Here is a 72089-nt window from a genome sequence, read left to right on the forward strand (position 1 = left end):
TCTTTTTCAAATATCCCTTCTAAGGACTCTACTTTCAAACCTAGAGAGTCTAAGCCTTCCACTTCCACTTCTAGGCCCAAATCACCATCTAAATCGTCTAGTAAGAAGTGTTTTAAATGCTTGAGCTATGGACATATTGCTTCTAATTGCCCTTCTAAGCGAACTATGTATATGCATGATGGGGTAGATGGTAGTGAGCATCAGTGTGTCAGGTCTTGGCCAGCCTGGGGGTAGTTTTCAATACTGTTGAACTCATCAAGAATGAGTATAGCCCAACTGGGCTCGTTGGATATATCGGCATGGGAATCCCTTCCCAACCTTTTTCAAGCATTGCTCTGTTTATACCTCTTTTGTTTACTTGTCAAATCATACTTGTGCTAATTCTTTAATTTCTTTGGTTTGCCTAACCTTGAATGCTCTCTCTTTGGTGCAGACATGGTGCTGAATGCTGAGAAACGGGCAAGACTAGCTGGAGTCTTGTCTGTTCATGAAAATGCCACCACTGGCAAGGCGGGTACCTCTACACACCGAGCTCCGCCTGCCTCTCCTACTGCTCCTCTCATCCCTTCTGCCCAGGCCACTCCAACATCTGCTTCACCATAAGCAGCTCGCAACCCTGCTTCCCCACACATTGTACCTGCCCCCACCTCACCACATACAGCACTAGCCCCCACTTCTCCAGCCCTAATTGCGGCTATCCCTTTGGCCACGCTCAAGGCTTCTCCTCCACCAGCCCCCTTAGAGAAAAACAAAGGGGTGGTGGTCATCCCTTCTGATGAGGATGAGGACTCTGTAGATGACCCTGTTTTCAAAAGAAGGAGAACCACCACAGTAGCCACCTCTCATTCCTCATCTGATAGGCGTCCTGCTTCCCTTAGGGACAACCCTCCCAACTCCTTCCAGCCCTGCAGTACTTTCTAGTGGATCCCTCTCTCGGGGTCCCACCATGTTGACTTTGGTCAACGCCCGAGGACCGTATGGTACAGGTACTAAAGTCCATTGAGCGAGCTACTTTAGTCTTTGTTTTGGAGATTGTGATGGGTGTCCAAAAATTTGATTCCAAATTAATGCCTTCCTAATGCTCATGAATCAATCAATATAAAACATTATTATCAGCGAGAATCTGTCATTTATGTTGGAACTAATATTTGTGTTGTCATTTATGTTGATAATTCCAATAATTAAATGCAATAAATTTTCCTAATCAAAATTATAAAAAATCTATCATAATACTTAATCATGGTTCTTAATTCTCTTATAAAAAAAAACCTATTATAATACTTAATATATATGTCTACTTGTTAAGGAATTCAAAATTCAAAATTATTGGGTACCTGAGTTTTCACGTTACAATATGATAACATTCAACAAACAAAAGTGCTAGGAATAGATGGATTTTTCATAAGCTGTAGAATGACTACCTTATCTATGGGCATGCTCATACAGTGCTCTTGTTTATGCTACTAAGAAATTACAACTTAGCTACAACATTGTATGATTATCAATTTTGGTGATCTTATTGTCTCTTTGCCTTTAAGAAACACAATACTTGACGCACATCATCTAGAATTGTTTTGGTACGAAAAGCAGATACAATAGTAAGTATAAATTAATCTTTAAACAATTGATGGGAAAAAAGGAAATTTCTACTAAGTCCACAAAATATAACGGGGCATGTAAAATTTTTAAGCCCTTATGATGTCGAAACACATGGTGGTCCCACAAACATAAAAAGTGATGGAGCAAAGTAACAAAACGTAAATGATGGTCCAAATGCATAATCTCCATGCACCAAATGATGTAAGTTGATTTTTACATGTTTTCATTTATGGTGACACTTTTACTTAAGGTTGGGATTTTAGAAATTAATGTTTGAGGACCTAAAGGAAGATTCTCACTGGACACAAACTTAACCAAGTGATTAAGTAAGTGTGAAGGTTCATTTCACAGAGACAAAGATGAAAAACGAGATATGGTGAGGATGAGATGCAATTTGCGGAATTGAAATGAGGACAAGGTAAACATCAATGGTGGTCATGACCTCCCAAATGATGCACCATACTCATAATTATAAGCTAAACCCAAGAGCAAAAAATAAGAAAAATAAGAGACAAAAACATAAATGGAATGGAGAAATGGGAGGAAATGGAATGAGAAAACTTATGGTGGTGGGTGAGAAAAGTCACGCCACTTGTAGGGTGGCTTTCTCCTAGATGAGTGTGTTGGCCACCACTTCAGAGCTTCCCAAATCACTCAAGATAAGACCTCAAACCTTAGAGGACATAAGCCTCACTAAGAGCTCACATAATTTGTGCAGAGTTTCTTTACTTCATTCAAATTCAACATGTCAATACAATGATGGAGGCCTCCTATTTATAAGTGAAGGAACCTTGGAAAACAAGGAAGAAGGGTATGATGGGAAAGGAAAATAAGGTGCGGCGTAGGTCATTGACCTAGGTCAATGCTGCATGCTAAGTCCCAATCTTCTAGAAGATAGGTCAAAACAAGCTAAAGTGATAGTGCACCCCCCCCCCTTTTATGCTCAATGACACCTATTCGACTGAAATTAAAAATAATGAAACCAACTGACTCAGCACCCAAGGCCTGTGCTCTACTCCTCGTGATCCTCTCGGGCAAGCTAGGTGCTGAGGCAATGGCTGGAGAATCTTGACCTAGCCCTGGGTCTTGGGTCATGCTCCTAATCATCCTCCTAGGAGGTTGGGCTTGGTCAGTAGGCGCAATCTCTTCTAGGTCCTCACCATGCTCTCTTGATGACCTGAATAGGACCATCACTGCGAGGTAGAAGTTTGGACTTCCTTTGAGTAGGGAAGTGATCCTTCCTCAAGTGAAGTCAAACTCAATCCACGGGTTCAAAGATCAATGCCTTGTGCCCCTTGTTGGTATGCTCAACATACTTGCCTACCTTCCTTTCAATTTGAAGCTTGATGTAACTGTGCAAGTTTTTAATAAAAAAAAGTCTTTTCAAAACCATCCTTGCACAACACCTCATTAAGTATGGGAATTGGAAGGAGGTAAAAAGGTGTGAGGGGATTGAACTCATACACAACCTCAAAAGGGGTGTGGGAAGTAGTAGAATTAACTACCCTATTATAGGCAAACTCAAGATGAGGTATCAAATTTTCCCACACCCTTAGGTTCCCGGAAATAAGGCACCTCAACATTTGACCCAAAGTCCTATTAACCACTTCTGTCTAACCATCAGTTTGGGGATGGCAAGTAGTAGAAAATAATAGTTTAGTCCCAAGTTTTCCCCACAATGTCCTCCATAAGTGACTTAAGAACTTAGAATCTCTGTCAGATACAATACTTCTAGGAAGACCATGCAATCTAACAACTTCTTTGAAGAGGAGATTTTCTATAAAATAAGCATCATCTACTTTGTGGCATGGAATAAAGTGAGCCATTTTAGAAAACCGGTCCACTACCACAAAGATAGAGTCCATACCCTTTTATGTCTTGGGAAGACCTAAAGTAAAAAACATAGAAATGTCTTCCCAAGGCTTGTCCGGGATGGGGAGAGAGATATATAAACCATGGCGTTGCACCTTAGACTTAGCCTTCCTACATGCTATACACTTATCATAGAAGCTATGTACGTATTTGCGCATGTGGGGCCAAAAGAAATGCTCATGCAATATGTCTAAGGTTTTATCTACCCCAAAGTGTCCCATAAGACCACCCTCATGCGTGTCTCTAACAAGAGATTGCCTCAAAGACCCTTGGGGAACACAAAGTCTTTTCCCTTTAAAGAGAAAGCCATTATGTATGAAAAAGTCTTTGTGTCCTCCCTTTGAGCACTCTTGATAGATGTGAGCAAAGTCAAGGTCATCTTTGTAGATTTCCTTTATGCGATCAAATCCTAAAAATTTGGTATCCAAAACATTTAACAAGGTGTGTCTTCTTGAAAGACCATCCACAACCACATCAGCTTTACCTTGCTTATGTTTGATCACATAAGGAAATTCCTCAATGAACTCTACCCATTTGGCATGTCTTTTGTTGAGCTTACTTTGGCCTTTCAAATACTTAAGGGACTCATGATCATTATGGATCACAAATTTCGTTGGAAAAAGGTAGTGTTACCAATTTTGCAAGGCTCTCACAAGAGCATGAATCTCTTTGTCATAGGTAGAGTAATTGAGATGAATCCCCTTGAGTTTCTTACTAAAATAAGCTATGGGGTGACCCTCTTGAAGGAGGATAGCCCCAATGCCAATGTTGGAGGCGTCACATTCAATCTCAAATGTCTTAGTAAAGTTAGGGAGTGCCAAAATGGGTGCCTTAGTCAATTTATCTTTCAAATTTTCAAAAACTTTTTCTTGTTCTTAGCCCTATTTAAACACCACATCCTTCTTTACTATGGCATTGAGAGGTGCAACACTGGTACTAAAGTCTTTCACAAACCTCCTATAGAAACTAGCAAGGCCATGAAATCTTCGTACCTCACTAACATTGGTGGGTGTGGGCCAATGTCTAATTGCTACAACCTTTTCCTCATCCACATGCACCCCTTTAAAATTCACGACAAACCCTAAGAAGTCTATATGATTTATTGCAAACACACATTTGGCTGGATTAACATACAATGTCTCTTTTCTTTCATTTTAAGTTGGTCCTCATGGACTTCTTTTGGTGAGAGAGATTTTAGTGTGACCTTATGCCCACTGAAGGTAAAAGAGATTTTGTTGGTAAGGCTATCATGAAGGGTTTTCCCATCATATTGCCTTGGCCTACCTAAAAGAATATGAGTAACTTCCGTAGGGACAACATCACACAAGACCTCATCCTTATATTTACCAATAGAAAGGGCTGTGAGGACTTGCTTATTTATTATGATCTCCCCCTCTTCACTTAACCATTGATGTTTATAGGGCTTTGCATGAGAGATGGTAGGTAACTCAAGTTTGTCTACCACTCTTGTGCTTGCCACATTTGCACAACTTCCCCCATCCACAATTAAGGAGCACAACTTATCATTAATGAGGCACCTAGTGTGGAAAATGTTTTCCCTTTGACTTTCATCAAAAGGTTTTAAAACTTGGCCTAGCATGCGCCTCACTACTAATAAGTCTCCTTCACATAGAATATCACTTTCTTCCTCCCTTGGGGATCTAGAAGGGGTAGGGGACCTAGACCTTTGTGAGCTATGATCACTCATGACAACCCCTTCCTTAACCATCATGTTTCTTTTTGAAGGACAATTAGATGCAATGTGCTCAAAACCTAAACATTTAAAACACTTTCTACTTGAGGTTTTGGTAGGTGAATTAGGTGTAGAAGTGGAGGGTTTAGAATGTCTAGGGTTGTAAGTGGAATATTTCTCAACATTTGAAGGAAAAGTTTTGGAAGAAGTTTTGTTTTTGTTTTTCCAAGATGATTGGTAGTAGCCAGCATTATGAGACTTTTTGAAATGGGTTTTCTTTGAAAGTTGGGTTTTAACCTTGATGGCAATGTGAACCAATTTTTCTAATGATGAATACTCATAAAGTTCTACCACATATTGGATTTCCCTTGTCAATCCACTTACAAATCTAGCCATTTTAGACTCCTCACTTTCATGCATGTCAATTTTAGTTAAAGTCGTTTCAAGCTCTTTAAAATAATCATCAACACTTTTTGTTCTTTGTTGAAGCCGTTGGAGCTTCAACAAGAGTTCCTTCCTATAGTGAGGAGGAACAAACCTAGCACGCATGCATAACTTTAAATCCTCCCAAGAGACCACGACTAGCCTCTTGTTAAGTCCAATGTTCATTACAGTCTTATGCCACCACTGCATGCCATAGTTTAAAAACTCTAAAGAGGCTAACTTGACGTTTTGGTCTTCTTGGACCTCATGTACATTAAAAATTTGTTCAACTTTAGCCTCCCATAGGTAAATGTTGGGGTCACCTTCCCCACTAAAACTAGGAACTTTTACATAAGGCAAAGAAGGTCTTGAAACATGTTGGCGCCTATCATCAAATTGATTCAATCTCCATTCCTCCTCTTCTTCTTGGTTGTCGTAATGATGGTAGCTCCTAGAAGCACGTCTTGGCTCTCATCTTCTTCCCCTTGGTTGTCTATCATGAGCCGATTCAAGTATTTGGAGCCTCACCTCCAATTGTCTCATTTCCTCTTCTTTTTAGGCAAGGGATCTCCTAGCAGCCGCCAGTTCACCCATAAGGAATGCCTTTTGAGGAGATTGGGATTTTGATGACTCCCCTGAAGAAAGATGAGCCATAATTCACAAGTGACAAACAATTAGTGAAATAGAAGTTAGCATACACTCTCTCAAGTTTGCGTTACTTTTGGTAAAAAAAAAAGAAAAAAAAAAGAGGAGAACACTCAAAGCACTCAAAAGAATTTTATCCTCTCAACAAAAGGTCTATCTTGGTGTTGAAAAATTCTCAAGTGAAAGAGGACAAAGCGCTTCACACTTGATCTCAAAGAACCACAACAAAGCTTAAGGAATTTTAAAAGACAATCAAGAAAAACTCAAAACAAGAAAGGTAAACCAAATTTTGGGAAAAGAGATTTTGACAAAACTTGTAAAGGAATACAAGAAAGAAAAGGGCACACAAAAGGACTCTAAGATACTTACTAAACTTTTAACAATGAAACTTTCTTTAGAAATTTGTCAAAGCAAAAGGATAAAATTTCCACAATGTTGAAATCAATTTGTCAATCAAGATGAACCCAAAATTTTGAAAATGTTGCTCTTTGAAAGGTTGGAACACAAATTTTGCGCAAATTCCTTTTCTCTTCTCTCTTTTTCTTTATACTTGTTCTTGGATTATGAGAATGACTTGTCCATAGTTTTTGACCATGCATATTTTCATATAACTCCAATTTTTACAAAAAATTTGGGATTCAAAATAATGGATCACTTGAAATCTTTTGTTTGGAACTTAAATCTACTTATACTAAAACAAGTTTCTAATTACTTATGAACTTTCACAACTAAAAGCAAGTAAGTAGAGACAAAATTATAAGGACTCCTAGAACACTAAAGAACATATGACTCAAGGCAAAGAAGCAAGAAGAATAAAATACATAAAGGAACATTAAAAAAGCGAAACAATGTTATTGAATAAGGTAATGTCGAATTTAAAAGCAAGAAAGCAAAGGTCTTAAATTAAATGTGCTTGAATGTAAAGACAAGAAATTAAAGGTGCTTGAATGTAAAGACAAAGAATTAAGGATGCAATAAAGTAAAGTGTCAATCAACTCTAAACAAGATAAGCTCAAAAACCAAAGCTCTAAATACCACATGATGTGAGTTAATTTTTAGATGTTTTCATTTATGGTGACACTTTTACTTAAGGTTGAGACTTTAGCAATTAATGGTGTGGACCTAAGTAAGTGTGACAGTTCACTTCACAGAGGCAAAGATTAAAAACATGATATGGTGAGGATGAGATGCAATTTGCGGAATTGAAATGGGCACTAGGTAAACACCAATGGTTGTCATGGCCTCCCAAATGATGCACCATACTCATAATTATGAGCTAAACCCAAGAGCAACAAATAAGAAAACTAAGAGACAAAAACATAAATGGAATGGAGAAATGGAATGAGAAAACTTATGGGTGTGGGTGAGAAAAGTCACACCACTTGGAGGGTGGCTTTTTCTAAGATGAGTGTGTTGGCCACCACTTGAGAGCTTCCCAAATAAGACCTCAAACCTACGAGGACATAAGCCTCACTAAGAGCTCCTTGTGCAGAGTTTCTTTACTTCATTCAAATTCAATATCTCAATACAATGAGGGAGACCTCCTATTTATAAGTGAAGGAGCCATGGAATAAGGTGCGACCTAGGTCATTGACCTAGGTTAATGCCGCATGCTAAGTCCCAATCTTCTAGAAGATAGTTCAAAACAAGCTAAAGTGATAGTGCACCCCTCCTTTTTATGCTAAATAACACATATTCTACTAAAATTAAAAATAATGAAACCAACTGATGCTCAACACCCAAGGCCTATGCTCTACTTCTCGTGATCCTCTGGGACAAGCTAGGTGCTGAGGTAGTGGTTGGAGAATCCTAACCTAGCCCTGGGTCTTGGGTCATTCTCCTAATCATCCTCCTAGGAGGATGGACTTGGTTAGTAGGCGGACTCTCTTTTAGGTCCTTATCACCAAATGTACCCCTACTTGTCCAAAACTTAATCATAGGCACTACCAACCAAGTCCCAAGCAAAATCAAACACCCACGTAAAAGAAAGAATGCAGGGGAAGAACAACCTAAAAGAAAAATTAGATGCTAGTGTAGAATAAAACCAGAAAATAAAAAGAAAACTAGGTGTAGGTGCAATACTATGCTCACTAACCAAAAAGAAAACAAGCATGCTCAACACAAAACCAATATGGGAAACCAACGCAAAAAAGACAAAATCTAAAAGAATACAACAGATATCTCCAAACAAAAGAATTTTTTCATCTAAAAATAATTTGTGAGCTGAAGAGATAAAAAAACAAATACCAACCAAGTCCCAAGCAAAATCAAACACCCATGTAAAACAAAGAATGCAAGTCTAAAACAACCTAAAATAAAAATTAGGTGTTGGTGTAGAATAGAACCAAAATATAAAAAGAAAACTAGGTGCAAGTGCAATACTATGCTCCCTAACCAAAAAAAAACAAGCATGCTCAACACAAAACCAATATGGGCAGCCAACACAAAAAAGACAAAATCTAAAAGAATATAGCATATATCTCGAAACAAAAGAAATTTTTCATCTAAAAATAACTTGTGAGCAGAAGAGATCAAAATACAAATACATGAAAGAAAACAAGGCAAAATAATTGAAGTCTATAACTTCATATATACTGTTGCCTTAAAATCTAGTTTTAGAACAAAGTTTTGAGGTAACAAATCAAGGATTTGAAATATATCAATGAGTCCTTGGGGTCATATCACTATCACAATCACAATCAATGTTTTTTAATTATCAATTACTAGCACCTCCAGAACTAAAATAACCACTTGAATCTAAATGAAAAAGTGTTGTTATTCTGTTTTGGTGCCTTATCCGGTACTTTCGAAGTTGGATACATTAGGGGGAAAAAACCTCAGGTTACATTATTCTAAATAATTTATGGAAAATGTAGCCATATTTTCTAGTCTTCAATATGCGAAAATCACAGAAGAATGAAATAAACACAAGTTCAAGAACGAAATTTATGAAACCTTGAAATAGGTAGTACAATTATGGTAGCTAAAGGAAATCCAACAGAGAAACAAAAGACAACACAACGAAGAAATTTGCATCACGCTACCGAACGAAACATTTCAAAAAAAAATTCCATAAAATTAATATTGAATCCAATAAAGTTCATCCGTAAACCCTAAAATTGACTTTTAATCCTATTTTGACACTAAAAACCCTACCACATGCGAAAATGGATGGAAGAAAACTTAAACCTGCCTTTTCACATCATTTTACTTCCGGCAACGTCATTGTGGTGAATGAATTTGAAGAACGAACCGCTTATCTTACTCACACAATGCCACTACCGATTTGTAGCGAATGGCTTAGGGTTTCAGAGCAGTCTTAGTTTTGGCTTAGGTTTTATACGAGATTTCTTTTGTTTTCGACTTAGGCTTGTGTATATGCAAGAATCTTTGTTTGTGACAACACAGGCTATATGACTTCCAGCTCAATAACGAGGTTCGTTCGTGACGAGGTTGAGTCTTAAGGATTACATGGACTTAATTATCACAATTTAAAAACTTCACCTATATGTTATTTAATCACTTTAAAAATGTTATCTAAAATATTAGTTAAAGCACCACATTTTAAAAAATGTTGCCTAAAATACTATTTAACATATCTACAATTTTAAAAACGTTGTCTAAAGTACTCACACTCTAGTCCACATTTTATAAAATATTGCTTAAAATAAATAGGCAACGCTTTCCTAAATACTTTGAGGCAAAGGTAAATAAATCTTACTGAGTGGGCAATAATAAAACAATGTTGCTTATACTCACTTTAGGAAACACTTTTCTACCTATTGACATGTTAGCGTTGCCTAAAGTGAACAATGGTGTAGTCTATATTCTTCCTTAAGGGAGCATGTGGATAAGGTAAATCTAGAATTGGAGCACTCTTCTTTATATTCTCAATCTTTTCCTCTTTTTTCTTTTCTATATGTACATTCTCTCTCTCTTTTCTCTTTTTCTTCTCTATCACACTCAAATTTTCTTTCTTCATCTTTTTTCTCCTCGCAAACAATCAAATTGTCACCAATCACCTTTCTTATAACTATTCCATTTCTAGTAGTAATTGACTTACATTGCTCATTGGCATTTGTTTGTGTGTTGGTTGTAGATTGACCATTCTGGGAGTCCTCCAACTACTTTGCAATTTGTCCCACTTATGTCTCCAGACTTCTAATTGAAGCATCAATATTCTTCTGGTTGGATAGTGATGCTTGCATAAATTTCCCCAAGGTATCCTCATATTTGCTTGTTCTCTCCTAAGCTGAAGGATATAATTGTTGTTGTTGTTGAAAAGGGCCTGTTGCTTGCTAGGTGAACCAACATCTTGATTCCACCAAAAACTTTGATTTTGATTTCTTTTCCAACCTTGAGGATAATTATTGTTATTGAAGAACTCACCTTGTCTTCCTTGATTGCCCATGTAATGGACCTATTCTTCATATGGATTATTTTGAAAGGAACAATTACCATTTGGATGATCACCTCCACAAAAATCACACTTGATGGATTGAATTTGGCTTTGATAAGAAGAACAACTTGTAATTCTTGCGACAACTTAGATATATGCTTCGTCAATGCTTCCATCTGCTATGTTAGAATTTTCTTCTGAGCTAAGAGTTCATTTGAAGTATTATGGTCCAAAATTCCTTTCTTTGGCTCAATCTATCTATCATTTTGGGCTTGATAATATGTTGATGTCAATGCATCAATAATCTTTATTGCCTGTTCTACATCAAAAACCATCATTGCGCCATCAACTACAACATTTAAAATCATTTTTGTATCAGATCTGAGGCCATTATTAAAGATAATCAATTATGCAATGTCTTAAAACCCATGATTTGGGAATTTTCACAAAGGCTTCATTTGATCCTTGCTTGAACATAGAAATATCAAACTTTGCTTTTATGTAGCGGAATAGTGGAAAAAATCTTTGTAAAAGTTTTCCTCAACATTTTTCCAAGTGGCTAGGCTCTGATTTGGATGTGATTTAAGTCATTCCTTATCTTTTCCTTCCAATTAGAAAGGAAACAAACGCAAATAAATAATTTCAATATCACCTTATCGAAAGCCCATTTTGTCCACCAATTCGTAGAATGTAGACAAATGTGTATATGGATCCTTATGGTCTGTTGATGTAAATTGATGGGTACTGATCAGACAGATGAGTGCAAGTTTCATCTTCAAGGCCTTAGTGGTAGTAGATATTGTAGTACTAGAAAAATGCTTTGGCCCATGCTGCATAACATAATCACCAAGTGTTCTTCTAAGCGGTGATGGTTGTTCTTCAACCATAGGTGCTTTCCTGAAAATTTTCAAAGGGAAGGGAATGATTCTTCTCGAATTTCTCCTTTTCTTCTTTTCTCTTTTTCACCTGGTTCTTCTGAGATTGCTTTTCAATCTCTGATTCAAGTATTAGCACAAAGAGTAACTAGCAATAAAAAAATAAAAAAATTTGAAATTATTAATTTTTAAACAAATATGACAATAAAATAAAATACTAAAAAAATTCAAAATAATAAATAATTAATATATTCACAGTATTTAGGAATTCGTACTCCAATATTAAATTTGTTCCCCGACAACGATGCCAAAAATTTTATAACTATTTTACGACAAGTGAACTGAGTCAAAAATAATAATTTGTCCAGGACGGATATCGAACCCACAAGGAACAATTTAAAATCACAAGTATAACAATCACTAGATACAAAAAAAAAAGTGTGTAAAAGCTTGTTGTTAAGCTTGTTTGTATCATGAATTTGCAAGAAAAATAAATAAGTCAAAGTAAATTATTTGTATGAGTCAAATGGAAAAAGTGGGATTTCAAAAACATATAGTATTCCATCTTGATTAACATTGACGCACATATAAAAATCATTCATATCAATTCCTCGCCCACAAAAATATTAAGTTAGTCTCCTAAATATTGATTCCTCGCATATTTATAAAAACTCCTTATCATTTACAAACAAATGTTGTAAAGAAATTAACATTTCAAATTTGTTCCTAATAATGAAATATGTTAAGCATTATTATTTAGGTCAAATGCTTAGAAGTACTTTCCAATCAAATTTAAGAATCAAAATCATGAATCAACATTCATACTTTAATAATAAAATGAAAATATTAATCATCAATCAAGAACAGGATATTATAAATAAATACCATCTAAATACATAAGAGTTTGAACATATTACTTCCAATCCCAAAGGGAATAATTAGCCACTCATGTTAGCCATTACAGAGATCGAAAGAAAGAAAAGATGATTCAAGATGTTTCTCCTTAACGGTTGCCTCCTCTAGGGTTTTCTATATTTCTCTATTCTTCCAATGGTGTTTAGGGTTATGCCTCACGCCTTTTATTTAAGCTAATTGGACTTAGGCTAAGTGACATCTCGCCTAAGCGAGTTACCACTTAAGCAAGTTTGACGAGAAAAAAAATCAAACTTCACTGGAGTGAACTTGCTTGGGTGAGCCTTGGACGAATCCTCTAGAGTGATCTTGCTTGAGGAAGTTTAGGCGAGTTTCCAATGTTCCAACTTTAAAAATTACAATCTCAACTTGGGTGTTGTTTATTATCAAATTATTATGCAGACCTGCCAAGGAAGAGAAAGAGTTTTTCAAAGGCATAGTCTTATTGAAAGGAGTAGATGAAACCTTCATATTTTTTGTGACAGCAGGATCCTATTGCATAGGAGAACTGTTAGCAACATTGTCTAGCAAAAGACGTGGCTCGCTAGCTTCCTCAATGGAATTAGAACCCGATAGAGTTATTACAGTTGTAAAGGGATCAGTAACAACTTTTAACTGAGAAAGAAAATAACCTACACCAGCAACCAGAGGAACAACAACATTGTTGTGAACAATTTTTATAGTAGAACATGCATTTGTAACCAGAGTAACAATAAAACTTTCATGAGCTTCTGTAGCATAAAACTTTGCAAAGGGCACATGAGCCTTGGCAGAGGCCAAATCAACACTAGTTTCCAACTCTTTAAAGTTCTCTAAAGAAGGCATGTTGTCAATAAGATCATCCACTCCTTCATTTAGCCACTGATTTTTTAACATCCTTGGCAGTAGCATTGACTGTAGAACCATCCAGAGGAGAGTTGGACACTTGAGCCTGGGTTTCTTTAGGAACATAAAACATGTTTTTCACCTTTAATTTATGCCTTCTAATATTGATTTGTAGCAACAACTGCAACGACTTTGGCATCACCTTGACTAGAAGATTTTAGTGCTGATTTTTTTTTGCAGACCATCTCATGCCATATCATCTTACAATGAGAGCAAAAGAAAATAGAACAGAGATGAACAAAATATTAAAAAGGAAGGCAAAGGATATGAGAATGAATATCTCTAATATTATTCCATTGAAATCAAAACAAATAGTCTGAATATATACAAGCAGTACACTCATTCTAGGTCTACCTAAAGAGAGAAAGAATCAATCAATAAATACTAGAATCATAACGGACAAAGACAAAATAAAGGTTATTCACCTCTATAAAGAGAAACAACTAAGAATTAGAAAAGACAATTAATATTAAGATCCTTCTATAACTCTGGTATCCATATCCTTTAATATCCCCCCACAAGTTGGGGAGCAAATATTGATGAGACCTAGCTTGGAACAAATACTCTTAAAAGATTAGGGATTTAAAGCTTTGGTATAATTGTCAGCCAATTGTTCTATGGTGGAAATGGGACGCAAATGGATGAGCCCCTTCTTTAATTTTTCTCTAACAACGTGACAATCTATTTTTATATGTTTCATACGCTCGTGAAACACTGGATTTATTGCAATGTATCTTATTGAGTCATTGTCACAGTATAAAAGAGATGATTGCTCAAAAGGAACTTTGAAATCTTGAAGAAGATAAGTTAGCCATTGGATTTTGACATGTAACAGTGGCCATTGCCATGTATTCAGCTTCACAAGAACTCTTTGATATTGTTCCTAGATTCTTTGATTTCCAGGATATGAGAGAATTTCCAAGATACACACTAAAACCAGTCACTGATTGTCTTGAATCACTGCAGGAGCCCCAATCACTATCACAAAAGGCTTTGAGATGAGCAGAAGTGTTGGAAGAGATAAATAAGCCAAGACTTGGAGCTCCTTTAATATATCTGAGAATTTAAATTGTTGCAGTATAGTGAGCAATTGTAGGCTTAGTAAGAAACTGAGAAAGTTGTTGCACATAAAATGTTATGTCAGGTCGGGTATTAGTGAGATACATAAGTCTTCCAATCAATCTTTTGTAGGCTTGAATATCTGTGAAAGGAACACTTCCAGTAGAAGAGTATTTTTCATGATTATCAATAGGAGTGAGTGCAAGTTTGCAGGCTAAAAGACATGCATCTGTTAACAATTCCAATGCATATTTTCTTTGATTCACCATTATTCCTTTCTTACTTCTTGCTACTTCTATACCAAGAAAATATCTTAAATCCCGAAGATCCTTAATCTTGAATGTCTGATTCAAGGCTTGTTTAATTCGAGCAATCTCTTCTTTATCATTTCCTGTCAATATTATATCATCCACATACACCAATAATGTTGTAAAGATCCTTCAGAAGAATTAATGAACAAGGAATGATCATTCATAGATTGAGTATATCCCACAGAAAGCAAAAATGATGACAGTTTGGCAAACCACTCTCTGTTGGCTTAATTAAGGCCATATAAAGCCTTTTTTAGTTTACAAACTTTTCCTGGTGGAATAGAAGTCAATCCAGGAGGAGTAACCATGTATACATCTTCTTTCAAATCTCCATGTAAAAAGGCATTGTTTATTTCTAATTTTTTCAATTCCCAATTATAGATAGAAGCTAGAGAAAGAAGAAACCTTATGGTGGTCATCTTTGCTACTGGAGAGAAAGTATCAAGTTAGTTAATGCCTTCTGTTTGTGTGTATCCCTTTGCCACTAACCTTGCTTTATACCTTTCAATTGTCCCATCAACCTTATATTTTATTTTGAATAACCATTTGCAACCTATGGCAGCTTTGAAGACAACATCCCTCGAAGAAGAGCAGTCTCCCAAGTTTGATTTGACTCTAAAGCAGATATCTCACATTGCATAGCTTTTCTCCAACAGTCATGTTTCAAAGCTTCAGAATAAGTGTTTGGCTCAACATGTGAAGAAATAGACATAACAAAAGATTTATAAGAAGGTGATAAATTGTTATAAGACAAAACAGAATTCAAAGGATATTTAACTCTTGAAGATGTATTGGAAACATTAAGATTCCAATGATAATCCTTTAAATACTCGGGTGGTTTTTTTATTCTTGTACTCATTCGGACAGATTGATCTTATGCATAATTTTGTTTTATGCCATGATCTTCATTGAGGTTTTGGTCTATATGGGAACAAACTTCTTCTGGAACCTCAATGTGTGACTCACAACACTGTTATTTTCAACATTATCACAAGGTGCAAGAATGGTTTGTGATGGCTGACTCAAGACACGTTGATCTCCAGTAAACAAAACTTGATCATAAATGTTAGGACTATTAGTTTCACTGCTAGTATCTTGAACCCTTTGATATGGAAAAACATGTTCATAAAAGACAACATCCCTAGACACACACATTTCTCTTGATTGAATATTCAACAAAATATATCATTTTGTCCCCCTTTTAAAACCAATACAAACACATTTTGATGCCTTTGGATAAAATTTTCTTCTATTTGTTGACAAAGAGCTAGCATAACATAAAGAACCAAACACCTTTAATCCATTAAAATATGTTTCAATTTTGTAAAGCATTTCATGAGGAGAAGAATAGTTTAAAACAGGTGTGGGAAGCATGTTTATAATATACGCAGCATGTATCACAGAATATGACCAATAAATTTTGGGTAAATGAGATTGTATCATGAGAGCTCTTGCTACATTTAATAAATGACCATGTTTCCTTTTGTTGTGGAATATTGATACATGATGTTTGATGTACTATTCCTTTATTGACAAAGAAATTAGTCATGAAAAATTCAGTCCCATTATCACTTTTTATTATCTTTATTGCTGTCTCAAATTGTGTTGGAACAAAAACAACAAAATTTTCCAAAACCTTGACAACTTCAAATTTTTGTTTTAAAGGAAAAATCCATGTGTCATCAACTATGGTCAAGAAATATTTATGACTATGAATTAATGGTATTGAGGATGGTCCCTAAATATCTACATGAATCAAATCAAAACAGTTTTTTGATTTAGATGTACTAATAGGAAATGAAAGCCTTTTTTGCTTTTCAAAATGACAAACGTCACAAACAAAACATTTGTTATATTTAACGAAAGGAAATTTATTCTTTATAACATCAATACATTTATTTGAAATATGAACTAATCGAAAATGCCAAAGGGTTTCTAGATAACTAGCACTGACATTAATAGTATTGATGGTGTGTGTAGATTTGATGGGTTTGATTTGAAGTTTCTGGTAAGAAGGGATCTTGAGTATATAAAGTCTATCTTGCATCTTAGCATAGCCAATCATTTTCAAGGAGTTTTTGTGTTGAATGTGACAACCATTAGAGTCAAAGGTAAGAACACAAGATAGTTTATCAATCAATTTTGTTACTGAAAAAAGATTAAAAGTGAAGCAAGGAATATACAAAACATCGTCTGTGACATGATTTTGAATGAGAAAAACACTTCCAGAATAATTGGCGGTCACTTGATTTCCATTTGGTAATTTGATGAAAATAGGATTAATTCGATGATATGAAGTGAAATAAGTTAAGGATGAACAAATGTGATGAGTAGCACCACTATCAATAATCCAAGAATTGAAGGAAGAAATAAACTCATTACCAGTTTGTGTTGTCATATTAGAAGGAATAATCGAGACTTGACTAGAAACATTGCCACTGGATTTGGCCTGTTGTAAAAGAGCTAACATTGTTTGATACTGCTCAGGAGTAAAACCAATTTGTTGAGAGTCCACTTCTGACTTCGAACCTTCATGATTCTGCTCATTATTATTAAAATTTGTATTCTGAAAAACTTCATTAGTATGATTCTAATCATGGTTCTGATTTTTAAACTTGAAATGAGGTGGAAAACCATGCTTTTTATAGCATGTATCAATGGTATGCCCTGTCTTTCCATAATGACTACAAATTTTGGCAGTATATCCTCTTCCTTATTCACCACCTATGCCATAGATGGTAGCATTGTTTTTATAACCTCATTTGCTAGTAGCAATCATTATTTTTATAACCTCTCTTGTTGTGTGACGAGAGAGCAAACTCTATTCAAGAATGAATTATCTGATGAAATAACATGGTAAGGTGAATAGAGATCTTGTACGGGATCAACAACTTCACCCATGGATAAATGTAGCAACCAGAGCTCTGATCAGAGCATTGATACATAATATAAAATAGAACAGAGATGAACAAAAGAGTAAAAAGGAAGGGAAATGATATGAGAATGAATATCTCTAATATTATTCCATTGAGATCAAAACAAATAGTCTAAATATATATGTCCCGACAAGACATCGCGCACCAATGCTTGGTAATGGAAGGGGGCCACATGAGGTGGGCCCCAGACGCTCCTACCAGGGGATTGGTTAGTCTTTGAGATTTCTATCCTAAGACCGATGTTGGAGATTGATATCGCACCTCGCCAATAGAGGGAGAAGATCGAACATCGGTCATCCGGACGTAGTAGGGGGTCACGTGAGGTGGACCCTAGAGTTTTGTTAAGATAACAGTTAAAGACAAGAGATATGTGGGAAGCCTAAGTCACGAGGGATCCATGCACGTGGTGTGTATGACGCATGAAGGCGCAACACGTGTGGATAATCCTAGGAGGCGTTAAGGCCTATTAGGGTTAGGATTCTAGGGAAAGCTACATGCATGGCACGTGAATACTTAGGGCACCCACGAAACAGATGGCGCTTGAAATTAGGTGTACAAGTTGGTACCCAAGCGGCCACTCTATCATTCGTTGCACTCCAGTTAAGGGAAGTTCATGTGCCAGATACACTAAAATTCTATGAATAGCGGCGCAAGGACATTCTCCAAGGAACCCTAGTTAAGGGTAACAACGCAAAGGTTAACCCTAGTTTCAACCTATATAAAGGGTGCCAAAACCCTAGTAAGGTACGCAGTTTCTAAGACTGAAGCTAATATACACACTTGGTGTTTCTTTGCCCTAATACTGACATGAGCGTCGGAGTGCAAACGGCCGCTAGGGCGCCCCTTTGTCTTTGCAGGTGAGAGGTTTCTTGATCAAGAAGGCACGATTCTCAGGCAAGATCGAAGGGCCAAAGCAGTTGTTGGAGTCAACCGACGAAGTGAGTCAACCGACAGGAACATTTGGTGCCCACCGTGGGGCTCGATAAATCAAGGTCCCACTTGAAAACACGTTAGGAGTCTTTTCCATAAATATGAGGAGTACGAGGCAAGCAACTGCTAGATCCGCAAGAATTGTGTCGCTCGGAGGGGACAACGTTACCACACAGCAAATCTTGGACACGATGCATGCACTCCAAGAAGAAGTGGCGGCGTCACGAGTGGACAACGCAGAACTACGTAGAGCCAATGAAGAACTGCGTAGGGATTTGCAACAGGTAGGGGAGCGCACGGCGGACGAACATGCCCCACCGGTAGCACTTAGGGCACGTCTAATGCCGTTCTCACGAGCGATCATGAATATGGCGTTACCAACAACGTATTTGGGCGTGAAAGTCTCCTTCACAGGAGTAGAGGACCCAGAGGCCCATCTCACGGCGTTCCACACCCAGATGATGCTCACAGGAGGATCTGACATCGTGTATTGCAAGATGCTTATGAGCACACTGTTAGGTGCGACGTTAGAGTGGTTCGTTAGCCTTCCCAACGGACACATCACCAACTTTGACCAATTTGGAACACTGTTTAGGGAACAGTACCTTGAGAACAAGGTCCCCACTCGGCTTTCTTATGACGTTTTCGATGTCAAACAGTACCAGGGAGAGTCCATGAAGGACTACCTGAACAAGTTTGGGGTCCAAGTGGTAAGATTGAAGCCCACTGATGAGGCCATGATAGTACATGCCTTTGTCAAGGGAATGCTATCAGGACCTTTCAGTGAGTCACTATTAAGGTTCTACCCGAAGATATTCACAGAGATTAGACGTTGTGCGCTAGCACACATTGCCACAGATGATCGAGTGACGAGAAATAAGGTTTTGTCGGTCCTACTCGACCTCGAGCAGCAGCACGACCTCCACCTTTGAGGGTGCACGAGGCAACCACGGAGAAAAAGGGGGCAGGAAAGCCCTACGAGCGGACCCAGACGGGAACGCGTGCGCGAAGAGACCCACCCCCGAAGCATAACTTTCGAGTGGAGCTCAAGGAATTGATCGCTATTCCGAACATAGCGGCGAAATTGAAGGTACCCGCAAAGATCGACAGGAGGATGGGGCCCAAGAAGAACGCTTGGTGTGAGTTTCACCAAGCAAATGGGCACTACATACGCAATTGCTTGTCCCTAACGCACCGACTAGATGAGTTGGTAAAAAGCGGTTTCTTAAAGGATTATCTTCAAGAGCAGCAGGACGACCAAGTGACTGCAGGGGCAGATCAGGGGCACGAGGTGCCTGTCCACGGGGAGGTAAGCACCATCTCAGGAGGATTCTCATGGGGGAGCATGCATTGCCTCCCAGCGAAAGAAGTACGCGTGAGACGTGCTGGCGGTGGAGGTACAGCAAGTAGACCAGATCCTCGGTGTCGACCTCGTCTTAACAAAGACCGACCTCTAGGATGTCGTGCCTCATGATAATGACCCGGTGGTGATGGAGAAGTGCCTTTATTGTTTGTAGAGATTTTTTGATATGATTCCACTAGCAAAGTAGAGATGATTCTTTGACATTCTACGGAATCAACTTGAGTTGGAGAAAGAATAGGCACTTTTAATATAATTGGATCAATGTTCTATGTTTCAAGAACTCACCAAAAATTGCACCAAACACCAAACTCATATGTAAGATCCATCTATTGCCAATTGAACCAATTAAAAAGCTTTAAAAACATAAATGAACCGCACAAATCCAGCTAGAACAGAAAAGAACCGAACAAAGCTAGAAACTAAGCTGAATTACTGAACATAAAGAAGCTAAACATGTTTAGAAATTTTGTATGAAATGAAAAGATGAAGAAGAGAAGAACTTATGGAGATGAAGGACTTGGTTTGGTGATCACGCCACTTGGATGGTGAAGGCTCCAAGATAAGTGAGCTAGTGCCGCCACTTGAGAGAACCAAATGCACTCAAGATAAGACAAGGTGAAGGAGAAGACAAAGTTCTCACAATTCTCTCTCAAATTGAGTAGAGTTTCTTTATTACCAATTTCAATTCTGAATTGTGAAGGACCCAAGCTCTCTTTTTATAGGAGCAAGGGCCGGCCAAATACAAGCTTATTCTAGAAGCTACCTACTCCTACAACACACCCCCTACTAAGCTCACGCTTACTTCTAAGCTCACACCTAAGCTCACACCCCCCAAGCTCCTAAACTAAAGTCTAAAAATGCTTTTACAAAAGAGGTGTCTCATGTTTCCCTCTAAGAACTTTTTATTACACAAGAAACTATGAAAAGAGAAAACAACCTTCCATTATTTCCTAATGCCTTGAATTGGCTTCTTGTAAGCCTTTGAGGTGGGCTAAAAACTCCTTGAGCATCTATCACTTGAGCCTCTACCTCTTCTTGTCCTTGAATATTGGCCTCCATTTTGTCTTGATCTTGATCTCCATCATTTTTGGTGAATGGCAGAAGCATCATGGATTGAAGACGAAGCAAGGTCCTCCTAAGAGTGATGGTGACCTTGAAGGTGCACGAGAGGTAGGGATTGAGAGTGGTGAGGCCAACTTTATGCTGAGCTGGCTATTTGAATTTTGAATCTGAAATTTGAACCACAAGCAATTCAAGATCTTAGCAAACTTTTGGCGCTGGAATCACACCAAAACAATGCACCACATAATTGTGATAAAGATTTCAAATACATTGTCTAATTACCGTCTCTGTTGGAACCAGGATGTACACTCTTTTTGTTTGATTTATCATTTTTTTTCTATTTTGTCTTTTGATTTGATTCTTTTTTTCTTGTTTTTCTAATACATCAATCTGTATAAATCTAGAGTTTCATAATTTTTCTTTAACGTATTTTAATTTGATAAGAAAAATCAGTCAGCACAGAATTGAAAATTGAGTGATCCTAATTCTGGAATTAAAAATAATTTGAAGAAACTTCAAGAACACAATGGAATTGATGTATATGAATTTGTATGGATCTAGCACACAAATATGAACTTAAATCTAAAAAGAAAAATGCATCAAAGGATCAAACAAACTCAGATTAAAACTGGACTCAAATCAAATCAAGAAACCAAAATTATCAAAAAAAGCACTACATGGAATTGATGACAATTTAGGAGAAACATGACTAGACAAAACACAATTGGATTCAAAAATCAAAATGACTCAACAACACAATATGAACCGATTAAAATTGCAATAAAGACTAAAATAAGCCAAAAACAGAACAGCAACACAAATCTATATGGATCCTACACAAAATTTGCAAAATAGAAGCTCAAAAACAAATTGAACATGAATACACCGATTGGATTAAACCAAAACAGTTTCTAACAAAAAAATAAACTCAAAAACAACAAGACAATCAAGGATTCATAAAGAACAACACGGATTTGAATGAACACAAAAATTAAAATGAAATAAGGCACTTATCTCTTGAAGACCATGGCTCTAGATACCAAATGATGGAGAAGTGCCTTCATTGTTTGTAAAGATTGTTGGTGAATGGCGGAAGCATCATGGATTGAAGACGAAGCAAGGTCCTCCTAAGAGTGATGGTGACCTTGAAGGTGCATGAGAGGTAGGGATTGAGAGTGGTGTGGCCAACTCTACTTGGAAAAGGGGATTTGTGAAGATCAATAGCCTAACCTAAGATGTTTTTGAGCAAAAAGTGAAATTGGCACAATTTGGCAGCAATTCACTAAGTGTATTAATCTTGCAAAACTAAGAGCCAAGGCACTCCTTAAATAGCTTAGGAGGCCGGTTTACACAAGGTAAAAATGAGAGGGAAATTAAAATGTTATGCAAGTGTGAATGGCACCTAAAATTCAGCACATGGGAAGTAAGTTCTAGAATCTAACATGTGCAAGTAGATCTAGAATTTACGCTCCTCCTTGGGCTAATGTGGGCCGGTCCTAAGTTTAATTATGAGTTTAGGGAACTCTAATTAAACTTAGGTTAGCATTTTAGGTACCAATTTGCATGTTCAACAAAATTACAAAAGAAATAGTCTATGCTACTTTTAACAAGAAATTAAAAGTTATTCTACGCTAGGAACTTTGGCATCTTTGAGCATGTAGAGATAGGTCTCTCTACCATCAGTAGCAGTGTTCCAATCCTCTTCAAGCTTTCTAGCCATGGCCCTAGTGATTGGCCCAATATGACAAGGTGGTGGGCTTTCAGTTGTAGTGGTGCTTGGGCCTCTTCCATCAGGTGGTAATTTCGCTGGTCACAGCAGGAAGGAGGGTGCACCGCGTCCTAGTGGACCAAGGAAGTTCAGTTGACGTGATGTTCTTAACGACCTTCAACCAGTTACAGTTGTCCACGGACCAGTTAAGGCTCTACACCGGATGTTTGTATGGTTTTGTCGGGGACCAGGTAGAGGTTCGCGGGCACATCGAGCTGAGGACAACGTTCACGAATGGCGCAACTTCACGCACTACCAACATCAGGTACCTCGTTGTTCCTCGACCTATAATATACTGTTAGGAATGTTGAACCAAGTGGTGTTCAATGTTTTGAAGAATCCAAATCCTTTGAAGGATGATGAAGCCTCTGCTTTGCTTGATGCTACTGTGCTGGTTTAAGCTTTGTTCTGGGGTAGTTCAATATTGTAATCAACCCTTAGATTAAATCTCAAAGCAATTAGCATCTCAATTTTATCAAAGCAAAATGTTTTTCACACTAAGTTGAAACAACCGATTGTTTTGGCGAAACAACCGATTGTTTACACTTAGGTGTTTTGAGAAAGTTTGAAAACTGTTTTTGAATGGTGTTTTTGTTAAGTAAAAAAACAACCGATTGATTCGAGGAAACAATCGATTGTTTGTTTTAAAACCATAACAGAAAAACTGTTTTCTTTGACTGAGCTTTAAATGCTTTAACTGAATACGCTCCAGTCATTAAATGCTTTGACCAATCCATTTTAAATGCAATTAAAAGTTTGTTAAGATTTGATAACAAACTATATTCTTAGATATATTCTGAAAAACTGTTTTTATGTTTTAAGGATCTTGAAACAAAGTTTTGATCTAAGAGTTTTTCAAAGAGTTCTGAGATTGCAAAAGTGTTGAGAGATTGATAAAGGTGCTGAATAGGATTTTACTTGTATTGATTTCAAATTTTCATCTGTAACAAGTGTAATCTTTGTAAACTGCTGAACAATTCGTGTATGTGTTTTTGCTGAGATTGGTTGTGTGTTCTTGAGGTGTTCAAGATCAGCAATCTTAGTGTTGGCCAAGGAGAGTGTTTCTTGAGGTGTTCAAGGTCATTCTCTTGGTTGTGGTGTAAGTGATCAAGTGGTGATTGCTTAGTGGATATCCTCAGGGTTTCTGAGAAGACTGGATGTAGCTCTAGTTTGGAGTGAACCAGTATAAACAACTGTGTACAATCTCTCTATCTCTAAATCTTTAATTTCAGCTTGTTTGTTGTTTGCTGGTATAAACAACCGATTGTTTCGAAGAAACAACCGATTGTTTTTTCTAGTATTACATTTTTGCTTGCTGTTTTGGCTAACTGAATTGCTGAATCAATTGGTTTCTGAAATAAGTTCATTCTAGCTTTGAAAAGTTTGCGAAAACCCCTTTAAACAATTCACCCCCCCTTTAGTTTATAGCCATCTTTTCTAACAAGGAAGACCAACTTTAAACAGGTTGGGAGCAGTTCCCTCCACGAGGCATATGAAGATGAAATTGCCTTCCCTTGAGGGGGCAGTGATCACCATCAAATCTGACCAGAAGGAAGCGAAGAGGTGCTATGAAAACAACCTCAAAACGAAGAGAAGGGTGTTTTCTGTCACTACCAGGCCCACAAGAGAAGACGGAGTGACCCGCCTAGAGATCACCCAAGAAAACCGGCCCCAACCCGCAGGAGGTATGATGGAGAGAGAAATCGGTGGGACGGCGTTAAAACTTGGGCGGTCCTTGAGCCAGGAGTCGCGGGATCAGTTTGCTGAGGTCATAGCACGACACCTTGATGCGTTCGCGTGGACCTCTGCCGACATGCCCGGTATAGACTCTGACTTCTTGTGTCATCGACTCACCATGGACCCCCAGGTCTGACCTGTCCACCAGAGAAGGCGAAAATTCAACGAAGAAAAGCATCAGGTCATACGAGAAGAGAAGGAGAAGCTACTGAAGGCTGGCCACATCAGGGAAATCCAGTACCCCGAATGGCTAGCCAACGTGGTACTAGTAAAGAAGGCCAACAGGAAATGGAGGATGTGTGTCGACTACACGAACCTCAACAAAGCCTGCCCAAAGGATTCCTACCCGCTACCCAGTATTGATGCTTTGGTGGATAACGCCTCCGGATGCAGACTACTCAGCTTCCTGGATGCCTTTTCTGGTTACAACCAGATCATGATGCACCCAAGGGACGAATGCAAGACCGTGTTTATGATAGAGATGTCTTGCTATTGCTAAAAGGTCATGCCCTTTGGGTTAAAAAACACGGGGGCCACCTACCAACGACTGATGGACAGAGTGCTAGCGCCCATGTTAGGCCGGAATGTCCAAGCATACGTGGATGACACGGTGGTCACCTCCCAGCAGAAGGAGCAGCACGTAGCTGACCTGGAAGAGCTATTCACCACGATAACAAAGTACAGGTTGAAGCTGAACCCAGATAAGTGTGTCTTCGGGGTTGAGGCAGGCAAGTTCTTAGGATTTGTACTTTATGAACGTGGGATAGAGGCAAATCCTGAGAAGTGTGCTGCGATAATAGGCATGAGGAGCCCGATCTCAGTCAAAGAGGTGCAGCAGTTGACAGGGCGCATGGCCGCCCTGTCCAGATTCGTATCGGATGGAGGAGACAAGGGACACCCTTACTTCCAATGGCTGAAGAGAAACAACAGGTTCGTATGGACCCAAGAGTGTGAAGAGGCGTTTGTGAAGCTAAAGGAGTACCTGGCCAGCCCACCAGTGTTATGCAAGCCAGAGTTAGGTACCCCACTCCACCTATACTTCGCGGTCACGGAGAAGGCGACAAGCTCGGTTCTATTGCAAGAGCAAGATCGGGTGCAGAAGCCGAGTTACTTTGTCAGCAAAGTACTGCAAGGGCCAGAGGTGAGATACCAGACCTTAGAAAAGGCAGCTCTGGCAGTAGTGTTCTCAGCACGAAGGCTTCGCCACTACTTCCAGAGTTTCACTGTGATAGTAATGACAGACCTCCCAATCCGCAAGGTCTTACAAAAACCGAATGTAGCATGCAGAATGGTGCGTTGGGCAGTAGAGCTGTTTGAGTTTCACGTACAATATGAGCCTAGAGGCCCCATCAAGGGCCAGGTTTATGTTGACTTTGTGGTAGAACCGTCCTCGACAGCTACACATCAGGAAGGAACGGGTTTCAGATGGGTGCTTTCTATAGATGGTTCTTCGAACCAACAGGGTGTAGTGGGGCTGGTGTCATCTTGGAAGGACCAAATGGGTTGCTGATTGAGCAGGTCCTACGATTCGCCTTCAAGGCCAGCAACAACCAAGTGGAATACGAGGCCCTGATCGCTGGAATGTTATTGGCCAAGGAGATGGGAGCAAAGGGGTTGATAGCAAAGAGTGATTATTTGCTAGTTACAGGCCAAGTTACAGGGGAGTACCAAGTTAAAGACCCTCAGATGGTCGCATACTTGGAATACGTACAAGTCCTGAAGGAATCATTTGAAGTGTTTGAATTAGTCCACGTACCCAGAGAACAAAATGCCCGAGTTGACTTGCTTGCAAATCTCGCCAGTTCGGGCAAGGGGGGCAGACAGAGGACGGTGATTCAGGAGACCCTGAAAACACCTCGAATCACCACGGACAATGCGGCAGAAGTTCAATACATTAGCACATCGGAAGGGATGAGAAGGAGCCATCGGTCGTTAACACAGGAGACTTTGAAAACACCCAAAATAAGCAGATATCCGGTTGTTGGGGAAATAGGGTCGCAAGTTCACCAAGTCTACCAACATTACTTGGCTGATAATATGCTCCCGTTAGAACCCGCAGAACCGCGAAAGGTCAAGAAAAATTCAAGTAAGTACACCCTGATCGATGGGAAATTGTTCAGGCATGGATTCACCCATCCTATCATAGTATGTGTAGACAGTGAACAATGCACGCGCATCATGGCAGAACTACATGAGGGGATATGTGGTAGCCACATCGGCGGTCGATCTCTCTCATCAAAGGCCATTCGTGCAGGGTATTACTGGCCAACCATGAGGGAAGATTGCACGAGGTACGCCCAGCAGTGCAAACAGTGCCAACAACATGCTGACTGGCACAAGGCGCCTCCAGAGGAGCTGAGGTCGATCTACAGCCCATGGCCATTTCATACTTGGGGGATCGACATTCTGGGACCCTTTCCTTTGGCAGTACGGCAGATGAAGTACCTTGTGATTGCCATAGAGTATTTCACGAAGTGGATCGAGGCTGAGCCAGTGGCACAAATCACAGCCCATAAGATCCAACACTTCGTGTGGAAAAACATAGTGTGCCGCTTCAGAATATCGAAGAGATTGGTATCTGATAACGGTACCTAGTTTGCAAGCCAGCAATTGGGCAAGCTATGTGTGAAACTGGGAATAAAGCAAGTGTTTGCATCAGTAGAACACCCCCAGACGAAGGGACAGGACGAGTCGGCCAACCGAGTTCTGCTCAGAGGTCTGAAGAGAAGGCTGGACAAAGCCAAAGGGACTTGGGCAGAAGAAGTTCCTAGAATCGTGTGGGCCTACCACACTACCCCTCAGTCCACGACCAAGGAAACGCCATTCAGCTTGGTGTATGGTTCGGACGCCATGATCCCGGTAGAAATCCAGGATAACTCACCACGTTTCCAAAACTTTGTGGTCGAAGAGTCGAACGAGGAGAAAAAGGTTATCTCCTGGACCTACTGGATGAAGTGAGGGAGGAGGCAAGGATTAAGGCTGAAGCCTTGAAAAGAAGGGTTGAATACAGGCACAACTCCAAGCTGAGACCTCGGCAGTTCCAGGTCGTCGACCTAGTGATGCGAAAGGCCCACCCGTACCAGTTGGAAAACAAGTTATCTCCCAAGTGGACCAGCCCTTTCAAAGTAACGGAGGCCCTTGGGAATGGAGCAAACAGGCTCGAAACGTTAGAAGGTGGTGCGATCCCTTGAACTTTGAACGCGACCAATCTTAATTTTTATTTTACTTAATTGTGCATTGTACATGTTTAAGGGGACACTCTTTTTCCCTTATGAGGGTTTTTTAACGAGGTCACCTAAATAAAATTTTATTCAGTTAAGAAATGTGCATTGCAGTTAAATGAACCTCTCCCTTGTAGTGATAGGCCAAGAGTGGAAGTAATATGGTTCCCCAAGTGGACCTCCCTCTTGCGTAAGTTCACCAAGCATGAGAACAGTATGGTTCGACAGTTAAATAAACCTCTTCCCTTGAAGTGATACACGGAGAGCAGAGGTAGTTTGGTCTTCCCAATAAGCCCCTCTCGTGTAAGTTCACCAAGGCGAAGAATAGTATGGTTCGCTAATTGAATGAACCTCTTTCCTTGAAGTGATACATGGAAAGCATTGGTAGTTTAGTCTTCCCAATAAGCCCCTCTCGTGTAAGTTGAACAAGGCAAAAGGAAGCATGGTTCAAATGTCAAGGACTCGCTCCTTGATTTTTATAGCAAGGTCGAGATCAACTATTCAGATCTGTCCCTTTACTTTATAGAGCAAGGATGAGATCGCGAAAGAGCGGTTCACTCGGGTTAGAAACACCAAGGGAAGTCATACGCTACCTCTTGCGTATTAACTCCAGGGTCGAACAACATAGCTCACTGGTTAAATCCACCCTAACCTTCGTAATGTAGGAACAAGATCGGGAAGATACACTTCAGCCAAAGTCAAGAGCGGTATGGCTCACCAATGTTGACCAGAAGCATGGTCTTCCCGTCGATCCAAGGAAGGAAAGGATGAAGATGGAATTGCCCTACTTCGCAAGAGGAAGATCAAAAACAAAAAGGGGAGTGTACCCTTGATCAAAGGTCGTACCAGGTAAGGGATTCGCTCGCACAACATACAAGTTAAACGTGCTACCTAAAGGGAGAGTCTAGGTCAAAGGTGCTATTGGCCGAAATCAACACAAGTAGGGGCGGAAGAATGTGGAGTGAAGCAAGTAAGGCAACAGTTAAACAGAGGATAAATACTTATAAAGGTATACGTGCAAAGAGAGTTTGTTTGTCAACAAAGACAGAGTTACAAAATGAAGTCATTCTCGTAGCACGAGTTTCCCGTCAACAACGCACTTGGACTCACCAAAAGGGGTAAGATCCACCTCAGGATGCACACAGGCAAACTGAGCGATGGCATCTTCAAACCCCTCACCATAAGCGTCAGCGGCATTGTTTGCGAGCTCCTCCTCTGTCTTTTTGAAGGACTCAATCGTCTCAGCCAACAACTCAGTCTTCTAAGCCAACTCGCCCTCAACCTGCCCCAGAAGGACCTCGCGCTGAGTGGCCCTCTCCTCCAGCTTAGCCATTTTGTCCTTCAGTTTCGCCACCAGCTCTTCGAGCTCGACTGCATGGGTGCGAAGAGGCAAGATTTTCGCTTCTAGTTCAACCGCCTCTTGGCCCTTGTCATGAAGGGCCTTTTTGGTGTTCTTATCATATTGGCAAAGGCTTGCCAACTCCAAGTACATGGCGGTCTCGCGATTCGTGAAGATCTTGGTCATGGTCGACAGTTCCTCCTCGAGCTTTGCCACTCTTACCTTTAGGCCTTCGTCCTCTTGGGCCCTGTTAAGCGCAAGATTGGAGGCAAGTAAGAGGTCCCCAAGGCCATCGGCCACGCGGTCCTGAAGGAGATTGCCGCTTAAGCCCTTCATCACCTCCTTGTCTTGGAAGCGACTGAATATACGTTGGAGGAGTAGGGGAAGTGGTGAGGTGGAGGGCATCTCTTGGCTCTCAGGGGCACTCTCTCCTCCACTCTCGCGGACAACAAGGGGCAGTGGAGAGGAGGCACTTGGAGCATGGTCCATAAAGGTCGGGGTCCCACCCGATGCAAAAGTCGAGGGTGCCACGCCTCACCTACTCTTGACCTTTTATAGACAAGGCCGGTGCATGTCTCCTCGTCATCAGTTTCGACGGCCACTACCCCTTCTGGCCTATCAACAGCAGGGGCTGGTTCGGTTGGATGAGGGGCAGGATTGGCTGAGGTCGAGGGGGCAATGGGCGTTGATGTGCCCTCCCCGACAGCGGTCGCCTTTCGTTTGGCCAGCAGGTCAGCCAACTTCTTTTTCTTATCGTTATTAAGGCCCATATCTGCACACAAGACAGCAAGTTAAGGCAGGAAACAGTAAACGAGGAAAGTATGCAAACAAGAATGAAGTGAAAAACAAAGTGATGGCATTTCATGTGTTCTTCTTGAATCAAAGTAGTAAAAATGATGCGGAAGCAATGGGTGAGTGAAACAAAGCCCTCCTAGGAGTTGTGTTGGCTTTGAAGGTGCATGAGGAGTGTGATGTTTGAGTGGTTCGGCCAGCTCAAGGGAGAAAGGTGAAAGGATTGAAGTTTATAGCCTAGATTTCTAGGAGAAGTAAAGCTAGTGCACAAAAATGGCAGCATAACAATACTCAATTAAACTTGAAAATACAAGGTGTAGGCTCCTCCTTTTATAGGCTAAGGAGGACCATAATGCAACCCTAATGCTAGCCAAATGAAATGTAAATGTGAAGCACATGGGTGCACAAATGAGCACATGGGGAGGGGTGTGTCTAGTTTTTATGCTCACCCCCCCTCCATGGTCTTTCTAGAATGTTCACACAAATATGCTTTCTACACTACTCTAATTACTAAGCACCCCTAATGGGCCTTTATGTAACAATTACAAAGGTCTTCTCTTCCCAAAACCGTAGCTTTGACCCATATGTATGTGAAGCTAGACGGTCTAGAAGGAATCCTCATCATGGCCTAGACGCTCCTTATGTAGCCGCTCCCCATCATGGCCTAGACGCTCCTCTTCATGGGTTAGACGCTCCTTTTTTAGTCTAGACGCTCCTCATCATAGGCTAGACCGTCTAGTCTTGGAAGCTTGGCTTTCATAGTGTGGTGAGCTTGGGCCTTCCTCCATCACGAAGCATGGAACGAAGAAGTACCAATATGTGCCTTAAGGTTCTTTGGGCTAAACTCACGCTTGAGTAGCTCCAAAGTGCTAAAAGGGGCAGAGAATCCGGAGAGGAGCTCGCATACCCCCATGCTCTTGAGGGGCAAGGTCCTCAAGACTTTGGGGCTTCTGAAGGATGGGTTTCTCTATCCAGTACAAGGGAAACCCATCAAGAAGGGCAGGGTCCCTCTGATTGCTCCTGATTTTGAAGAAGATCTTTTTGAACCCCTTATATGATTGTTGGAAGAGCGTTAAGAGTACCCTACCAGCCACCGCGTTGAAACTAACCCACAATTTCTACCCAGGATCCTTCACTTCGAAGAAGAAGAGGAAGGTGTCTACAGATGGCGTAAGGGCCAAGGCTGTAGCTGAGAATGGCAAAGGCCCTTACAAATGCCCAACTGTTGGGATGTAGTTAGGCGGGAGCTACGTTCACCTCCGTCAGAAGAGTGCGTTCGAATGGAGTAAGAGGTAACCGCAGCCCCAGCCTTCGGAAAATGGTGGAATAGATGAAGCAGAAGGGGCCCTCCGGATCAGAAGCTTCATTCGAGCATACCAGTTTGCCCTCGTGACAAGCCACTACCCGCACGAACTTATCATGGTCCTTACCGAAGACACAAGAAGGTGGCAGGTTTGTTTCTTCCTATTAGTCGCTATGGTCTTGAGGGTCATAAAAGTGGATGAAGTTGAAGTGGAATTGGAATCTGAAGGAGAAGCTGGTTCAGGAGCTCGTTTAGTCATCTTGGATAAGAAAGCTAAAAAGAAGAAGAAAAATAGTAACTTTAGAGGTGGAAGGTGGCGCAACTCGATAGAACCAGAAGAAACCCAGAAAAAAGAGACTCAAAGCATGAACAGTAGAAATGAACGCACAGAGAAATGCATAAATCATAAACAGACCCAGACAGTTATAATCATGTTACCAGCAACGAAATCATAAAGGGTAAAGCGATCGGGGAGTAAAAATCATACCTTTTGAATATTGGGATTCGAGGGTTTGAGTTTTGGAGGAAAAATAAGATAGCATTTTTAGTTTTTCGCAGAACCCTAAGGGAAGGTTCGTGTAAGTAAAAGTAATGAAACAGTGATGGGAGCGTAAGGGTTAAAGTGCTTTGAACAATGTGCGAAGAAGTTCGAGCGCCAACAAGTCCCAGCCATCGATCGTAACACGTGTACGTTGATCAGCGAAGAATGATGAGACGTCGCTTCAGTGTAATGTTCATGTCCGCTACCCAGAGCCACGTAGGTCACGCGCCGCGATCATTTAGTCTCTTCGCTGAAGCAAGCTACAGCTCAAGACTAGGGGGCTTGTGTCCCGACCAGACATTGCGCACCAATGCTTGGTAATGGAAGGGGGTCACATGAGGTAGGCCCCATACGCTCCTACCAGGGGATTGGTTAGTCTTTGAGATTGTTATCCTAAGACCGATGTTGGAGATCAATATCGCACCTCGCTAATAGAGGGAGAAGATCGGACATCGGTCATTCGGACGTAGTAGGGGGCCACGTGAGGTGGACCCTTGAGTTTTGTTAAGATAATAGTTAAGGACAAGAGATGTGTGGGAAGCCTAAGTCACGAGGGATCCATGCACGTGGTGTGTATGACGCATGAAGGCAAAGCACGTGTGGATAATCCTAGGAGGCGTTAAGGCCCATTAGGGTTAGGGTTTCCAGGGAAAGCTGCATGCATGGCACGTGAATACTCAGGGCACCCACGAAGTAGATGGCGCTAGAGATTAGGTGCGCAAGTTGGTACCCAAGCGGCCACTCGTTGCACTCTAGTTAAGGGAAGTTCATGTGCCAGATACGCTAAGATTCTATGAATAGCGGCGCAAGGACATTCTCCAAGGAACCCTAGTCAAGGGTAACGACGCAAAGGTAAACCATAGTTTCAGCCTATATAAAGGGTGCCAAAACCCTAGTAAGGTACGCAGTTTCTAAGACTGAAGCTAATATACACACTTGGTGTTTCTTTGCCCTAATACTGACTTGAGTGTCGGAGTGCAAACGGCGGCTAGGGCGCCCCTTTGTCTTTGCAGGTGAGAGGTTTCTTGATCAAGAAGGCACGATTCTCAAGCAAGATCGAAAGACCAAAGCAGTTGTTGGAGTCAACTGGCGAAGTGAGTCAATCGGCAGGAACAATATACAAACAGTACACTCATTCTAGGTCTAGCTAAAGAGAGAAAAAATCAATCAATAAATACTAGAATCATAACAGAAAAAGACAAAATAAATGTTATTCACCTCTATAAAGAGAAACAACTAAGAATTAGAAAAGACATAATTAATATTAGGATCCTTCTATAACTCTAGTATCCATATCCTTTAATAGGGAGTTTTTCATACTCCAAATTTGGAATGAAAGCATAATACAGTCTTTCCACCAAGATTTTGTTAGGAAAGCTAGAAAGTAAATCAATATCAAGACTTTAGCATAAAAACTTGTTGTTTGTTGCACAGTGAAATCATCCAAGGCCAAGAAAGTGTCTATGCCTTTTGCTATGGAAAATATGGTTTTTAAGTCCAATATGTTAGAATTAATGGCTTAAACAATATGAGAGGTGATTTTCTTATCAAAGATTTTCGCAAAGATTGAATAAGAGTGAAACTTTATCACAATTCACAGATTAAGCAATCAAACAATGTACAAGAAACTATTTGCAGAATTTCAATCGGTTGAAACTTCGTTTTAACCGGTTGTTTATGGCAACAATAAAAGCATAATTAAAACAAACAGTTTATAAGGAGTGAGAGAGAGAGAGAGATTTACTCAGTCAATTTTATACTGGTTCACTCAACCTTGAGCTACATCCAGTTCCCAGAACAACCACTAAGTTCCACTAGTAATCACTCACAGATTACAATTTACACAAACACAAAGAGGTGATTTTGAAATCACAAGAACCACTCACCCTCTTTGCAAACACACACCTTTAGTCAGAACACCCTCTGACTTTACAGTATTTCCACACACTTACAAGTTTACGAAAGAACAAATACAATAATCATGAAAGAAACAGATTACACCTGAGTTTATAGGAATCAGAAAACTCATATGATCAGACCTTGAACCAGTGCACAACTATTCAACAATCTCGCAAACCTTTGAAAAACTTTTCTCAAAATCAATCTCAATCTCACTGTATTTGATATCTAACTTCTGTATTTTGTTTTAAAAGAAAAGTCATATTTATAGCCCTCAAAACTAGGCCGTTCTAGGCAGCATTTATGAGCCAAAACAATTTAGATTCACTTCCAAAACAGATTAACAAGTTTTCAAAAAATTGTTATGAAATGTCACAATCAACCGGTTGAAAAGTCGTTTTAACCGGTTGAATTGGTTAGGCAGTTATTTAACCAAGTCAAAAATAGTTTTAAAACCTTCAAACAAGCTAAGTAACAAACAACTGATTATTTCGAAGTTTCAACCGATTGTTTTTCTTTTTGCTTAGAAAAACACTTTTCTCTTTTAAAACAGATTTAGCAAGTTTGTGCAAGGGACTAGGAATGATCTTTACAAATATTCTAAACAACCTAAACTAAGCCCAAACCAAAAGCAGCACAACTTCAACCTTCATTATAGATTTGAAACATCAAAACTCCTATACTCTACACAATACTCCAAGGACAGTCTATGTATTCTGACCTAAGATGTAATATTCATGGTTAAAGGAACAAAATCCTTACTCCAAACAAACACTCTCAAGAAACTTGGAGCTAATTGTCATGAACCAACCGCAAACAGCATTCTCATGTCCTCCAAAGATGCAAATTTGAATTCATAAAAACCCTTACCAAAAAAATAACATTTCCCAAGAGATTTCCAAACAAGATTAAGCTTCTTGTGTAGTTCTCGATGAGTTAAAAGTTTATGTCCCTTGACCAAAAGAACCCTCCAATTGAGGTGATTTTGGCATGCTTTAAAACCCTAAAAATATATACATTATGAAATTTAAACAACCATAAAATCTTGTTAATAAAGAAGGTTGAAAATCACTAAAAAAAACATTAAATAAAAGATAATTTTAAAAAGTTTAATAACTAATTACGGTATTAATTAAATTGAATATTAATTTAAAAATTATTAATATTTAAAATAATTTTTATTATTAATAAAAAGTTTTTTAAATTTTTATTTAATTAAAATTAAAAAATCAAGAAACACCAAGAAAAGGGAACGAAACCTCAATAAGTTTTTCCAAACCGTGACAAAGCTGCACGCAATGATCAAGAGCCACGTCCAAACCAATCTGCACGTAGCGACTCCTTCAACAAGAGCAACCGAGTGCCCAGAAAATAACAAACCCACCACCGCTTGGGAACTTTCCAAGGCACGTCCCAAAACCACGCGGAGCAGTTGTGCAGATAGCACTGCCACGAACTCTGCACCGGAAGAGACGCCACTCCCTCACCGCCTGGAACTGCAAGCCACAAAAGCTGACTGTAGAAGAAACCAAACATCAACCACATTTGACCACACAATCTGCACCGAACACGCCACTCCACTCTGCCACGTAAGAAACCGCAAACCTGATATAGACATAATCCACGAAAGCCCCCACCTGCACCAACGTCATAACTCCATTTTTTTCCATAAATAACACTCTTCCCAACATTATATCCCCCAACTAGTAATCTTTCTCTTTTACTTTCCAAAGAACACTTATTTTTTATGATGAGAATTCGGGTTTCGAGGAACCGAGTTCTCACCTTCATGTTTTATTTGCTAAAAAAAATTACTCTTAGAATTTGATTTTTTGGGAACTGAATTGTAAGAATATTTTTTCGTTGATAATAAACACGAGTAGAAAATAGTTCAGATGATGATCGAAATTCAGTTTATAAAAAATATAATTTTGATTTTATTGTATAAATGTTAATCAAAAATTAATTATATGATAATTAAATGTTGTTTGAAGTTGGCTATTGACGGGCTAAATTTTGGTGTGGTTTTTAATTTTTTTTCTTATTTCTTATTTTTAGTATTGGAGTGAAAAGAATTTTGGTTTTTTTTATGGATGTTCAAAATTCAATTTTCAATTTTAAATTTGGCGTATGTTCATCCGGAACTAGTTATGTAGTGACTGAATGTAGAGATAGTATTTTGTAATTTTTTTTTATAATGAAAATGGGCAGAAAAGGGTCATTCGGTGGATGATTGAAATCTGATATTTGAAAAAATCGACTTTCATATCGGTGTATGAATGTTTATCTAAAATTAATTATGCAATAAACAAATTTGGTGACCGTGTTTTTAACATTTTTTATTTATTTGTCTCGAGTGAATGGAAAAGAAAAAAAGAAATATAAAATAAAATAATTTTTCCGTAAGTAAAAAATGTTTAAAAAAATTTAATTAAAAATGGAAAGAATAAATTTTAAATATTTATATAGTGAATTTAAATTTTTATAAATGAAATAGAAGAAAATTTGAAATTTGAAAATTAAAATTTAAAAATATAAAAAATTATAAAGGATAATATCAATACAAAGAGAATGAAATAAAATATTTTATAAGTATTTTGATGTAAGTAAATATTGTGGGTAAAATAAATGTAAAATTATAACATTGTTTTGTTTTTTATAGTAAATTTGAATTACGGAGAATAAATTATAATAAATTTGTAAATATATTTTATAATAAAATTCAAATTGGATGAAAAAATTATAATAAATTATAATATCTGTACGAATTTAAATGTTGGTATTTTTTTATTTTTTTTGTTAAAAAGATATCAAAATAAGTATTAGTAAAACTTAAATAAAATTGTCTGGGTATTTTATAAAAAAATATTAATTGAATGGTTTAAAAAAATATAAATAAAAATTAAGTTATACATTGCTTATATGTATGTGTTCTCGTTGGTTGATATCGTTTGGATTGAATGGGCGAGCTCCACTTTTGACTTGTTTCCAATTGGTGCTTCGAAGTATCGTTCCTCTGGGACAAAGGGGGCTCTACCTGTTGATCACACTCCGACGATTAAGTCAGTGAGAGCATTCAAACTAAAAGTTGTTTCAGTTTAAAGTATTCAGAAAAGCGTACCTTTACTCGGGGTCTCAAACCTCGTTGATAGACATTCCTTCAACAATTTTCATCAATGAGAATATAATCACAACATCCAGAATATAATCTTCAACAACAATATATCATTCAACAAAAAATGAGACAAGGCGGTCATGCATCCGGTCAGCTGTTGCACTTCTTTCCCATTGGTTGGACTCCTCATCTTTATAATTGTTGCACATTTATCCGGGTTCGCCTCTATTCCCCTCTCGGTCAACAAGAAGCCAAGAAACTTCCCTGCTTCAACACCAAACACACATTTTTCATGGTTTAACTTGAAATTATACCTTGCTATCGTGGCGAATAGCTCCTCTAGGTCGGCAGCGTGCTGATCTTCCTTCTCCGAGGTGACGACCATGTCATCCACATATTCCTGAACGTTACGCCCGAGCATTGGTGAAAGAATTCGATCCCTGAGCCCTTGATAGGTCGCACCAACATTTTTCATACCAAAGGACATGACCTTGTAGCACTAACTTACGACCTCAGCCATAAAAGTTGTCTTGCATTCATCCTTCGGGTGCATACGAATCTGATTATACCCTGAAAACGCATCCAAAAATCTTAACAGTCGACATCTTAAGGCACTATCCACCAAGGAATCTATGCTCGGTAGAGGGTGAGAATCCTTGGGGAAGGCCTTATTCAGGTCAGTAAAGTCAACACACATCCTCCACTTCCCATTTGCCTTTTTGACCAACACAACATTCGCCAACCACTCAGGGTACTGGATCTCCCGGATGTGGCCAGATGCCATGAGCTTCCTAGTTTCTTCTCGGATGACAAGACGTTTCTCTTCATTAAACTTGCTTCTTCTCTGGACCACGAGCTTGACCTTTTCATCCATGGTAAGTTGATGGCACAAAAAGTCTGGATCTATTCCCGGCATGTCGGCGGACAACCATGCGAAAGTGTTCATGTTCACCGAGATAACCTCGGCTACTCTATCTTCTAATTATTTGTCCAACGTAGTGTCGAGCTTGAATTTCTTCCCCTTTATCTCCCTCTCCTGAACCTCTCCCGTAGGTCCAGGTCGTCTTTCATTGCTGGTCTCTGCCTCTGCTATCCATTCTGGCTCTCCGGGCTGGATAGTAACTGCATAAGTTCCCTTACGATTTTTTAAACTGCTCTAGTAACACTTCCGCGTCGTCCTCTTGTCAGCCTTTATAGTAATTACCCCTCCTTCCGACGAGGGCAACTTCATTTTCATGTGGGCGGTTGAGGCTATTGCACTCAACCTATTCAAAGAAGGTCGCCCTAAAAGCAGGTTGTATGCTGAGGATGCATTGACTACGATGTATTTGACAGTAATCATTCTGGCCGCGTTTTCATATGAGAAAGTTGTCCTCAGGTCAACGTATTCTCGCACTTCCACCTGGTCTCCTGCAAAGCCGACTAGACCACCATCATAAGGCCTTAACTGGTCAGAGGATATTTGTAAACTTTTAAACGTCCCCCAGAACATCACATCGACCGAACTTCCTTGGTCGATCAAAACTCTATGCACCTTTCGTCCTACTGTAACAACAGATATCACCACTGGATCATCCTCATGGGGAACACATCCTCCAAGTCGAAACCTATGAAATAAAGGAAAGGCTTTATAGGGCGGTCAGACCTCCTCATATCCAAGGACATTACTGCTCGTGCATATCACCACTGGATTATCCTCATGGGGAACACATCCTCCAAGTCGAAACCTATGAAATAAAGGGAAGGCTTTACAAAGCGGTCAAACCTCCTCGTATCCAAGGATATTACTGCTCGTGCATATCATTTCCGCTTCGAGGTTGAGTTTCGCCCTCTAGAGAACCCTCATGCGGTAGTGTTCAACTCCCCATGGATTAGTGTTTCATGCGTTTGATCTCCGGTTGCAGCTTCTCCTTTTAGTTTCTCTTGCTTAGTGATGGAGATCAAGATCAATAAGAGAAAGAAGCCGAAGATGAAGATGCTCAAGAGGATATTAGCTCATCATCCTTTTTACCTCAAAGGATTACAAGGAGAAAATTTAAAGAATTAGGAAGTAGTGGTGATGGCATTTCATGTGTTCTTCTTGAATCAAAGTAGTAAAAATGATGCGGAAGCAATGGGTGAGTGAAACAAAGCCCTCCTAGGAGTTGTGTTGGCTTTGAAGGTGCATGAGGAGTGTGATGTTTGAGTGGTTCGGCCAGCTCAAGGGAGAAAGGTGAAAGGATTGAAGTTTATAGCCTAGATTTCTAGGAGAAGTAAAGCTAGTGCACAAAAATGGCAGCATAACAATACTCAATTAAACTTGAAAATACAAGGTGTAGGCTCCTCCTTTTATAGGCTAAGGAGGACCATAATGCAACCCTAATGCTAGCCAAATGAAATGTAAATGTGAAGCACATGGGTGCACAAATGAGCACATGGGGAGGGGTGTGTCTAGTTTTTATGCTCACCCCCCCTCCATGGTCTTTCTAGAATGTTCACACAAATATGCTTTCTACACTACTCTAATTACTAAGCACCCCTAATGGGCCTTTATGTAACAATTACAAAGGTCTTCTCTTCCCAAAACCGTAGCTTTGACCCATATGTATGTGAAGCTAGACGGTCTAGAAGGAATCCTCATCATGGCCTAGACGCTCCTTATGTAGCCGCTCCCCATCATGGCCTAGACGCTCCTCTTCATGGGTTAGACGCTCCTTTTTTAGTCTAGACGCTCCTCATCATAGGCTAGACCGTCTAGTCTTGGAAGCTTGGCTTTCATAGTGTGGTGAGCTTGGGCCTTCCTCCATCAAGTGGTCAAATGTTTTCTCAAAGAGTTATAAAAGAGTAGAAAAAAGAAGTACATCAAAATTCCAAGTACAAAAAAAATGATAAATGAAATACGTTCAGTGTGTAATTCTGCCGAAAAAAAAATGGTAATCTGGCAGTGATTTTTCAAAATTTATTGCACTTAATTGGCTTACTGTTTTTGTGTAATTCTAGTTCCATTATTGAGATAAGATCTTGATCTTTCTGTGGTTACAATTTCATAATCCAGTTCGCTTTATACAATTCCAGATAAATCTGTGAAGTCACGCACAGTTTGCACAAAAAATTTTCAGTAGTTCTGTTTTTGTTTTCTTCATCTATTCTAATGCTTTTCTATAGGTTTATTTTGTGTACTTGCCTTTTCATTGAGTACCTTGTTTTCTTGCTTGTCTTTTCTTCACTATTCTTTGTGTTTGTCATAACTCTTGTACTCCTTTTGTGTAGCCTTTCTTGTTTACACCTTTTCTTGTTTGTCTTTGTTTGTTCTTTGGTTTTGTGGTGCTTGGCTTTGAGATTGAGTGATTTTTCTTTGAAATTTTTCATTTGAGGTTACTAAGGCCTCAAGAGCATATTGGTTAAGGGAAGTATTCTTTCTTGGAGTGATTTGAGTGACTTTTATCTTTCGACATCTTGTTATAATTGTTTTTAGCTAACATTGTTTTTTTTTTTTAACATTGGTTGCTTTTGTGTTTGCTGTTTTCCTTTTCTAATGGATACATATTCAAGTGCTGAATCTTCAAAACCCCACTCTACTCATAAGGTTTATGTTCTTAATGAGTTAAAAGAAGCAAAGAAGGCTCTTGCTGAAAAAGATGAAGCTTTGCAAAGGTTGGAATAACGTATGGCAAAGATGGAATTGAAGCAAGAAGGAGTTGCCCTTTCTTTGCATGGTAGACCACCTTCTCCTCAACATTCTTTCAAGGGTTCTTCATCTGCTAATGGCAATGGAGATGATACTAGACGAAGGAGGCATCGTCATCATTTCATTGGGGGAAGCCACCACCGTGAACAAAGACATCACCAAGAGACCATGCCTCAAGTTCCTTTTGTAAAAGTCCCTAGTTTTAATGGTGATAGTGATCCTAATGTGTATCTAGATTGGGAGGCTAAATGTTAACAAATTTTTAACACCTATGAGGTTGAGGAGGGTCAAAAGGTGAAGATAGCCGCCCTAGAATATGTAGATTATGCCATGAAATGGTGGCATAGCTATGTAACGGACATTTGTTATAACAAGAGACCTCCCGTGGTCTCTTGGAACGATTTGGTTGAGTGTGTGCTCTTTAGATTCGTACCACCACACTTTAGGGAAAACCTCATGTTGAAGCTCCAACGGTTTCAACAAGGCACGCTAAGTGTGGATGCCTATTTTAAGGAGTTAGAAACACTTTTACTTAAAGTCAATTTGAAAGAAAGTGAGGAAGGTATGATAGCTAGGTTTGTAAGTGGCCTAAGGAGGGATATTCAAGATGTTGTTGAACTTCAAGAGTATTCATCTTTGGGATCTTTGGTTCATCTTGCAATGAAGGTTGAGGCCCAAATTGCTAAAAGAAATGCTTTTAAAAACTCCCCCAATGATGGTTACTACAACAACTCTTGGAAAAATAAAAAATCCTTTTCAAAACTTCCTTCTAAGGATTCTTCTTTCAAACCTAAGGAATCAAGGCCTTCCACTTCTACTCCTAAATCTCCAATCAAATCGTCTAGTAGGAAATGTTTTAAGTGTTTGGGTTATGGTCACATTGCTGCTAATTGTCCTTCTAAAAGGAATATGTTTGTGCATAATGGCATTGTAGTTAGTGAGCATGATTCGGATTCACCTAGGCATTCTTCTCATTCTAGATCATCAAGTGAGCATGAGAGCGAAAGTCCCCTTGAAGGAGATTTGTTGGTTGTGAGAAGACTTCTTGGTCAAGTTTTACAACCTTTTGATGAAAGTCAAAGGGAAAATATTTTTCATACAAGATGTCTTATTCAAAACAACATTTGTTCTTTAATAGTGGATGGAGGTAGTTGTGCTAATGTGGCTAGTACAAAAGTAGTAGATAAGCTTGGATTGCCTACTATCTCTCATAGAAAGCCCTACAAATTACAATGGCTAAGTGAGGTAGGCGAAATCATTGTGAACAAACAAGTCCTCATAAATTTCTCTATTGGAAAATACAAAGATGAGGTCTTGTGTGATGTTGTGCCCATGGAAGCTGCACATGTTCTTTTGGGAAGGCCATGGCAATTTGATAGAAAAGTTTTTCATGATGGCTTTACCAATAAACTTTCTTTTGATTTCCATGGTCACAAGGTCATTTTAAAATCTCTCTCTCCAAGAGAAGTCCATGAGGACCAAATTCTTATGAAGAAAAAGAGGATGAATGAAAAAGAAAAGAGTTCTAAAAACGCACTTATTATTTCTAGACATGAGGTCCAAAGGGAAATAGTTGCTCACAATCCTATTTTTTTAGCTCTTCCTAGACCTCTTAAGTTAGAACCACTTGAGGATAGTCCCCATTGTTTGGATAATTTGGTAAAGGAGTTTCATGATGTGTTTCAAGATCCTCCTAAAAGACTTCCACCTTTAAGAGGGATTGAGCACCAAATTGATTTGATTTCGGGCTCTTCTCTACCAAATCGTCTCGCCTATAGGACCAACCCAAGTGAAACTAGGGAAATTCGCCAACAAGTTGAAGAGTTGATTGCTAAAGGGTGGGTTCAAGATAGTATGAGCCTTTGTGCCATGCCTATTATACTTGTCCCTAAGAAAGATGGAACATGGAGGATGTGTTCCGATTGTAGGACAATAAACAACATTAAAATTAAGTATAGGCACCCCATACCTAGGTTTCATGATTTGTTGGATGAATTGCATGGTTCCCAAATTTTTACAAAGATTGATCTTAAAAGAGGCTACAATCAAATCCGTATAAAACCAGGTGATGAATGGAAGACGGCTTTTAAGACCAACTTTGGCTTATATGAGTGGTTAGTTATGCCATTTGGTTTAACTAATGCTCCAAGTACATTCATGCGCCTCATGCATCATGTTTTAAGACCATTCATTGGCAAGTTTGTTGTTGTTTATTTTGATGATATCCTCATTTATAGCTTGTCTTTGATTGACCATAGGATGCATGTTAGACAAGTCTTAGAAACCCTTAGGAAAGAACATTTGTATGCTAACCTTGCTAAATGTATGTTTGCACTTGATCATATAGAATTCCTAGGGTTTGTTGTTAGTATTAAAGGGGTCCATGTAGATCAATCTAAGGTGGTAGCCATTCAAAATTGGTCAATCCCTACTAATGTGAATGATGTCCGAAGTTTTCATGGCCTTGCTTCTTTTTATAGAAGATTTGTTCCCAACTTTGGTACCATAGCCGCACCCCTCAATGATATAATGAAAAAGGATGTGGTTTTTAAATGGGGAGAAGCACAACAACACGCTTTTGATGTTTTAAAATAAAAAATTGACTAATGCTCCCATTTTAGCCCTTCCTAATTTTGCTAAAACATTTGATATTGAATGTGATGCTTCAAGTATAGGCATTGGGGTTGTTCTCCTTTAAAAGGGCCACCCCATAGCTTACTTTAGTGAGAAATTGAAAGGTATTCATCTAAACTATTCCACTTATGATAAATAATTATATGCACTTGTTAGAGCTTTGTTTACTTAGCAAAATTACCTTTTTCCTAAAGAGTTTGTGATTCATAGTGATCATGAATCTCTTAAATATTTGAAAAGCCAAAACAAACTCAATAAGAGGCATGCTAAGTGGGTGGAATTCCTTGATCAATTTCCTTATGTGATCAAACATAAGCAAGGCAAAAATAATGTTGTGGCTGATGCTCTTTCTAGACGCTATGCCTTGCTCAATCTTTTGGGTTCACAATTTCTTGGGTTTGATCACATTAAGGATCTTTATCATCATGACCTTGATTTTTCTCTTATCTATCAAGAGTGTGCTAAAGGTGGACACAAAGATTTTTTTATACAAAATGGCTTTCTTTTCAAAGGAAAACGTCTTGATGTTCCCCAAAGATCCATTAGACTATCTCTTGTTAGAGAGGCTCATGAGGGAGGATTAATGGGCCATTTTGGGGTTGCTAAAGCTTTGGATGTGTTACATGAGCATTTCTTTTGGCCTCATATGCATAAACATGTTCATAGTTTGTGTGATAAATGCATAGCTTGTCGTAAAGCTAAATCTAGAATGCATCCCCATGGTTTATATACTCCTTTTCCTATCCCTTCAATGCCTTGGGTTGATATTTCTATGGATTTCATCTTAAGATTACCCAAGACATCAAAGGGTAAGGATTCCATTTTTGTGGTAGTGGATCGTTTTTCCAAAATGTCACATTTTATTCCTTGCCACAAGGTGGATGATGCATGTCATATTGCAAATCTCTTCTTCAAGGAAGTGGTTCGTTTACATGGACTTCCTAGAACTATAGTGTCCGATAGAGATTCCAAGTTCTTGAGTCACTTTTGGAAGACCTTGTGGGGCAAACTTGGTACTAAACTTTTATTTTCTACTACTTGACACCCACAAACCGATGGTCAAACCGAAGTGGTAAATAGAACTTTGGGACAAATGTTGAGATGCTTTATTTTCGGGAATCCAAGGGTTTGGGAGGATTTACTACCACATGTTGAATTTGCTTATAATTGTGTAGTAAATTCTACCACCTCACATTCTCCTTTTGAGGTTGTCTATGGGTTTAATCCCTTAACACCTCTTGATCTTCTTCCTATTCCCATACTTGATGATGTCTTATGCAAAGATGGGGATGAAAAGGCCTATTTTATGAAAAATTTGCATAAAGACATCAAGTTGAGAATTGAGAAGAAGGTTGGCAAGTATGCTGAATTTGCCAACAAAAGGAGGAAAGCGTTATTGTTTGATGTAGGAGATTGGGTTTGGCTTCATTTGAGGAAAGATCGTTTTCCTACTCAAAGGAAGTCCAAACTTATGCCTCGTGGAGATGGACCTTTTCAAGTCCTAAAGAGGATTAATGATAATGCTTATGAGTTAGATATGACTGATACATTTCTTGGAAGTCATACATTTAATATTAGTGATCTAACTCCTTTTTCTGTAGGTCTCCAGAATTCGTGGTCGAATTCTCTCCAACTCGGGGAGTATGATGGAGATCAAGATCAAGAAGCGAAATAAGCCGAAGATGAAGATGCTCAAGAGGATATTAGCTCATCATCCTTTTTACCTCAAAGGATTACAAGGAGCAAATTTAAAGAATTAGGAAGTAGTGGTCAAATGTTTTCTCTTTTTGTAGTATCTTTTGTATAAAATGTAAAATGTTTAAATATATAGTTTTTAGGAAGGTGCTAAGAGGGAAACCTAAAGATACCTCTTATGTAAAGCATCTTTAGATATTAGTTTTAAAACATTCTAGTAGTTGACCCTTCATACCTCACTATAGGCGCTAGAAGTGGGAGATGTGCAAGGGACCTTTGGATAGCTTCTTGTACTTCATAACCGGTCCTTCTCCTATATAAGGAGGGCTTGGGTCCTTCTAAATACAGATTTGAAATTGAAACTACCGAAACTCTCCCAAATTGGTGTGTGAGTGAGTGAGATTTGTTTTCTCCTCTTCTAGTCTCATCTTGAGTGCATCTTGGAACCTCAAGTGGCGGCATCTACACTCATCTTGAAGCCTTACATCCTTCAAGTGGTGTGTTCATCTCCAAGAACTCCAACCACATAAGGTTCCTTCTCTTTTCCATCTTTTTCATCCATTTCCATGTCCTTATAAACTCTAGAAACATGTCTTAGGCTTTTCTTGCACTTTTGTTCGGTTCATTTGTTCCAATTCCTATTTTGTTCGGTTTATTTCATTTGTTAGTCATTTTAATCGGTTCAATAGCTTTCTTTCTTACTTTTGTTCGGTTCATTTACTTGCTAGGAAGTTTTAATCAGTGCCTTTGCATTCTTGTGCATTTCAATCGGTTCATTTGGCAAGAAATGGATTTCAACATGAGTTTTGGTTTGGTGGCTCAAGTTTTGGTGAGTTCTTGAATGAAAGAACATTGATCCAATTCTAGAAAAGTGCCTATTCATATTCCAATTCAAGTTGATTCCATAACATGTCTATGAAACATCTCTATCTTGCTATTGGAATCATATCATTTAGCCTCAAGATACTCCTTTAAGTAACCTTCTTTGACCAAACTGGCCAGTTGGTAACTTAAGGCAATGCATCGTTCAACGCTATGCCCAAATGCCCTATGAAACTTATACCGACCATTCCTCGGTCATCGACGCTAGAGAAAGACCTCAAACATCGGCGCCAGAAAAAGACATCGAACATCGGCGCCAGAGAAAGACATCGAACATCGGTGTCTGATAGTAATGATGGGACACGAAAGACACGAGGGATCCATGCGTGTGGTGTGTATAGCGTATTCAGGCGCGGCACAAGTAAGGATTCCCTGGAAGCACTAAGGCCCGTTAGGGTTAGGGTTTCTAGGGGTAGACTGCATGCATGACACGTGACTACTTAGGACACCCATAGAACAGATGGCCCGCAACATTGGTGCATGAGTTGGTACCTTGGCGACCATACTGTTAGTCGTTGCATTCCAGTAAAGCGAAGTCTTATGTGCCAGATTACGTTGAGATTGTGTAATAGCGGCGCAAGGACGTTCCCCCTAGGAACCCTAGATGTGGGTAACAGAACAAAAGTAAACCCTTGCTACAACCTATATAAAGGGTGGTAAGAACCCTAGCAAGGTACACTGTTTCTGAGACTGAAACTACTTTATACACTTACTGTTTCTTTGCCCCAATACTGAGTTGAGCGTCGGAGTGCAAACGGCCGCCAAGGCGCCCTTTGTCTTTGCAGGTGAAAGGTTCTTCAACCCTAGGAAGCTTGATTCACAGGCGGAGACAGGCGGGCCAGAGACTGCCGTTCGACAACTGACGAGAACATTAAGCGCCCACTGTGGGGCCCGATAAAACTAGGTCCCACTCACAATTGCATTAAGAGCTTACCAGCAGTATGAGGAGTACAAGGCAAAGATCCGATGCGCCCTCAGGAGGGGACACCGTCACCATGCAACAACTCATGGAGACTATACGCACCCTTCAGGAGGCGGTGGCAGCATCCAGAATCGACCATCAACGTTTCCAGGTTGATCTGGCCAGATCGCAAGCAAGCAACAAAGAGTTGCGCAAAACCAATGAGGAACTGCGCAAGAGTTTGCAACAGGTGGGGGAGCGCATATTGAATGAGTGTGCCCCACCCGTACCCCTTAAGGCACTCGCCATGTCGTTCTGATGTGATTCCAATAGCCACATAGAACAAGATTCTTGACACTTTGAGGAATCACCTTGAGCTGGAAAATGTAGAGGCACTTTCTTAGAAGTTGGATCATAGTTCTAAGATCAAGAACTCACCAAAACAAGTACCAAATCCCAAACTCATTTGGATGAACCAAATATTGTCAAATTGAATCAACAAAGGAGAAGGAAAAGAACAAACCGAACAGAATTGAACTTCAAAACAAAAGAACCGAACAGAATTTAAAAACTAAACAGAAAATAGGTGCTGGAAAATTAAAGGAACCGAAACAAAAACAACTCAAAACTCAAGGCAATAAGAACAAATTGAAGAAGAAGAAAGGAAGGAGAAGAGAATGCTCATGAAGATGGAGGAATGGTTGGATGATCACGCCACTAGAAGAATGGATGCTCCTAGATGAGTGTGGAAGCCGCCACTTGAGGAAACCATGGTCCTTCAAGATAAGACTAGAGAAGAAGCTCAAAGCTCTCCAAATGCTCACTCCAATTTTGAGTATAGTTTCTTTAGATAAAATTCAAATCTGAATTTTACAAAGGAAGCACCTCTATTTATAGCCTAAGGTGCTGAAAAATAGGTGGGAAATTTCAAATAAACTCATTTGAAATTCCCACAAAAAACAAGTCACATGGGAGGTGTGACCTTTTTCTACTATGACACCTCCCAAAAACTACACCTACACCTATCTACTAATACACCCCCCTAAAGGTCCTATTTAAAACCTAAAAGATGCTATAACAAAAGAGGTTTCTAAGGTTTCCCTCTAAGCACCTTCAACTAAAGACACTACAAAAAGAGAAAATAAATGTCCTCTTGCTCCCAAGGCTTTGAACATGCTTCTTGTAATCCTTTGAGGTGGACTTTGACCTCCATGGGCATCCTCCATTTGTGCCTCCACCTCTTCTTGAGCTTGATGAGTGGCCTCCATGTTCTCTTGGGCTTGATCTCCATCATACTCCCCGAGTTGGAGAGAATTCGACCACGAATTCTGGAGACCTACAGAAAAAGGAGTTAGATCGCTGACATTAAAAGTATGACTACCTAAGAATGTATCAGGCATATCTAACTCATAAGCATTGTCATTAATCCTCTTGAGGACTTGGAAAGGTCCATCCCCTCGAGGCATTAGTTTGGACTTCCTTTGAGTAGGAAAACGATCCTTCCTCAAGTGAAGCCAAACCCAATCGCCCTCATCAAACAACAATGCTTTTCTCCTCTTATTGGCAAGTTCAGCATACTTGCCAACCTTCTTCTCAATTCTCTTCTTGATGTCTTTATGCAAAGTTTTCACAAAAGAAGCCTTTTCATCCCCATCTTTGCACAAGACATCGTCAAGAAGGGGAATAGGAAGAAGATCAAGAGGTGTTAGGGGATTAAACCCATAGACCACCTCAAAAGGAGAATGGGAGGTGGTAGAATTTACTACTCGGTTATATGCAAACTCAACATGGGGTAGTAAATTCTCCCACACTCTAGGATTCCCCGAAATAAAGCATCTCAATAGTTGTCCCAAAGTTCTATTTACCACCTCGGTTTGACCATCGGTTTGTGGGTGGCAAGTGGTAGAAAATAAAAGCTTAGTTCCAAGCTTGCCCCACAAGGTCTTCCAAAAGTGACTCAAGAACTTAGGATCTCTATCGGACACTATAGACCTAGGAATCCCATGCAAGCGAACCACTTCTTGGAAGAAGAGGTTTGCAATGTGGCATGCATCATCCACTTTGTGGCAAGGAATAAAGTGAGCCATTTTTGAAAAACGATCCACTACCACAAAAATGGAGTCCTTTCCCTTTGATGTCTTGGGTAAGCCTAAGATGAAATCCATAGATATATCTACCCAAGGCATTGAAGGGATAGGAAGAGGAGTATAAAGACCATGGGGATGCATTTTAGATTTAGCTTTGCGGCAAGCTATGCATTTATCACACAAACTATGAACATGTTTATGCATATGAGGCCAAAAGAAATGTTCATGCAACACATCCAAAGTTTTAGCAACCCCAAAATGTCCCATTAAGCCCCCCTCATGAGCTTCTCTAACAAGAGATAATCTAATAGAGCATTGGGGAACACAAAGACGTTTTCCTTTAAAAAGAAAGCCATCTTGAATAAAAAAATCTTTGTGTCCTCCCTTAAGACACTCTTGATAGAGGAGAGAAAAATCAAGGTCATCATGATAAAGTTCCTTAATGTGATCAAAACCAAGATATTGAGAGGTTAAAAGATTTAGCAAGGTGTATCTTCTAGAAAGAGCATCCGCCACAATATTTATTTTGCCTTGCTTGTGTTTGATCACATAAGGAAATTGCTCAATGAATTCCACCCACTTAGCATGCCTCTTGTTAAGTTTGTTTTGGCTTTTCAAATATTTAAGAGATTCATGATCACTATGTATCACAAACTCTTTGGGAAAAAGATAGTGTTGCCAAGTAAACAAAGCCCTAACAAGTGCATATAATTCCTTATCATAGGTGGAATAGTTGAGATGACTTCCCTTCAATTTCTCACTAAAATAGGCTATGGGGTGGCCCTCTTGAAGGAGAACAGCCCCAATACCTATGCTTGAAGCATCACACTCAATCTCAAATGTCTTAGTGAAATTAGGAAGGGCCAAGATGGGAGCATTAGTCAATTTTTCTTTCAAAGTATCAAAAGCATTTTGTTGTGCTTCTCCCCAATGAAAGACCACATCCTTTTTCACTATGTCATTGAGTGGTGCGGCAATGGTACCAAAGTTTGGGACAAATCTTCTATAGAAAGAAGCAAGCCCATGAAAACTTCGGACCTCATTCAAAGATTTCGGTGTAGGCCACTTTTGAATGGCCACCACCTTGGTTTTGTCCACATGGACCCCTTTACAACTCACAACAAACCCTAGGAATTCTATATGATCAAGAGCAAACATACATTTAGCAAGGTTAGCATACAAATGTTCCTTCCTAAGGGTTTCCAAAACTTGCCTAACATGCAACCTATGGTCATTCAAAGATAAGCTATAAATGAGAATGTCATCAAAGTAAACCACAACAAACTTACCAATGAAAGGTCTAAGAACATGATGCATGAGGCGCATGAAGGTACTTGGTGCATTAGTTAAACCAAAAGGCATAACTAACCACTCATATAAACCAAAGTTGGTCTTAAAAGCCGTCTTCCATTCATCACCCGGTTTGATACGGATTTGATTGTAGCCGCTTTTAAGATCAATCTTTGAAAAGATTTTTGAACCATGTAATTCATCCAACAAATCATCTAATCTAGGTATGGGATGCCTATACTTAATGGTTATGTTATTTATGGCCCTACAATCCGAACACATTCGCCATGTGCCATCCTTTTTTGGCACTAAGATGATAGGCATAGCACAAGGACTCATGCTATCTTGCACCCACCCTTTTTCAATCAAAGCCTCAACTTGTTGGCGAATTTCCTTGGTTTCACTTGGATTGGTCCTATATGCGGGACGATTTGGTAAAGAAGAGCCCGGTATCAAATCAATTTGGTGCTCAATCCCTCTCAAAGGTGGAAGGCCATTTGGAGGATCTTGAAACACATCTTTGAACTCTTCTACCAAATTTTCCAAGCAATGAGGACTATCAACAAGTGTTTCTATGCTAAGAGTTCTAGGGATGGCTAAAAAAAGAGGATGATGAGCCACTATTTCCCTTTCAATGTCACGCCTAGACACAAGGAGTGTAGGCTTAGAACTCTTATCTTTTTTATCTTTTTTATCTTTTTCACTCTCCCTCTTTTTCTTCATGATAACTTGGTCCTCATGGACTTCTCTTGGAGAGAGAGATTTTAAAGTAACCTTGTGACCATGGAATTCAAAAGATAATTTGTTGGTAAAGCCATCATGTAAAACTTTTCTATCAAATTGCCAAGGCCTTCCCAAAAGAACATGAGTGGCTTCCATGGGCACAACATCACATAATACCTCATCTTTGTATTTTCCAATGGAGAAATGGATGAGGACTTGTTTATTAACAATTATTTCTCCTACTTCACTAAGCCATTGTAATTTGTAGGGCTTTGTATGAGAGATAGTAGGCAATCCAAGCTTATCTACTACTCTTGTACTAGCCACATTTGCACAACTACCCCCATCCACTATCAAGGAACAAATGTTGTTTTGAATAAGACATCTTGTATGGAAAATATTTTCCCTTTGACTTTCATCAAAAGGTTGTGAAACTTGTCCAAGAAGTCTTCTCACAACTAACAAGTCCCCTTCAAGTGGACATTCACTCTCTTCCTCACTAGATGCATGAGAATGCAATGAATGCTTTGAAGAATCCGAATCATGCTCACTAACTACAATGCCCTCATGCATGTACATACTTCGTTTTGAAGGACAATTTGCAGCAATATGACCATAACCCATACATTTAAAGCATTTAGTGTTAGATGTTCTAGTGGGAGACTTAGGTCTAGATGTTGATGGCTTAGATTCCTTGGGTTTGAAAGAAGAATCTTTGGAAGGATGTTTTGAAAAAGAAGTTTTGTTTCTCCAAGACTTGGAGTAGTATCCATTATTGGAAGCATTTTTAAAAGAGTTTTTCTTAGCAAGTTGGGCTTCCACCTTCATTGCAAGATGAACTAAAGAGCCCAATGATGAATACTCTTGTAACTCAACAATGTCTTGGATATCCTTCCTAAGACCACTCACAAACCTAGCAACCATGGCTTCTTCACTTTCTTCTAATTCAATTTTAAGCACAAGCGTCTCAAGCTCCTTATAATATTCATCCACATTTAGCGTGCCTTGTTGAAACCGTTGGAGTCTCAACATGAGGTCTTTCCTAAAATGTGGGGGCACAAACCTAGCGCGCATATGATCCTTTAAAGAGTTCCAAGAGTCCACGGGAGGACCCTTGTGATAGATAATGTCCTTTACAATCCCATGCCACCATTTCATGGCATAATGTCCTTCTGATACCACATGATGTGATTCCAATAGCCACATAGAACAAGATTCTTGACACTTTGAGGAATCACCTTGAGCTGGAAAATGTAGAGGCACTTTCTTAGAAGTTGGATCATAGTTCTAAGATCAAGAACTCACCAAAACAAGTACCAAATCCCAAACTCATTTGGATGAACCAAATATTGTCAAATTGAATCAACAAAGGAGAAGGAAAAGAACAAACCGAACAGAATTGAACTTCAAAACAAAAGAACCGAACAGAATTTAAAAACTAAACAGAAAATAGGTGCTGGAAAATTAAAGGAACCGAAACAAAAACAACTCAAAACTCAAGGCAATAAGAACAAATTGAAGAAGAAGAAAGGAAGGAGAAGAGAATGCTCATGAAGATGGAGGAATGGTTGGATGATCACGCCACTAGAAGAATGGATGCTCCTAGATGAGTGTGGAAGCCGCCACTTGAGGAAACCATGGTCCTTCAAGATAAGACTAGAGAAGAAGCTCAAAGCTCTCCAAATGCTCACTCCAATTTTGAGTATAGTTTCTTTAGATAAAATTCAAATCTGAATTTTACAAAGGAAGCACCTCTATTTATAGCCTAAGGTGCTGAAAAATAGGTGGGAAATTTCAAATAAACTCATTTGAAATTCCCACCAAAAACAAGTCACATGGGAGGTGTGACCTTTTTCTACTATGACACCTCCCAAAAACTACACCTACACCTATCTACTAATACACCCCCCTAAAGGTCCTATTTAAAACCTAAAAGATGCTATAACAAAAGAGGTTTCTAAGGTTTCCCTCTAAGCACCTTCAACTAAAGACACTACAAAAAGAGAAAATAAATGTCCTCTTGCTCCCAAGGCTTTGAACATGCTTCTTGTAATCCTTTGAGGTGGACTTTGACCTCCATGGGCATCCTCCATTTGTGCCTCCACCTCTTCTTGAGCTTGATGAGTGGCCTCCATGTTCTCTTGGGCTTGATCTCCATCACGTTCTCTCAGGCAATCATGGACGTTGTGATACCAGTCACTTCCATGGGCCCGAAGGTCACCTTCACAAGTGTAGAGGACCCCTAGGCTCACCTCACAGCGTTCCACACCCAGATGATGCTTTCAGGAGGTTTTGACGTTGTGTACTGCAAGCTATTTATTAGGACGTTGGCAGGCGCAACGTTGGAATGGTTCGCCAGTCTCCCTCAAGGACATATCACTACCTTCGACCAATTCTCAACATTGTTCAGAGAACAGTTCCTCGTCAATAGGGCTCCCCCTCCAATCTCTTACGATGTCTTTGTCATAAAGCAATACCAGGGATAGTCCATGAAAGGGTTCTTAAACAGGTTTAGGGTCCAAGTGGTGAGGCTAAACACCAAGGATGAAGCCATGACAGTACACGCCTTCACCAAAGGAGTGCTACCAGGGCCCTTCAGTGACTTACTGATTAGATATTGCCCGAAGACATTTTGCGAGATCAGGCGTCGGGCTATGGCACACATTGTCGCGGAAGATCGAGTCACAGAGAAACGCAATAGCTTTTGATGTGATTCCACTAGCCATATAGAGAATGATTCTTGACATTCTTAGGAATCACCTTGAGCTGGACATTGTAGAGGCACTTTTCTTAGAGTTGGATCATTGTTCTAAGACAAGAACTCACCAAAAACTAGTACCAAATCCCAAACTCATTTGGATGCTCCACATATTGTCAAATTGAATCAACAAAGAGAGGTACAATTAAAGGAACCGAACAGAATTGAATAAGCAAACATTTGAACCGAACAAAAGTGTAATTAAAAGGCAAGAACAGAACATAGGTGCTGGAAAAAAAATAGAAAAGCCGAACCAAACAACTCAAGAACACAAGACAACATGAACAATTGAAAGAAAAGGAAGGAAGGAGAAGAGAGTGCTCATGAAGATGGAAGTATGTTGGATGATCTCGCCACTAGAAGTGTGGAATGCTCCTAGATAAGAGTGATGCCGCCACTTGAGGACTCCATTGATCCATCAAGATAAGACTAGAGAAGAAGGCTCCAAAAGCTCTCCAAAGTTCACTCAAAATTTGAGTAGAGTTTTCTTAGATTAATTCCAATCTGAATTTTACAAAGAGAGCACCTCTATTTATAGCCTAAGGTGCTGAAAATGCAAGCTAAACAATTTCAAAATTCCCTCCTAAAACATTCTAGAACCGGCGCCTATTTGCAAAGCATGAGGAAGGTGTGACCCTTTCCTTCACTTTGGCACCTCCTATTCTACTCCTACACCTATCTACTAATACACCCCCCTAAAGCTCCTAACTAAAGCCTAAAAGATGCTTTAACAAAAGAGGTTTCTAAAGTTTCCCTCTAAGCACCTTCAACTAAAGAAATTACAAAAAGAGAAAATAAATGTCCTCTAGTTCCTAAAGCTTTAAACATGCTTCTTGAAAGCCTTTGAGGTGGACTTTGACCTCCATGAGCGTCTTCTATTTGTGCCTCCACCTCCTCTTGATCTTGTTGATTGGCCTCTACGTTCTCTTGATCTTGATCTCCATCATACTCCCCGAGTTGGAGAGAATTCGACCACGAATTCTGGAGACCTACAGAAAAAGGAGTTAGATCGCTGACATTAAAAGTATGACTACCTAAGAATGTATCAGGCATATCTAACTCATAAGCATTGTCATTAATCCTCTTGAGGACTTGGAAAGGTCCATCCCCTCGAGGCATTAGTTTGGACTTCCTTTGAGTAGGAAAACGATCCTTCCTCAAGTGAAGCCAAACCCAATCGCCCTCATCAAACAACAATGCTTTTCTCCTTTTATTGGTAAGTTCAGCATACTTGCCAACCTTCTTCTCAATTCTCTTCTTGATGTCTTTATGCAAAGTTTTCACAAAAGAAGCCTTTTCATCACCATCTTTGCACAAGACATCTCCAAGAAGGGGAATAGGAAGAAGATCAAAAGGTGTTAGGGGATTAAACCCATAGACCACCTCAAAAGGAGAATGGGAGGTGGTAGAATTTACTACTCGGTTATATGCAAACTCAACATGGGGTAGTAAATTCTCCCACACTCTAGGATTCCCCGAAATAAAGCATCTCAATAGTTGTCTCAAAGTTCTATTCACCACCTCGGTTTGACCATCAGTTTGTGGGTGACAAGTGGTAGAAAATAAAAGCTTAGTTCCAAGCTTGCCCCACAAGGTCTTCCAAAAGTGACTCAAGAACTTAGGATCTCTATCGGACACTATAGACCTAGGAATCCCATGCAAGCGAACCACTTCTTGGAAGAGGAGGTTTGCAATGTGGCATGCATCATCCACTTTGTGGCAAGGAATAAAATGAGCCATCTTTGAAAAACGATCCACTACCACAAAAATGGAGTCCTTTCCTTTTGATGTCTTGGGTAAGCCTAAGATGAAATCCATAGATATATCTACCCAAGGCATTGAAGGGACAGGAAGAGGAGTATAAAGACCATGGGGATGCATTTTAGATTTAGCTTTGCGGCAAGCTATGCATTTATCACACAAACTATGAACATGTTTATGCGTATGTGGCCAAAAGAAATGTTCATGCAACACATCCAAAGTTTTAGCAACCCCAAAATGTCCCATTAAACCCCCCTCATGAGCTTCTCTAACAAGAGATAATCTAATAGAGCATTGGGGAACACAAAGACGTTTTCCTTTAAAAAGAAAGCCATCTTGAATAAAAAAGTCTTTGTGTCCTCCCTTAAGACACTCTTGATAGATGAGAGAAAAATCAAGGTCATCATGATAAAGTTCCTTAATGTGATCAAAACCAAGATATTGAGAGGTTAAAAGATTTAGCAAGGTGTATCTTTGATGAGCATATATTTATTCACACTCACTAGCCTTATTCATAGATTATTGGACTATAATAATAAATAAATCCATTGTTTTAATTAATATTCATATAATTGGGTTTATTTGGGCCTTAACTATTATTATTGTTAATTTTGTGTTTTTAGAGTAAATTATCTGAAGCATCTACCTTTGTGAATGGGCCAAACATGCAAAAGTCCAAGTTGCTTCTTTGAATCAAAACAGAAAACAAATTCTGAGGAAAAGAAAGAGAAAATAAAAGCTACAAGATTCCAGAAACAGAATTGGAAGCAAATCTTCTGCAAAATAAAAAGAATTATGGAAGAACTAGGGATCAACTGCTTTTTATTTGCTATTTTAATCTCTTTTATATTTTTTGCACAACTATCTCAAACCCCTTTTTATCTTTTTTGTTATTGCTAACTTTTATTGTCTGCAGATAGATTTTAAACCCTGATCAACTGATTTTACTATTGGATTCGTTGGGAGACGACTTGGGGACATTTGTCCATAATTATACTATCATCTCTCTAGTGTTAGACAAGTCTACGCTAGAATCATATTAATTTGATAGCAAAACGACAACTATCAAATTTGGCGCCGTTGCCGGGGAATTCAATTTGATTTTGGTTATCAGGTTTTTCTTTCTTATCTGCATAATTTTTTTTTTCCCTAAATTTTTTTTTCTGCATATTTAACCTGTGTTTTCTTTCTATTAGTTTTTATTTATTTAATATAGCAATAAAAAAAACGAAAATAAAAAATAAAAAATCTAATATTTAGGATATCTGTTATTTTATTTTATTTTGATTTGTTTTTATTTTCTTTCTTTATATCTTTTATCTTTATTTTGTTTTGATTTTAATTTATCTCATATATCTTTTATCTTTATCTTTATTTTTATTTTATTTTATTCCTTTATATCTTTTATCTTTATCTTATTTTGCCTTTATTTTATATATTTTCTGTTTTTAGTTATTTCTTTTGTTTTGTTTTGTCATCTTTATTTATTTCTATTTTTTTTTTGTTACTGTTTTTATTTTCTATATTTTATTTATTTTTACATAATATTCTTTTTTCTTTTTTCTTTTTTCTCTCTAACTATTTTTTTTAAAGCATTAAGTGTAGCATTTGCATTAGTTTTTATTTTTATAGGATTTTGCATTTAGGGTAGACACTTCAGTTGCTACTCTTTAAGTTTTTAAATTGAAAGCAATTCAGGGAAGACTCTGGCTAGGAAAGACTTGGTTTTTAAGTTTGTCCGCTTGTGACTCACCTCTCTTTCCTGGGAGTTTACTTGGTTTGCTTTTTAATTTAAACAAAAAGGAGTTTGCTCTAAGGCGTCTAATAGTTGTTGGTGTCCATTACATATCTCCCCTGTTTTCAATTCTAAAATGGAACGGAAATTAGCTGAACAAATTTACAATTATGATAATCATTGTGAGCCATATTTGCAGCAATCTTCACAGTTTTATAAGCAGCTTTTACAACAATGTGAACCCTACTTTCAACAGCCTCAAAATTATAATTCATATTATCAACAATGTGAGCAGCCTTTGCAGCAATGTGAACCCTACTTTCAACCGCCTCAACATTATAATTCATATTATCAGCAATATGAACAGCCTCTGCAGCAATGTGAACCTCACTTTCAGCAGCCTCAACGTTATAATCCATATTGTCAACCGCCTTATGAGCAACCTCAACAACAATCATATTATCAGCAAAACTATTTTGATGAAAGTCAAACATCTTTTCAACCATTTGTGCAAACTGATAATACTCCTCGTAATCTTGAAGAACCAACTTTAGAGGATTTGATGAGGAAAATGACGGAGAGTAACACAAAATTTCAAGAATGGACGGCTGAAAAATTTGCAATTCAAAAGGAAGAACAAAGGCAAATAAAGGAGGTCAACATGAAATATGATCAAGAATGGGCGACTAAAAAAATTGCAATTCAAAAGGAAGAACCAACTTTAGAAGAGTTGGTGAGGCGAATGGAAGAGATCAACATGAAATATGATCAAGAATGGGCGACTAAAAAAATTGCAATTCAAAAGGAAGAACCAACTTTAGAAGAGTTGGTGAGGCGGATGGAAGAGATGAACATGAAATATGATCAAGAATGGGAGGCTAAAAAAATTCTAATGCAAAAGGAGGCTGATGTTATAGCAAGAAGAGAGAAAACTGATCAAATGATTGGAGATTGCAGATTATGTTCAAGAGATGAAATCACCTCATGATCCAGATATAACTCTTGATCCAGGCACTGATGGAATGTCTAACCTTGAAGCACCTACCTCTGCCATAGACACTCTCGAAAAGAAGTGGGGCATATCAACTATTTTTAAAGTTAATCCGAATGATTTGCATGAAGCCGAGCTAGCTGAACCTAAGATTGCTACACCATTGAATGTTACTGTCCAACCTCTACTGATGGAGGAGAAATCATTGCTAAATCATGAGGAATTAAAAGTTGTGACATGTGAAGATCATTTAGTGCATCACATAAACACTGAGGATGAAAATGTGTTTGAGTTTTTAGGAGATTTTAACTTCTCCAATCCAATTAAATGTACAGATGTTGAGATAGAATGCACTAACTCTTGTGATGCAGGTCTTGATAGAGAAGTTGTTGATACTGCTATACTTGCCGAATCTACTAAAAAAGATTGTGCACTAGCAGATGGCTCTGACATAGTTTTGGAGGTAATACAAGAAGAGGAAGAGCAGATGTTACCCATCCTTCAAGTAGACACTGCTAGTGGAGAAGAAGATGATATTATTCTTCCATCCTTAAAGCTTCAAAGAATACAACCTCCACTATTTAAGGTGAAGCCCATATCACTCATTCCATCATCTCCACTGGCTACACCTTCTATCATAATTGGAACGTCTGAAAGCAGCCTTTACCAGCCACCACCACCTCCTAACTTACATTTCATTCCATCTCCCACCCCAACTAGACCGTCTACTCTAGCTAGACTGTCTAGCCTTAGACCACCACCCTTAGACGATCCCCAAACAGCTAACCATATCAGATCGCCTATGATGAATAAATTTTTGTCTTCCATATATACTCTAAAAAGTACCACCATCCATTCATGGAAGAAACTGTACCATTTCACACGCCCTCCAGACCTACCCCAGTTCCATCCACTATTTCAAGGCTTCTTCATCATAATATTTTTGTTACATAGTTTACCAAGGTACTGCATGCTTTGGTTAGATGCTCCAGCTAATAATGTTTCTACACCATTGTGGATGAAGAGTCTTGGCTTATACTGCAGAGGGGATGGTTGAAATAGCTGCGACTGCCACATCCCTCAAGCTGAATGAGGGAGTACTTCTTCTCTCACTTTTATTATACACATTTATTTATTGATTTTACATTGAGGACAATGTATGATTTAAGTGTGGGGGAGGAGAATCGTAGTTTAAGATTTATCTTTTGTTGATTTGTTTTTGTGTTTTTTATTTTTTATTTTTTTTATTTGTTTGAATTTGTTTTTGCTTCTGTTAAAATAAATGAGCTTTTTTAGGATTGTCTAATGGCTGACATGTTTTATAATTCTTGAAAATCTTGGTTTCTTGATCTCTGTTGTTTGGATTTTCTTAAAAATTGATAAATAAGTTGGTTATGAGAAATTTTGGGTTTAATCTTTTGATAGAATGTCCCTAGTGAGTTTTGAGCCTTAATTGATATATCATTTAATACTCTTTTTAGTGTGTTTTCACTCATGTTAGCTTATACTCTAGAACTTAGCTTGATTCTTTGTTTTACAACTGTGATTTACATGTATGAATTGATATGATTGAGGCATTCTTTGTTTAAATTAACCCACTAGCCATATTAGCCTACCTTTATGATAATCCATTTGTTAACCCCTTGAGCCTATAGCCTTTATGATAATCCATTTGTCCACAATTATACTATCATCTCTCTAGTGTTAGACAAGTCTACGCTAGAATCATATTAATTTGACAGCAAAACGACAGCTATCAATCTTCTAGAAAGAGCATCCGCCACAATATTTATTTTGCCTTGCTTGTGTTTGATCACATAAGGAAATTGCTCAATGAATTCCACCCACTTAGCATGCCTCTTGTTAAGTTTGTTTTGGCTTTTCAAATATTTAAGAGATTCATGATCACTATGTATCACAAACTCTTTGGGAAAAAGATAGTGTTGCCAAGTAAACAAAGCCCTAACAAGTGCATATAATTCCTTATCATAGGTGGAATAGTTGAGATGACTTCCCTTCAATTTCTCACTAAAATAGGCTATGGGATGGCCCTCTTGGAGGAGAACAGCCCCAATACCTATGCTTGAAGCATCACACTCAATCTCAAATGTCTTAGTGAAATTAGGAAGGGCCAAGATGGGAGCATTAGTCAATTTTTCTTTCAAAGTGTCAAAAGCATTTTGTTGTGCTTCTCCCCAATGAAAGACCACATCCTTTTTCACTATGTCATTGAGTGGTGCGGGAATGGTACCAAAGTTTGGGACAAATCTTCTATAGAAAGAAGCAAGTCCATGAAAACTTCGGACCTCATTTAAAGATTTCGGTGTAGGCCAATTTTGAATGGCCACCACCTTTGTTTTGTCCACATGGACCCCTTTACAACTCACAACAAACCCTAGGAATTCTATATGATCAAGAGCAAACATACATTTAGCAAGGTTAGCATACAAATGTTCCTTCCTAAGGGTTTCTAAAACTTGCCTAACATGCAACCTATGGTCATTCAAAGATAAGCTATAAATGAGAATGTCATCAAAGTAAACCACAACAAACTTACCAATGAAAGGTCTAAGAACATGATGCATGAGGCGCATGAAGGTACTTGGTGCATTAGTTAAACCAAAAGGCTTAACTAACCACTCATATAAACCAAAGTTGGTCTTAAAAGCCGTCTTCCATTCATCACCCGGTTTGATACGGATTTGATTGTAGCCGCTTTTAAGATCAATCTTTGAAAAGATTTTAGAACCATGTAATTCATCCAACAAATCATCTAGTCTAGGTATGGGATGCCTATACTTAATGGTTATGTTATTTATGGCCCTACAATCCGAACACATTCGCCATGTGCCATCCTTTTTTGGCACTAAGATGATAGGCATAGCACAAGGACTCATGCTATCTTGCACCCACCCTTTCTCAATCAAAGCCTCAACTTGTTGGCGAATTTCCTTGGTTTCACTTGGATTGGTCCTATATGCTGGACGATTTGGTAAAGAAGAGCCCGGTATCAAATCAATTTGGTGCTCAATCCCTCTCAAAGGTGGAAGTCCATTTGGAGGATCTCGAAACACATCTTGGAACTCTTCTACCAAATTTTCCAAGAAATGAGGACTATCAACAAGTGATTCTACTCTAAGAGTTCTAGGGATGGCTAAAAAAAGAGGATGATGAGCCACTATTTCCCTTTCTATTTCACGCCTAGACACAAGGAGTGTAGGCTTAGAACTCTTATCTTTTTTATCTTTTTTATCTTTTTCACTCTCCCTCTTTTTCTTCATGATAACTTGGTCCTCATGGACTTCTCTTGGAGAGAGAGATTTTAAAGTAACCTTGTGACCATGGAATTCAAAAGATAGTTTGTTGGTAAAGCCATCATGTAAAACTTTTCTATCAAATTGCCAAGGCCTTCCCAAAAGAACATGAGTGGCTTCCATGGGCACAACATCACATAATACCTCATCTTTGTATTTTCCAATGGAGAAATGGATGAGGACTTGTTTATTAACAATTATTTCTCCTACCTCACTAAGCCATTGTAATTTGTAGGGCTTTGTATGAGAGATAGTAGGCAATCCAAGCTTGTCTACCACTCTTGTACTAGCCACATTTGCACAACTACCCCCATCCACTATCAAGGAACAAATGTTGTTTTGAATAAGACATCTTGTATGGAAAATATTTTCCCTTTGACTTTCATCAAAAGGTTGTGAAACTTGTCCAAGAAGTCTTCTCACAACTAACAAGTCCCCTTCAAGTGGACATTCACTCTCTTCCTCACTAGATGCATGAGAATGCAATGAATGCTTAGGAGAATCCGAATCATGCTCACTAACTACAATGCCCTCATGCATGTACATACTTCGTTTGGAAGGACAATTTGCAGCAATATGACCATAACCCATACATTTAAAGCATTTAGTATTAGATGTTCTAGTGGGAGACTTAGGTCTAGAAGTTGATGGCTTAGACTCCTTGGGTTTAAAAGAAGAATCTTTGGAAGGATGTTTAGAAAAAGAAGTTTTGTTTCTCCAAGACTTGGAGTAGTATCCATCATTGGAGACATTTTTAAAAGAGTTTTTCTTAGCAAGTTGGGCTTCCACCTTCATTGCAAGATGAACTAAAGAGCCCAATGATGAATACTCTTGTAACTCAACAATGTCTTGAATATCCTTCCTAAGACCACTCACAAACCTAGCAACCATGGCTTCTTCACTTTCTTCTAATTCAATTTTAAGCACAAGCGTCTCAAGCTCCTTATAATATTCATCCACATTTAGCGTGCCTTGTTGAAACTGTTGGAGTCTCAACATGAGGTCTTTCCTAAAATGTGGGGGCACAAATCTAGCGCGCATATGATCCTTCAAAGAGTTCCAAGAGTCCACGGGAGGACCCTTGTGATAGATAATGTCCTTTACAATTCCATGCCACCATTTCATGGCATAATCACTAAACTCTAGGGTGGCTAGCTTAAGCTTATGCTCATCTTGGATCTCATGAATCTCAAAAATTTGTTCACACTTAGCCTCCCAATCTAAATATACATTTGGATCACTAGAACCATTAAAACAAGGTAGCTTGACCGAAGGAAGCTTGGACTTTGCATCATGATAGAAGCCATTGCCATAGTGAATTCTTTCCCCTTGGTGATGATGTCTTTGTCCATGGACTTGGGGTGGAGTTCTCCTTCTCCTATGCTCATCTTCACGGCCAACATCATTGGAAGAAGCTCTTGTTGAAGGTCTATGATGCTCATCATGAATTGAAGGAGATGGTCTAGCTTGTTGCACCTCCATCTTTTGCAATTTCTCCTCCAACCGTCTAATGGTTCTTTGAGCTTCATGTAATTCACCAAGGATTGAAGCTTTGGAAGGAGAATTCTGCTTGTAGGATGCATCACTTGAAAATCCAGCCATGTGTAATTAAAAACAGCAAACACACAAAAACAGCAAACAAGTTAAAAATTAGCAAAAACAGTGAGCTTTGGCAATGAAACTGCCGAAGTGAAATGAGGCTGAAAAAAGAGATCACTCTCAAAGAAATAATGTTCTTGCACCAATCTGATCTTGAGGCCTTGGAATCCTCAAATGAAATATGTCAAAGCAAGCACACCAATCTCAAGAGCAACCACCACAAAACCAAAGAAACAATAAAGACAAACAAGAAAAGGTATAAGCAAGGAAAGGTAATTGCAAAAGGAGAACTATATGTAAGACAAACTCAAAGAGTAAGAATGAAAGACAATCAAGAAAATAAAGAACTCAATGAGAAAAGTAGGCACACTAAAGAATACTTAAGGAAAAGCACTAGAGTAGATGAAGAAAACAAAAATTTTAGCTACTGGAAAAAAAAAATTTAATGCAAACTGTGCTTGATATTCACGGATTTAACTGGAATGATGTAGAGCGAACTGGATTATGAAAATTAAACCACAGAAACTTCAAGATGTTAACTCAATAATGGCACTGGAATCAAATAAAAACAGTAAGCCAATTAATTGAGATAAATTTTTTTAAAATCGCTGCCAGATTACTGTATTCTTTTCGGCAGAATTGTACACTTTTTTTATTTTATTTATCATTTTTTGTGTACTTCGAATTTTTGAATGATTCTTTTTTCTATTCTTTTCTAACACTTTGAATATCACAAATCCAGAATTTCAGAATTTTCCAGTACGTAAATCAATTGCAATAAGGAGAAACAGTAAGCACTTTTTTCAGAAACAGAGGAATCCTAATAGGAATAAAAAACAGAATTATGAACTAGCAAAGACATAATGGAAAATGATGTATTGGAACTTGTATAGGTCTAGAATACAAGTATGAACTCAATTCTAAAAAGAAAATGCACAAAGGATCAAAATCAATTCAGAAAAATTATATGACACCAAAGCAAGAAAACAATTAAAGCAATAAAAGTACTACTAGAAGTAATGACATATATGGAATAACATGACTAAGACAAAACTTGACATGATTACAAAATTAAAAGACACATCACAAATTTTAACAACAAGTGAAAGGAAGCTTAAGGTAAACTCTAGGAAGGATAATGCCATTCCAAAAGAGCAACCATACTCATAAGAAGAATGAGTGCCATAAACCTTTTCACAAGTACTTGGTGTAAAAGAAAAACAGCAAGAAAACTCAAGCAAAAATCTAAAACAGAAACTTAAATTGCAAGAAATTAAAGAGTTCTTGAAATTAAAGTGCACACAACTCAACAATTAAACAAGAATGAACCTAAGACTCATGATACCACATGATGTGATTCCACTAGCCATATAGAGAATGATTCTTGACATTCTTAGGAATCACCTTGAGCTGGACATTGTAGAGGCACTTTTCTTAGAGTTGGATCATTGTTCTAAGACAAGAACTCACCAAAAACTAGTACCAAATCCCAAACTCATTTGGATGCTCCACATATTGTCAAATTGAATCAACAAAGAGAGGTACAATTAAAGGAACCGAACAGAATTGAATAAGCAAACATTTGAACCGAACAAAAGTGTAATTAAAAGGCAAGAACAGAACATAGGTGCTGGAAAAAAAATAGAAAAGCCGAACCAAACAACTCAAGAACACAAGACAACATGAACAATTGAAAGAGAAGGAAGGAAGGAGAAGAGAGTGCTCATGAAGATGGAAGGATGTTGGATGATCTCGCCACTAGAAGTGTGGAATGCTCCTAGATAAGAGTGATGCCGCCACTTGAGGACTCCATTGATCCATCAAGATAAGGCTAGAGAAGAAGGCTCCAAAAGCTCTCCAAAGTTCACTCAAAATTTGAGTAGAGTTTTCTTAGATTAATTCCAATCTGAATTTTACAAAGAGAGCACCTCTATTTATAGCCTAAGGTGCTGAAAATGCAAGCTAAAAAATTTCAAAATTCCCTCCTAAAACATTCTAGAACCGGCACCTATTTGCAAAGCATGAGGAAGGTGTGACCCTTTCCTTCACTTTGGCACCTCCTATTCTACTCCTACACCTATCTACTAATACACCCCCCTAAAGCTCCTAACTAAAGCCTAAAAGATGCTTTAACAAAAGAGGTTTCTAAAGTTTCCCTCTAAGCACCTTCAACTAAAGAAATTACAAAAAGAGAAAATAAATGTCCTCTAGTTCCTAAAGCTTTAAACATGCTTCTTGTAAGCCTTTGAGGTGGACTTTGACCTCCATGAGCGTCTTCTATTTATGCCTCCACCTCCTCTTGATCTTGTTGATTGGCCTCTACGTTCTCTTGATCTTGATCTCCATCAGCTTTGGTCCCGTCCGACCTCGAGCGACAAGTCGACCTCAGCCCATGAGAGTGCATGAGGCGACGACAAAAAAAAGGCCCTGGGGAAGCAGCAAAGCTACGAGAACAGGAAGCCCCAAACTCTGGCACGTACAAGGGAGAACGTGCCCCCCAGGCACAATTTTCAGGTAGAGTTGAAGGAGCTGATCGTTATTTCTAACATAGCGGAAAGATTGAAGACACCCCCAAAGACAGACAAAAGGTTGGGGCCCAGCAAGAACGCTTGGTGCGAATTCCACCAAGCCTATGGCCACGCCATACGCAACTGCTTGTCACTAGGGTACCAATTAGACGAACTAGTGAAGAACGACTTTTTGAAGGACTATCTCCAAGAACCGTAGGGGGCTCAGGCGTCAGCAGCCCAGGAGGCGATCAGGGGCACGAGGTGCCCATTCATGGTGAGATCAACACCATCTCTGGAGGATTCTCAAGAGGAGGATACACCACCTCCCAGTGGAAGAAGAATGCACGGGAGGTGATGGCAGTAGAGGTATAGGAGGCAGATTAGACTCTCGATGTCGACCTCGTCTTCACCAAGGCCGACCGCCAGGACGTCGTGGTGATTTCGGTAGTGACAACAAGAAGGAGGGTGCATCGCGTCCTCGTGGACCAGGGAAGTTTAGCCGATGTGATGTTCTAGTCGACCTTCAATAAGCTGCAGTTGTCTCCAGATCAGTTGAGACCTTATATTGGTTGCTTGTATGGTTTCGCTGGAGACCAAGTAGAAGTGCGTGGACACATAGAGCTGAGGACGACCTTCACAGATAGCACAGCTTCACGCACCGCAAACATCAGGTACCTTATTGTTAACGCTCCATCAGTTATAACGGTGGACCTGCTTTAAATAGGATTAAAGCGATAGCCTCGACGAGGCACATGAAGATGAAGCTGCCTTCCCTGGGGGGGATGGTGATCACTATCAAATCTGACCAAAAGAAGGCTAAGAAGTCTTACGAGAATAGCCTCAAGACGAAGAGAGGAGTGTTCGCTGTCACCACCCAACCTCCAAGGGAAGAAGGGGTCACCTGAGCAGATATCGCTAAGGAAAGACGGCCTGAACCAGCGGAATACATATTGGAGAGGGAGATCGGTGGGAAGAAGTTCAAGCTTGGAAAATCTCTAGGCCAAAAGACATAGAACCAGATCGCCGAAGTCATAGCGCGGCACCTGGATACTTTTGCATGGTCTGCCTCAAACATGCCTAGCATAGACCCTGACTTCCTGTGTCATCGTCTCACCATGAACCCCCAGGTCCGACCTGTTCGCCAGAGAAGAAGGAAGTTCAATGATGAGAGGCGCCAGGTCGTTAGAGAAGAGACACAGAAGCTACTCAACGCTGACCACATCAGGGAGATTCAGTACCCTGAGTGGCTGGCGAACATGGTGTTGGTGAAAAAGGCTAGTGGGAAATGAAGAATGTGCATCGACTTCATAGACCTCAACAAGGTCTGCCCGACGAATTCCTACTGACTGCCCAGTATTGATGCTTTGGTGGACAGTGCGTCTGGTTGAAAACTACTCAGCTTCCTGGACGCCTTTTCTGGTTACAACCAGACCAGGATGCACCCCAGGGACAAATGAAAGACTGCGTTCATGACAGAGTTGTCTTGTTATTGTTATAAGGTAATGCCTTTAAGGCTTAAGAATGCAGGTGCAACCTACCAATGGCTGATGGACAGAGTACTAGCGCCCATGATAGGGTGAAATGCACAATTGTATGTGGATGACATGGTGGTCACCTCCCAGCAGAGGGAGCAGCATGTAGCAGATTTATAAGAGCTATTCACCACAATAGCTAAGTACAGGTTGAAGCTAAACCCCGAGAAGTGTGTGTTCGGGGTAGAAGCAGGCAAGTTCTTAGGGTTCCTACTCACCGAGCGTGGGATAGAGGCGAATCCTGAGAAGTGCGTTGCGATCATAGAAATGAGGAGCCCGATCTCTGTAAAAGAGGTGCAGTAGTTGACAGGGCGCATGGTCGCTCTGTCCAGATTTATGTCAGCGGGGGGAGATGTGGGGCATCCTTATTTCCAGTGTCTGAAGAGGAATAACAGGTTCGTATGGACCAGGGAGTGCGAACAAGCGTTCCTCAAATTGAAGGAGTACCTGGCCAGTCCACTAGTGTTGTGCAAGCCAGAACTAGGTACTCCACTTCGTCTGTACTTCGCAGTTACAGAGCGAGCGATCAATTTGGTCCTGGTGCAAAAGCAGAACCAAGTGCAGAAACCAATCTACTTTGTTAGCAAAGTATTGCAGGGGCTTGAGGTGAGATACCAGGCCATAGAGAAAGCATCCCTGGCGGTAGTTTTCTCAGCGCGAAGACTTCGCCACTACTTCCAGAGCTTTATCGTTATAGTGATGACAGACCTTCTCATTCGCAAGGTCTTACAAAAGTCGGATGTTGCAGGAAGGATGGTGCGTTGGCCAGTAGATCTATCAGAGTTCGACATGCAGTATGAGCCTAGAGGCTCTATTAAAGGCTAGGTTTATGCTGACTTCGTGGTAGAACTTTCCTCGGTGGCCACGCACCAAGAAGGAGAAGGTTTTATATGGGTACTCTATAGACGGTTCCTCCAACCAACAGGGTAGTGGGGCTGGCGTCATCTTGTAAGGGATAACGGGTTATTGATTGATCAGGCTCTGCGGTTCACTTTCAAAGCCAGTAACAACCAGGCAGAGTACGAGGCCCTGATCGTTGGAATGTTGTTGGCTAAGGAGATGGGTGCGAAAAGTTTGTTGGCAAAGAGTGACTCCTTGTTGGTCACGGGTCAGGTCACGGGAGAATACCAGGCTAAAGACCCATAGATGGCCGCATACCTAGAGTACGTACAAATTTTGAGGGAGACGTTTGAGGCGTTCGAACTAGTACACGTGCCCAGATAACAGAATGCCCAAGCTGACTTGCTAGCAAAACTCGCCAGTTCAAGAAAGGGGGGTAGACAGAGGACATTCATTCAAGAGACCCTGAAGACACCTCGAACTGCCACAGATAATACAGGGTTTAGTGATGAGAATCAAATAAAGGAGGCTTTTATTAATGGAGGAAGAGGACATCCACCCTCACATTTGAAGTTCTTCCTTCTAGTCTTCTCAAAATTAAAAGAAGACATAAAATAAAGATGAGGCCCAAGCCCAAAGCCCAAGCCCAAGCCCAAGAAGGCCAAAGCCCAAAGAGCCCAAGTCCATCCCATGAGGGGCAAGGCCAAGCTTTGAAATACTCTTGTATAGTTTTAGGAGGTGTGGTTATTAAATAAAGGAGTGTGAAAATGTAAAATAAAGTCACATTACCCATGTGACTTAGGAGAGTGGTGTATGTGTAGTTTTTGGGAGGTGTCATAGTAGAAAAAGGTCACACCTCCCATGTGACTTGTTTTTGGTGGGAATTTCAAATGAGTTTATTTGAAATTTCCCACCTATTTTTCAGCACCTTAGGCTATAAATAGAGGTGCTTCCTTTGTAAAATTCAGATTTGAATTTTATCTAAAGAAACTATACTCAAAATTGGAGTGAGCATTTGGAGAGCTTTGAGCTTCTTCTCTAGTCTTATCTTGAAGGACCATGGTTTCCTCAAGTGGCGGCTTCCACACTCATCTAGGAGCATCCATTCTTCTAGTGGCGTGATCATCCAACCATTCCTCCATCTTCATGAGCATTCTCTTCTCCTTCCTTTCTTCTTCTTCAATTTGTTCATGTAGCCTTGAGTTTTGAGTTGTTTTTGTTTTGGTTCCTTTAATTTTCCAGCACCTATTTTCTGTTTGCTTCTTAATTCTGTTCGGTACTTTTGTTTTTAATTCAATTCTGTTCGGTCTCTTCTTTTCATTCTCCTTTGTTGATTCAATTTGACAATATTTGGTTCATCCAAATGAGTTTGGGATTTGGTACTTGTTATTGGTGAGTTCTTGATTTTAGAACCATGATCCAACTTCTAAGAAAGTGCCTCTATATTTTCCAGCTCAAGGTGATTCCTCAAAGTGTCAAGAATCTTGTTCTATGTGGCTATTGGAATCACATCATGTGGTATCATGAGTCTTAGGTTCATTCTTGTTTAATTGTTGAGTTGTGTGCACTTTATTTCAAGAGCTCTTTTTAATTTCTTGCAATTTAAGTTTCTGTTTTAGAATTTTAATTGAGTTTTCTTGCTGTTTTTCTTTTGCTCCAAGTGTTTGAGGAAAGGTTTATGGCACTCATAATTCTTATGAGTATGGTTGCTCTTTTGGAATGGCATTATCCTTCCTAGAGTTTACCTTAAGCTTCCTTTCATTTGTTACAATTTGTGTTGTGTCTTTTAATTTTTGAATCATGTCAAGTTGTGTCTTAGTCATGTTATTCCATATATGTCATTACTTCTAGTAGTACTTTTATTGTTTTGATTGTTTCTTGCTTTGGTGTCATATAATTTTCTGAATTGATGTTGATCCTTTGTGCATTTTCTTTTTAGAATTGAGTTCATACTTGTATTCTAGACCTATACAAGTTCCAATACATCATTTTCTATTATGTCTTTGCTAGTTCATCATTCTGTTTTTTTTATTCCTATTAGGTTTCCTCTGTTTCTGAAAAGAGTGCTTACTGTTTTTCCTTATTGCAACTGATTTACGTACTTTAAAATTCTGAAATTCTGGATTTGAGATATTCAAAGTGTTAGAAAAGAATAGAAAAAAGAATCATTCAAAAATATGAAGTACACAAAAAATGATAAATAAAATAAAAAAAGTGTACATTCCTGCCGAAAAAAATACGGTAATCTGGCAGTGATTTTAAAAAATTTATTTCTCTCAATTGGCTTACTGTTTTTAATTGATTCCAGTGCCATTATTGAGTTAACATCTTGAAGTTTCTGTGGTATAAATTTCATAATCCAGTTCGCTCTACAACGGTCCAGTTAAATCAGTGAATATCAAACACAGTTTGCATAAAATTTTTTTTTTTTCCAGTAGCTAATATTTTTGTTTTCTTCATCTACTCTAGTGCTTTTCCTTAGGTATTCTTTTGTGTGCCTACTTTTCTCATTGAGTTCTTTATTTTCTTGATTGTCTTTCATTCTTATTCTTTGAGTTTGTCTTACATATAGTATTCCTTTTGCAATTACCTTTCCTTGCTTATACCTTTTCTTGTTTGTCTTTATTGTTTCTTTGGTTTTGTGGTGGTTTGCTCTTAAGATTGGTGTGCTTGCTTTGACATATTTCATTTGAGGATTCCAAGGCCTCAAGATCAGATTGGTGCAAGAACATTATTTCTTTGAGAGTGATCTCTTTTTTCAGCCTCATTTCACTTCGGCAGTTTCATTGCCAAGCTCACTGTTTTTGCTAATTTTGTTTCTTAACTTGTTTGCTGTTTTTGTGTGTTTGCTGTTTTTTATTTGCAAAATGGCTGGCTATTCAAGTGGTGCATCTTACAAACAGCATTCTCCTTCCAAAGCTTCAGTCCTTGGTGAAGAAGAACATAGAAGAAGGAGGCATCACCATCATTCTCATGAAGAGAGCTATAACCGTGACCAAAGATATCACCAAGTGTTCAACATTGCTTGTAAAAAAGTCCCTAGTTTTAATGGTGATAGTGATCCTAATGTGTATTTAGAATGGGAGACTAAGGTTGATCATTATTTTCATGTGTATAAGGTCCAAGATGACCAAAAACTTAGAATAGTTTCTTTATCCTTTTTGGGCTATGCCAAAGAATGGTGGCATAAAATTGTAATGGACATTATATATCGCAAGAAACCTCCCGTGGTTTCTTGGAATGCTTTGAAAGAGTGTATGCGCGCGAGGTTTGTTCCTCCTTCTAGGAAGGAACACTTGTTGAAGTTCCAAAGGCTTCCTCAAGGACATAGGATGGTAGAAGAATACATTAAAGATTTTGAAACAACTTTGACTAAAATGAATATGCATGCTAATGAAGAGTCAAAGCTAAAATGGTTTGTACGTGGTTTGAGAAGAGATATTAGAGAAATTGTAGAATTAAATGAGTACTCTTCTTTAAAGAAAGTGTTTCGCCAAGCCATCAAGGTAGAATCCTATCTTTTGAAAACAACTTTCAAAAATACTCATGATTATAATTTCTACAACTCTTCTAGGAAGGATGCCAACAAAATGTCTACTCAAAATTGTCCTTCCAATTTTTCCAAACAAACCATGTTTCCAAACAAAGTTTCTACTACAAATCTTTCTACTCTTAAGTCACCTACCAAAACTTCAAATATCAAATGTTTTAAATGTTTAGGTTTTGGGCACATAGCTCTTCATTGTCCACAAAAGCAAATCTTAAAGATAAACAAGGTAACACAAGACCTAACTCACCCACTTCCCACAAGTCAAAATAAAAAAGACAAAGAAGAACAAGTTGACATGAGTCTTCTCCTTTCACCTCCAAGGTGTTTTCCTTCCTTATCTTTTTCATTACCCAAGGTTTCTATTTCAACACCATCTTGGTTAAAAAGTGTTAGGGATGATTTCATACCTCCTAATGGTTTTCACCATTTAAGATGCCTTTTCCCAAAAGATATCATCATTCCCAAACAAATTTTTCCAACTTGGTCGATTTATAGAACCTCCTTTTCTGAAATCCCATTGTTTACAAAAGATAAGTCATGTTTACATTTTTCTTCCACTTTTAATTGTAAAACTAAACTGACTTTGTTATATGCAGGGATTCAGAATTCGTGGACGAATTCTCTCCAACTCGAGGAGTATGATGAGAATCAAATAAAGGAGGCTTTTATTAATGGAGGAAGAGGACATCCACCCTCACATTTGAAGTTCTTCCTTCTAGTCTTCTCAAAATTAAAAGAAGACATAAAATAAAGATGAGGCCCAAGCCCAAAGCCCAAGCCCAAGCCCAAGAAGGCCAAAGCCCAAAGAGCCCAAGTCCATCCCATGAGGGGCAAGGCCAAGCTTTGAAATACTCTTGTATAGTTTTAGGAGGTGTGGTTATTAAATAAAGGAGTGTGAAAATGTAAAATAAAGTCACATTACCCATGTGACTTAGGAGAGT

Source organism: Phaseolus vulgaris, chromosome 10, assembly GCF_051622355.1.
Source record: "Phaseolus vulgaris cultivar YP4 chromosome 10, ASM5162235v1, whole genome shotgun sequence".
Lineage (NCBI taxonomy): Eukaryota > Viridiplantae > Streptophyta > Magnoliopsida > Fabales > Fabaceae > Phaseolus > Phaseolus vulgaris.